This window comes from Diadema antillarum, unplaced genomic scaffold (genome assembly GCF_040938485.1).
Source record: "Diadema antillarum isolate AM-2024a unplaced genomic scaffold, OU_Dant_1.0 scf00000170, whole genome shotgun sequence".
NCBI classification, from domain to species: domain Eukaryota; kingdom Metazoa; phylum Echinodermata; class Echinoidea; order Diadematoida; family Diadematidae; genus Diadema; species Diadema antillarum.
Genome location: NW_027271059.1, coordinates 2,685,945 through 2,758,033, shown reverse-complemented (window position 1 = coordinate 2,758,033; position 72,089 = coordinate 2,685,945). Strand labels below are relative to the sequence as shown.

General features: G+C 38.8%; 1 protein-coding gene and 1 long non-coding RNA gene across 2 annotated transcripts; both read right to left on the bottom strand.

Moving 5' to 3' along the window:
* Positions 1-4,198: 4,198 nt before the first annotated feature.
* Positions 4,199-9,534, bottom strand: LOC139722677 (uncharacterized). Its single transcript, XM_071633970.1, has 4 exons — positions 9,454-9,534; positions 8,254-8,310; positions 6,789-6,938; positions 4,199-4,452 (listed from the first exon to the last, which is right to left on the bottom strand). Exons 2-4 carry the CDS (start codon positions 8,306-8,308, stop codon positions 4,199-4,201), a joined length of 459 nt encoding a protein of 152 aa, XP_071490071.1. The 5' UTR covers positions 8,309-8,310; positions 9,454-9,534.
* A 26,404-nt stretch (positions 9,535-35,938) lies between these two features.
* LOC139722735 (uncharacterized) lies at positions 35,939-56,012 on the bottom strand. The gene is made up of 3 exons (XR_011710302.1): positions 55,880-56,012; positions 44,145-44,200; positions 35,939-36,060 (listed from the first exon to the last, which is right to left on the bottom strand). It is a non-coding gene; the product is annotated as an uncharacterized lncRNA (long non-coding RNA).
* Between the last annotated feature and the right edge of the window lie 16,077 nt (positions 56,013-72,089).

Below are 72,089 nucleotides of genomic sequence, written 5' to 3'. Positions count from 1 at the left end.
GAAAAGACATCACACTTTACTATCATATATTGTTGACAATATTGTGGGAAAAGTAATATGAGTAGGGCCTACTCGCTTCCCATGTGTATTGACTGTAAATTACCTCCAGTGATTTTGACGTCAATTCTTTTGACAACCTTATTATCATTAATTAAGCATATTATTGCATGTGTTCTTCTACAGCTAACGTGCGACACGCATATGTATTATCTCAATGTTATGTATGTATCTTGTATCATGTATGTTAATGAAAGATTATTATACTCGCATAGAATTACTATATTTAAAGCCATGATTAGCAACAACTCAGTGTGAGACGTAAGGCTCACAGTCATGAAAATGTTTAAGACAAAAAATGTTTCTTTATACCTCAGTGTATGATAATGAGATGTCAAAGAATCTAGAGTATAGCTTCGTGCAAATTTACATTATAATAAAGAATTTTTATATGAAAAGGAAAGACAAGTTTTACGAATTAATTGCTTCATTCTCCATGCAGTCTTAAGTGAGAGGATAAGACAACGATGAACCAGGGAAAACAATAGCTATCTTGTTCTATAACATTATGGACGAAACCAAGGTAAGGGTATAGCCTTTGTGAGACGTAGAAATGGGATTTCACTTTTTTTGATAATTCACATTACACACGCACACACACACGCTCACACGCACGCACGCGCGCACACACACACACACACACACACACACACTTGTACACACATAATATGCATACATAATAATTACCAAATCCAACCTTTCAAAAACGAAGAAAAAACGGCTGACAAACCAACGAAAACTGAGGATGTTGTCTTCTGTAGTCATTCCCGCAATGTTTCTAAGCCTGCTATAACATTGTCACAAATGATTGATAACATCCATGGGAATGGGTACTTTTGATGAATTTTCATAGACTATTAGATCCTTTAAAAATACGATGCCAAGATGGATAAATAGCTATCTAAAACATGGATACATAAAATATCTATAGAAATTGTATGTATTGCTTTTATTATTGAACATGTAAACCATGCATAATGAAGGGATGCATGACAAAGGAAGCATTAAAATACCAATAAGCAAGTTCAGAGTTAGCTCATGGGCACATTGGTGCGAATGACCTTTCTGATTTTGTCAGTCAGTTAGGCTGCGTTCACATAGAAGTATTCGCTATTCGCTATTCGCTATTCGGGCACCGAGTACACCATCACCCGCACCGTCAACTCACCATCCCATGCAGTGAGGATTTCTTCCTCCTACATCCCAGCAAATCTTATGAACAATTTCTAAACTGCATCAGAATGTCAGTCTACATGCTTATTTTTGCTAAAGGGCAAATCCAGACCAAAATTGTCATTATTTCATAAACGAGAGACGGTATACGCTGCAAGAAAATCGAACAAGCTCGATTCCCACTTTGCTATATTATTCGCAGCTATTCGGTACTTTCGAATAGTGCCCTCTTATGTGAACCGGTGTGAGGAAATCCTATCGTTCGATTCAAGCTATTTGCGTGCCCTCGAAAACGAGCCCCGAATACCCGAATAGTATACTTCTATGTGAACGCAGCCTTAGGCAATGTTAGGGGCACTTCACTCGTTTTCAGAACGACATAATTGGGAGTTTTCGCAAGCACGACGCAGTCGGTAGTTAAGCGTGCCGTGTGCAAAATTTGATTCTGCGCATGATCAAATCCTAGAAACGTCCCGTCCTGGAGAAAACGAGTACGGTACTCGGCCAAAATAGCGTCCAGTCCCGATGCTAGGCAGGAGTGATCTAGCCAGCCAGCCAGCCAACCAATCAGCGATCTTGACCCCACGCTTCCGTCCGAGAGCGAAACTGTTTAGATATGGGGACGGGAGTCCGAGTACGGGACTGTCACAGCTGATTCAATTTGCTTCCGCGTATTCTCGGTCTTCCCGTCGTGTAGCGAAAACTCCCTAATGCATAAGCTTGCGCGACGTAACAATATATGGAATTCATCAGTCATGTTGAAGCTGAGGATGAACTTGCGTAGACCAGATGACCAGAATGATCCGTCAATTGACACTTGGGGAAGCATCCGTTTCATTATTTTGCATTGAATGTATTAAAAATCTCTTTCTATTGACATCGCCAAATACCACTTTTGCCGTCAGGTGGATATGCTGCCAAGCAACATTCATGATTACATGAACGATCATTACATTACAGATGCTAATCCCAGTGAATTTAACAACCAACATGCCTGTTGGTACGAATGACCTTTTTTTTTCTGCTCATGCTCAAAGTGGAACTCCGAACTGGCGCTTAAATATCCTGCACTTACAGTCAAAGTCAACAATTGGACAAAGAGAATAGATTCACCTAAACACAATAACATTGGTTTCTGTAACATGGCTGGCAGGTGACAACAGCACCACAATACGAATTATTAATAATTTTTGTTAGGAAATATATAATAACAATTATAATATTAATGAGATGATTAATGATTGATGATAGAGAGAGTATATAGGCTGTACATTTACAGAACATTACAACTGGGAAGAAAATAAGGGGAAAAAACTAACAAGCAACACATACCTCATTATCAACACTATTTCCCTGAACATTATTTCCTGCAGTTATGTATTAGGTGTTGGAAAAAAAAATTCCCACTTTTGATCCTTAATAGTTCGAAACTATACATCAGATAACACTGTCTTTTATATGAGTAGGAGCTAAAAAAGGTGTACAATTTAGTTGGAGCTGATTTGAATATGATAGCATGAATCAGTTTCTTTTAATTCATGATTGATTTTAAAGTTAAGTTCCAGATTTTGGTCAACTTTGAACCCTCTGTACAAAATTATTGAACTTTGCACAAGAACCAATGATGTGTTTGTGAGTGTGTGCTTACAATTACCCTGAACAATAGATATGAATGCCATGAATACCACCTTTTCAGAGATCTGCTGACTAGGCTTCTAGACTCTTCCTCCAAGACACATGAATGCTTTATCAACAATTCATGATGGATTGCCCTGGGCACTGCCATAGTCTGAATTCATGATAAAGGGTAAAATGCATGAACATGAAAAACACATGCTTTCATGTGCTTGCATACACTACGTTTTAGGATGAATGAAGACTAGCTGTGACAGTGGAATTTCTCATGAATGTGTTAGAGTATTCCAATCCTGGTCATTGTTCAGGGCCATTGTCAAGGTTTAACTACACACTCCTATACACAACATTTGACCACTGTGCAAAATTAAAATTTTGTACAGGGGTTTGAAACAGAGCAAAACGTGAAACCTAACTTCAGAATGAATCTTGTATTCAATGAAACTGATTTATGCTATCATTTCTAAATTACCTCCAACAGAATTGTCCACTATTCAGCTATTACTCATATCAATGTCAATTTTATCTGATATATAGTTGTTGAACTATTAAGGATCAAAAGTGGGAAATGTTTTTGTAACATCTAGTATTTAATTCCCAATGTGAGAGGGACAAATACGCTTTCAGTTTAGATTTGAATGTTTCTATAGACAGATAGATGGTAGTTGGCGTATGTGTGTAGGTAATTGATTTGGTCCTATAACTGAGAAAGCACAACCCCCTACCCATGTTTTATTCCGGCGCTTAAAGTAACAGTGCATCTGATGACGAACGTGAAAACCTGTCGGGTTGTATTTGAGAATAGAGTCACGCAGGTATGCGTTGTAAAGAGATTGAGCTGAATGATGTACTATTAAATGATAGAATTTTTTTCCAACTGCAGCCAATGTGAGAAACTGAGGATTGGTGATATGGAATCAAACTTTTTAATGAAACTTAGGAAACGGGCGGCAGAATTTTGCAATCATTGAAGTTTTATGACGTATTTCTTTTGATGATTACAAAGCAGTGAATTCGAAAAATCAAACGAGAAGAAATCAAAGCATGAATCAACATCTCAGCTGCTGATTAGACAAAAATGTTCTAATGAAACCTACATCATGCAACTGACATTCCGCTGAACGTGAATTAGACGACTTCGAAAAGAGAGGGATTTACCATTAAATCAATAAAATAACGCCTTGATTTGGTTCTTTTGTTTGCATTTCCTTCAGTACTTCAGCAGCCATTCTGTCATCTTAACGAGTGTGAGTTCATAGAGATACTAAAACAGATATGTTGCTGAGTACACAAGCATCGTGACGATCACGCTGGATGTTACATCCACTATGAATTATGTTGAAAACCACATGATTAACACGCAAAACCATGTTATTAAGTTGCTTGGTAACCACAAGGGGGCGCTATTGCACAAATTCTCGGTGCAGTCGCACGCTTCCCCGAAGCCTGACATAATGCGAAGTTGCCGCTGTCGGATGTAGGACGCGAGAGCCGAGTGTTCAGAAATGGTCGCTTCATTCACTGGCCGACATCGGGTAAAACTCGGTCCGCAGTCGTAGAAGTTGATGAACTGTGTCTCATTCTGCCCTGCACAGATTGAATACGAGCAAAATAAAAGGGAAATGTACGGGAGTCACGAAGCAGGATGGTGGAATATTCACCTATAGTAAAGTTATAATGGACCTTGCATCACAAAACAAACCAGAAGGGAGTCTCCAGGCATGGATTTTTAGTTAAGAGCAGACTCTGAAAGAGAAGACTTAAAGCTTTAAAATGATGTATAACTTCAAACAAACTATCCTAACCTATCAAAACATTGAAATAAAAACACAAACTCTGGAAAAGTGTGTATTGCAAAAAGAGGCTATCAGGTAAAGGGTTCAAGCGCTTAATCTACCCAAGCTGTGCCCTGTGCAATAAATGGGGCAAAAAAAGAGAAAGTAATATTAATGAAAAGGGGACTCTACGATATACCTATTCACAACATTAAACACACGAAGCGTTCTTGTAAGACGAATAGATGGAACACTATTTCCACTTGTTTTATGAACGCAAACACAAGGATAAAGTCAAGGAAGTAGATTTGCTATTTCAGAAAATAAAATAAAAATGGGATAGACAAGATTGACCAGTTTACTATCTTTAGCCCTCACGTACAATCAGGGAGTGCAGCTTTTTGTTGGTTTTGTAACGCATGGTCACATAATAAAAGATTTCTTATTTCTACATAGAAGATTTTTGCAATTCCAAGAAAGAATGATTGTTGTACCTTCTTTCCCGCAAGAAACGATGTCATAAATAATGATATTGATTACAACATTGGTCTTTACACAGGTTACCCTATTCATTGTAGCCTTTTGACAAGGCCTTGTGGCTGAAGATTGAGACTAACTCGCCACACCGAGTAGCGAGAAACGGGTGAACGCGAGAACGAAACCTGACATGAATTTCTTATCTCGCAGTTAGTCTCTTTTTCAGCCACGAGGCCTTCCAAAAGGGTTATATTCATCACGGCTGTCACCGCCCTACGAGAGGACCCTGCCCTTATTGTTATCCTAGGTTATACAGGCCTGGGTTGTCTGATACTATGAGTGGTTCACAATATACAAACTTTGCTTTTTAGTGACCTCTCTATCATTTTTTTTTTCAACAAAAGTATGACTTTGTATCATCTTTTTTTTTGTCAGTATGCGCTCTTATGTTTATCGATGGTTCATTTACCTATTGCAAAGGCAAATGTTTTTGTTTATGATGTAATACCTGATTTATCTTGTGTTATGTTTTGTTGGGAAAAAGAAGAATGAAAATTAATGAATTGAATTGAATTGATATTCATTATGATACATCTACTGCTGCGTCGAGAGGAATATGATGGGTAAAACATCTTGTCTCAGAAAGTTAGTATATAGGCATTTGACGAGAGTCGAGCTTGGGGCATGTTATAAACAATCACTCTGGTAAAAAGAAAAGCACAATAAGCGAAAGTTTTCTATTAAAATAAAAAACATATACATAGAAATTAGAGAGGGAGACAGAGGGAGAGGAAGAGAATACCTTGTCTTCAAAAGAAACAATGAGTGAAGTCGAGGATAAGACAGAGTGGGTAATCTTTGTCGTTTTAGTTCCTACAGCTATGTTTTCTTTAATCATTTCTGCTGGTGGTCCGCGCGCGCTCACCTTTTTCACTCACAAAATGTAAACTTGTAAATGTAAATGTAAATGTAAACTTACACAAAGTGGCGTGGTTTACGAGGGATATGCTTGTCTGTCCGAATGTCAACAGCATTTTTAACAATGAATATTGTACAAAAAATAAATTAAGAGATCCATAATGTTTGTAGACTGAGGGGCAATTCTTAACATTCCATTTTTCATAGTTTAATATGAAGTCCAATGTTTTGACTTATTTCTGCTAAATTCACATGACTTTAAGGTAGGAATTAATCTCCTCAAAACTATACAAAGCGCGTTGTTTCATTATTCCTGTTTTTCCACTCTTCTGAATAAATGAAAACATTGGGAAAAGCTGTCGCACACTCAAGCTGATATTAATGCGGCGTAATTCATCAAACGCAAACGTCGAACTAATTTCCTGAAGTGCCATGGTTTTTGTGTTTGTTTTAGGAGATGATTCTCCCTCCACTATTTATACCCGATTCTACAATAATCCCAAATATCATTTGCCCTTACAATGTCTGTCGGGTTGCCACCTCCCAAACACTGGCATAAAATTCCACTTTATTTATTCTTTTTTTCAACTTGAATAATTTGATATGATGATGTGCTACAAGACAACCTGGTATTATAGGGGTGTTTCGTTGGTAGAGTAGTATACCCGATGTCTTAAAACCAGCCAGTCGGTATTCCGTGACTTCGCTTTGTGGTATGAAATTTTCACTAATGCCAACCATAAGAGAACTAACCTTGCGTCGTGAGGTGAGTTGTCTTTATGTGATATCGCGAGCACCCTCCCAGTGACGAACAGTCCACCGAGCCACAGTCCGCGTCAAAATCAACGGCCGCATCGCTGCGGTTGTTCATCAAGAGGCACGAGTAACAGTACTGTGACTCTCCTATGTACAACATTATGTAAAAACAAGTACAAACTAAGCGAACACTCAGAGAGTAGAGCACGTAAATGAAGCTCAATTTCTCCCATATTGGGATCTTCATATTTTACCATCATTATTATGATTTATACAATAAATGATAACTTTATTTTTTACATCCATCCGTAAAGCAACTAAATAACTATTGACGGAGATAAAGGGACGGCGAAAATTCAGCTTTTGGCGTGGGTTTCAGCATTCTACTAAAAATTGGTGTTTCTATTTTTCCACCAAAAAGGTACTTCAGTGGCAAGGCTGTAGAAATCCTTCGTTAAACAAACTATCGTGGTGTTCGTAATCTTCTTTATTATGATTCTTTTTATTCAAGTAGTCACGACGTGTGTATACTAAGAGACGATGACAAAGTTGACATTGATAATAATATCAGAGATAGTTATGATAGACAATCTGACAGATACTGTCAAACAGTTATAGTGAAGACTTTTATCTTCTCGCAAGTGTGATAAGAAAGAAAGAAAACAAAACTGATGAACAGGCAGATCATCATCAGGAAGCAAAACCAGTACTGATTTATCACAATATTTTGTATGATGATCACAAAGCATAGAGACCAAAGAGAAACACGCATTTTACAATCGTACCGACTTGACAGTGTCTTTATGTACACATCAACAATGAATTAGAAACAGGGTTAGACGAAGCTATAATTATGTTTACGAGGTTACCGATTGTATGGGCGTGCTGAAGACGCATGCTATGTTGTTAGAATGGAGACATACTTTAACCGGAGTGTCAAGCTAACAAATGCTCTGTTCATGAAACATATTATCAATTCAGACCCTACAGTGGTACATAGACGGACTTTGACCGTTTAATGATACCATATGCAGTACCTTTGTGCGAAAAGCAGGAAGTGTCAGAAAGATTTTGCCTACAGAGAGGGCAAATCTTGTTGTGGTTTGTCGAATTGACTCATATCCTGATCAGCGTCTATTGCATAGGAAAACGGCCTGAGTCGTCAAATGCAAACTGCAGAAAACTGGTATCACAAAGCGTTAAATAATAATATTTGCTAAAATCGAGTATCTCGTCTCTTTTTAATATAGACATGGCGCTTTGAATAATACGAGGCGCACACCATATCCCTCTCAGAAATGAAAATAGAACAAAATTACATTCAATTATCATCGTGTTTAACGACGGTGATCCTGACATTACTAGGAAGTTAGATAAATCAATAATCATATCATCACCCTAAATCATTGCTGTTATTACGTAAGGGGAAGAGGAACTACAGATGGAATATAGAATCACTCACCCCTGGTGAACAGGCAGGTAAAGGCGGTGAGAAAAAAGACAAGTTTTGCAGCCATATCTGGAGGGGAAAAAAAGAGAAAGCTTGATTACGATAGAAAATAAGGGAACATTCGAAGAGTTTGTTAGCAAAAACTGATAAGTTCATATTGAGATTTTGGAGAAATGGAGATTTTGGGATTAAAGGATTAAAGGTCAAGAATGAGATTAAAGGTCAAGAAAAATAAAAAGAATAATGAGAAAAGTTTTGCTCCTTTTGACCATAACTTAAAAAATGTACCTTTATATGTAGTGACCAATATATCATTTAAAAGATATTATTTTTTACTTTATCACAGAAACCGTACTTCAAAATCTTCAAAAATGGACTTATCGGTTTTTGCAAACAAACTCTTCCAACGGCAGCTGGGACCTCTAGCTATCATATCACGAATTTCCAACTAAATTAACGTATTTGTCTTTTCATTTTTCAGCGTTTGTTTACGGACACCTTCGTATATTTATTTGTAGATAAATGTTAACAATGCTAATGTCATTTATGAATGACGAAATGATCACATGATAAATAATCAGATTAGACCGTAGTAGATGATACATTCAATGCAAAAACTCTTTCAGTGAAATAGATTGTGATTAGTGCAGAGGACGTGACTATCATGAGTTATTGCTTGGGGCGATAGTGGATCAGAATTACAGATATTATATGGATACAGTAGTCTCAGAAAAATAAACAGCACCATGATAAGTTAGTTTGGTTTCATTCCTGCGTTTTCAAACATTTCCATACAATACAAAATCATGATGATTATTTTTTTCTAACATCACTGACGACAGAATAATTATACAATGTAAGCAGAGCTTGCAAATTTGTTAACAACGACAAAATAATCAATGTAAAACAAAGGCATCTTCATGAAGGTAAGAGTGCAATCAGACATCACATCGTACACCTATACAGCACGATGCCCCTTTGCACAATTATTGCTTCCACAACATTGTCACGTACAGTGACCCCATAATAATAGTTAATTGTCAAAAAGAGTAAAATGTATGTCGTCATTTTTTTCTCTCTCTTCATTGAATATAGCCTACAACAATAAACAAAGATGCAAAGACTGTAATTAGTATAATAGCTTGTTTACAATTCTGACAATTGTTTTCAATATCTTCATGTCCAAATAAAGCCACGAATAGCAACACTTACCTGGGTGGATGACCCAAGAATAAAACACTTGATACTAAAAGCGTCGTGAGCGAGGCCGAGTTGGTGTTCATTCGACTGATTCACCCAAAGTAATGTGAAGGATTCTCCCCAAATCGTTGTACACTGGTCTGGCGGGTCTCTTAGTGTATAATACTAGAAATATAATCCACGTCTACAGGTCACTTTCTCATGAACGATGACCCGGAAGGAAAGGTTATCCGAGACGGGAAGTGAGAGCGTTTACAGATAATGTATATATGCTATGTATAAACAGCGAACCTTCCGGTATGGTTTCCTGATTGGTTAGATATTAACACAGGGAAAGCTGCCAACACAATACCATTGCAATCAAAACAATTCGAAATGCATTGTATATAATACATTATGTACAGTTCTCCTCTGCCCCCCCCCCCCCCCACACACACACTTTTTCTCTCTCTTTCTATATGTGACCGCCAAGCTCGAAACCTACAAAAAGTCGCTGGTAAGGATTCTCTGTAGGCCTAATGGACGAGAATGTGTCATGTGGGTTGACCAATACATGTCTTACCTGAGAAGGTAAAGTAATATTTTTGCTACGTACTGTCAAAATTTGGCAGCTTAAAAAGCAAAGCTGAAATCGAGATCTTAGCCTCTCTGGACCATTTTATCTGCCACTGATGCTTCTCCACACTCCCCCTGGGTAGAACAAAATCTTTAAAGGGACACAGTCCTCACGAAATTTAAAAAAATATGTTGTTGCTGGTACCTCCAATGAACTACTTTCACCAAAAACAAACTTTAAAATCACCAAATAAGCTCGTACATTTTGGTTGAAAAAGTGTGACTCTGCATGGTGAATATGCTAATGAGCAAGTCTTGGCGGAGAGTCATACGTCGTCGATGCACAACTCTTCCCAGCCGTGTTCTGCTCGTTATCCGTACGCTCCCTAGTTTACCCGGATGCATGAAGACGTCGGTGGCTACTCCGACTCGTATTTGACATTGTTTCTACGTTCTGTGTGTGTGTGTGTGTGTGTGTGTGTGTGTGTGTGTGTGTGTTTGTGTGTGTGTGTATGTATTGTGTATTATATTCGCACGTGTGGACGGTACAACTAGATGATAGATCTACGGTAGATACGCGTACGCACCCCGTACGCGGTTTGCCCTTCGCACTTTTCCAGTCTCAAGCGCAGCTGCAGCCCTACCTGTCGCCGCTCATGCATGTTCTATAGTACGTACAGAGTGTACATATTTGTAGGTAGAAACGATTCTACACAGGCCTGCTAGTACACTACAGGGGCGACCGCATTCAGCGTCGTCTGGTCAGGCTATCTTACATCAGTAGTTTTGCTCGAATCGTGCAGAAAATTTCCCAGGAAAATCCTTTTTTCCGTCCCAGACCAACAAAAGTATCGTGAAAGGTGAGCTGTATGGCTGGGAAATATCGGTACAACGATGCCGAATATAAGAAACTTAGGGCCTACAAAATCTCGAAATCGTGTTGTGACCTACCTGTGCGTGGACAATTTGTGAAGCGATGTTTTTACGTGGACCGGCAGGCTGTGGCCCTCGGTTATAAACCGAGAAAACTCCTGAAACCAGATGCAATCCTGACCATTTGCTCACATGAGTTATAAAACAGAAACACCTCGAGCATCGACTTCGAAGAGAACCGAGGGAAAAAAGCGTAGAGAGGTAAGGAAAGTGGCTAGCTATGTTTAATTTACCGTGGGCCTGCAGCCGGGGTTGGACTGCAGTACAGTGCCACTGAGCTAGCTGCTGCCAGTGCCGACTGGACATGCACGGCAAAGTGGAGCGAAATCATATCCCTACGACCCCCTGTGTTTACCCTTCCCGGCTCACGTCATATTTTTTTTTTTTTCGAGGAAAGGCGATTATCTGACTACTTACAGAAATATTGAGATACAAACAATATTTTCTTTGAAGAATTCGACTCTCTCATGCACAGGTTATCTCCGGTTTGAATGCCAAAATCGACTGGACGGAGTCGAGTGTACTGTGTATGTATACATTGGTATGGTAAGGATTTGCGCGCGAGAGTGGTTTCTACGCTAAGAAGTATGCAACACGGACGGAAGCTAGAAAACGACCGTGCCTATTTAATGTCAAGTTCATGGTATATTTGGTTTAAAAATACCTATAAATTTATGTTTACAATATTAATTTTTCGTAAATTATATATATCTAAGCTTGAAATATTTTGTTTGAAATTATAAAACCACAAACTTTCACATTATATGATAAAATTGCAACTAATCATTTGAACACTTAAATTGGTTTTTAGAGGCACGGCTGTCAACTTGGTGAGTAGGGCATGCACTACGTAGCATCTTTTTGCCGGCTCTTTCACGATCGCTTGCAGGAATTATTTTTCAAAAATCGCGTACGGAGACAATTTTTGATGTCCAAGCGTATAAATTGGTGAAAGTTTATATTTTTTACTCTTCTTAATTATCAGTACAGTGAAAATCTCAGGACTGCTTCCCTTTAAATCCCCATCCCTTCCTGTGAAATTTCATCTCTTAAATATTTCAATGACTTATGAACGGCATAGGATGTGACAAACTTAACAAGTTATCATTTAAAGCTGCGTAAACCTTAGTACATAGAAAAACGGAAATTCTTTTTGGTCTACTTTTTGTGAGTTTTGAGCTTGGTGGTCACAATCGTCTTTCTTCTCTTCTTGCCCTCCCACCCCCCCCCCCCCCCGCCGGATCTCTCTCCCTCTCTCTCTCTCTCGCTCTCTTTCACACACACATATACACACACACAAACACACACTCTCTCAATTATCTATATTTTTACTCTACATCCGCAGCGACAACCCTGTAATGACGTGTAATCGGTCACTGTAGAAAGTACATGTTGTATACATAGCAATTAATGAGTTTGTTCGCAAAAACCGATAAGTCCATATTTGATAAATGGAGATATTTGCGATTAAAGGTCAAGAAAAATAAAGAGAACAATAAGAACATTTTTGCTTCTTTTGAACATAACTTCAAAAATGTACCTTTAAACGTAGTGACCAATATATCATTTAAAAGGTATTATTTTGTACTATGACAGAGACCGTATATTTCCAAATCTTCAAAAAGGGACTTATCGATTTTTGCAAACAAACTCTTCAATATGTGACCGTGCACCTCAAAACGAACATAAAGTCGCACACACTGATTTTCCATGTGGACTGAAAATAAGAGAAATGGGTCAACCTATAGCCGAACTTGACTTTTTCATATTTTCTGAAAGAGCGGGTCTTCTTTTACATTATGCTAAAAATTGGTATCATAAAACGGGCAGGAAAGTGTGTTTTTTTAGCAGTTTATCTCGAACATTTTTGGTAGAATAGTGTGATTAGGTGTGTCTTTAGAATCCTGAGTTATACATCATTTTAAAGCTTAAAGTCTGCTCTTTCAGAATATGGTCTTAAATAAAAAATTATGTCTAGCGACTTTTTGTTTGTTTTGAGGTGCAGGGTCACATATTGTCTTCTTATCTTCATTATCGAAATTCTATTTATTTCCAAAAACATCCTTAGAGCTTAAAAAAAGTACGAATTTATCCCCTTTAATAAAGATTAAAACAGAAACAGCACAGAGCATTTTGGCATTGTTCCTACATTTTCCAAACTTTATATGCTGGATATTGATTATTCATCAATAGTAATTTAGTCTGCATAATATATACCCACTTGGACTTAATTATGTATGATTTCTGTGAGCACATGATGTAACGTTCAGTTGCATGACGCCTAATTAAACACACGCACGCACACACCAAGAAAAACACACACCCATGTAGTTCCGAATACATAGATAATTTGTATAACCATTTAGTTATTAACCCGTTTAGGACGAGTCCCGAGTATACTCGGGCAGGTGTCAATGGGAAATGCGTGTTGTAGCAAAATCAAACCGTCCTAAACGGGTTAAGTGAACCATTCAGTTATGTTTCCTCTTCATACTGATCATCCGTTCCCAACGATATTCCTATCCTTTTATTTTTATCTACTATTATCTATGCAGCTATCTTTTTTATTCATCTATACTTTGTCTTACTTTGTCTCGCAAAGATTACTAAAGAATAACAAAATCATGAAACCACATAAACGTAAACAGACCCAAACACGCAGTATACATTAGCATAATCTATAGTAGCATGCTAAAGCTTAAAAAAAATACAGTCAAGAGGTTGATATTGTTCATTTCATCTCTGATCAGGGCGTGATTTATTTGACACCATCAATATGAATGACAAAGACTATCAACAAGTATAATGCAAAGCAGATATTTCGTACGAACGGGAAAAATATAATAATGTCTATAAAAGCCCGCCGCACACTATACGACTCAAGACTATATTACGACTTTAAGACCATAAGACCCAGTCGTATACGCCCTGCCAACGCACACTATACGACCTGACCTTACGAGTAGGCAATATCAAAGCGCGCCGAATTCGCACTGCGTGCGCTTACATTTTACTGTATCGTGATTGGCTGAAAGCCCACGACCGACCGTGGAAGTTCAACATGTCAAATCTCCACGACTGGCGCTAAGACCCAGTCGTACGACTGACGAAACTGGCAAGAGTGGTGACGTCACACTTCCGGGCTTAAGGTCGTACGACCCGTGGGATCGTATAGTGTGCGGCGGGCTTAAGGTGTACGATGAGATGTTCACAGTCATTAAAGCTCGCACTGGTTACTCTATAGGAAGAATAGGCTTTTTATTAATGGACATTTGCATTGCAAACGCATATTGACTTGTTTGATTTGTAAGCATAATATTTCAAATCAAACAAGATGGCCATGATATTATCATGACCATCTTTTACGCGGCCAAAAGAACACCTTGATATCAGGGGCGGATCCAAGAATTCTGTAAAGGGGGGGGGGGGGGGGCATGACTAATATTTCTGGTACCACTTCATTTTCATTTCATTGTTTTTCTTTTTATTTCTTTTGTATTTTTACGAAAAATAAAGGGGGGGTGCGCCGGTTGTGTCCCCTCTGGATCCGCCACTGGATATGGTCCATTGATTTCACAAGATTTGTATTTGCTATTTTCGTTGAAATGCCCCGAATACGATCACACACAAAAAAAAGAATAATAACAATAACTTCCAAACCAAGATTCTGTAGATGTCTATTATTAGTCAGTGGCTACTTAAGCAGTACTAAAAAAAATTTAAAAGTAGCACTTGAATTCCTCTCTCTCTCTCTCTCTCTCTCTCTCTACTGAGCGTAAAGGGATCGTACAGTTTTGGTTAAGACCTAATTTCAGGTTTCTAACATTCTTTGGTGAGATAATGAGAAATCTCTTATGAAATATGAAAGAGCATGTAATCCTATGAGGAATTCAACATTTATTTGATGAAAATTTGTTTTGAAATGGCTGAGATACCCCCCAAAAAGTGATTCTAATAAAGTGTGGGACCCACACTTTATTGCGATTGCTTTGTTTTACTTTGTTTTTGTATGTTTCAGTCACTCAAAACCCGATTTTCATCAAATAAACTTTGAATTCCTCTTAAAATGGTATGTTCTGTACTATATCATAAGTGTTTTCTTGGTATCTCGCAAAAAGTTAAAAGCCCAATTCTCATCTCCACCAATACTGTACCATCCCTTTAACGTAAATTATGTTCCATGTCTTTTGGTAGTCGTATCATTTAGTATAAACAAAGAGACGTGCAGGTTAAACTCGGTCATGAGAAAGGATTATTCGAATGTCTTGTATTGATTATATTGGTATTTGAGTAGGCTTATAGGTATGGATGCCATTGACATATTTTAAGTTTGGAAGATATTGTGTTTGCGTATGACGGAATTTTGAACAAATTTGGTAGAGAAATTATCCAACAGTATAATAATTATTGCATGTATTTAGGCATTAATTTGATCTCACAGATGATGTTGAGGATATTTCAAGTCAACAAAAGTAACATGAGTTCAGATTACTGTGTAATATCCTTTCAATTTGTAAATCTACATGAGGTATTTTTGGCTTGTAAAGGAAAAAAAACTTTATTTATAAATTATTGTGAAGGAATCTGGGTGAGGAATTTAAATCAATGCAGGACTTGAATGAACTTTTGACGAAAAACATCTGTGCGTTTGATGTAATCAACTTTTGTGATTATATCGTGTCGGCCAAGTTAGAATAACAGTCGTCTCAATTGGAAAAAGAAAGTAAAGCGTCTGTGTACTACTCTCAACTTTTTAAGTTATATTCGAGTAACCCTGTCTCAGTCCTAATTGACTCTAATCTGAAGTGAAGCGTTTTTGTTTTATTTTTTCATTTTCAAGTTATTCAAAATTGAAATCATCAATGCAGGCAGCACTGCATTCTTTACAGGCTTATTTTAGAGAGATAACTGATGTAAGTACACTATGGATGTATTCTATAATAAACGAAAATTATAATAACTGTTCAAATTAATGACACTACTGCTATTTTGTACAACGCCAATGAAATTGAATGAAATTGATGTATCTGAACAAAAAAAAAAATGGCATACGGTAAATAAATCGAATCAAACTCTTTGCCTTGTTTGGCCCATGATTTTTTAAATGAATCACAAAGTTGTTGCATTGCAAACACTGTCAAATGCTAAAAATTGATCATATATTTTTTTCTTTTAGATGTTTGTTGCTAAATATGGAAACCCGTCATAATAAAGATGAACTGATACAAAAGAGAGAAAAGTGAGAGCAAGAAAGCCGAGTTGATTGCAGTGTAAACAGCGCCCCCACTTGTCGTGGTCTGCACAGTGGATCCCGTATCACCGCTGCCGTCTCCTGCGATTGGGTCGACGTTTGCGTACGTCGGTCCGACGCTCGCTCCTGCCGCAGGTGGTACTGGAGTGGAGCCGATGACGTTACAGTTGTCTCCTGTGTTGCACGAACAAAAACTTCCATTGACACTGATCAACGTCAGATTGCGCTTCTTGAAAGTTTCCTTGAACTCATCACCAATGCTGTCCGCGATGGAAGAGAACGTGTCGCCCGACAGGCAGAAATTGTGTAAATAAAAGCCCTGGCTGCACCCTAGCTGTCTGTAAATAATGGTGCCATTGCCCTCTAAAAGTTACAGAGAGGAAGAAGAAAATCAATAGAACAGCGGTAAGATTCTAAATATTTCTTGGCTCCTAAAATCTAGTCTCTATAGATTAACAAGGTACTACCGACAACACGTTCATAATTGAGTATATGAATATAAGAACGACCCAAGTCCAATTTTTGGCCAAATTCAGTTTGACATGGGATATTGTAGCTTATGCATGGACTCATCTTGTGTGTAAATGATAAATCCTAATTACCCCCGGAAGTGCCTGAAATGAATGAGTTAAATCTTATATTAATGTAAGAATGAAGGACTTGGGTCATTCTTACATTCATATAATAGCGCCCTCTCTCATCCTTCTCCCATCTCTATAGCACAATATCATGTATATGAATCAAAGAACGACCCAAGTCCATATGAATCAAAGAACGACCCAAGTCCACCACACAAAATGGCCTCTCCACAATTAATGTCAATGTTAATTGTCCTAATAATATATGTTCTAATTTGTATATACAATGTTGCCTTCCCATCACAGTTAAATAGAATATTATTGGACAAATAAAAAAGATATGAAGTTTTTTTTTTAGTTTACTCGAAATGATCTTGTACGGACTTGGGTCGTTTTTATATTCATATACTCAATTTATTATCAAAATGATACTCACATTAAAAATGTCGAATGTGAAATATGAAAAAAAAAGTTCTCGAATAAAGAACTCAGAAGAAATATCCATATTGACGAGCTTTAATACATTGTGCACTCTCTTTGAAACAGCAACAGCGCACTGCACATTCATGGAAACAGGACTCACTTGTTGCATGTGTAAGGGCCGTGAACTGCACAAATGAAATACACAGTGGTGGAGAACAGACCGCTGTCACGGGAGTATCGCACGATACTGTGTCCTCAGTTCTGGGCAAGTTAAAGGCGGAATTAGACGAAGTGAAGTCTTTACACTGTAGGCATTTAATGGAGTCCTGGCCTGATAAAAAACAAAGTGTATAAAAGTGAAGATCTACTATGACCCCTTTCAAAAGAACATTATGATGGTCATAACGCCGACACTCGTAAGAGAGATTGTTTTTTTTATCATTATTTCTACAGATCTGTGAAAGCCATTTTTTTATATATTCACCCAACATTAGCCGACTTCTCAAGAAAAGAGTATGAATACATGTGTACAAAGAGCTGCATCTTTCATCATGTCCTCAGTGGCCTGACGCGCTCAGGGTTAAAGAGTTAAGGTAAAGAATAATTCGAAAATGACGCAATTTCTTCTGTGCAATATCTAAAAGTATATTCATACTTCGTTTATGGACGCATGCAAAATAGCGAATTTCTAGGAAATATTTTAGGCCATAGAGTTACATGAAAAGTGTCAAAGGCACATGAACAATGAACTCTTTGCTCATATTTTGGAAGTGGCTCAAGGTGTGCTTTATGAAAATCGATTCGTGAGACTCAAGCATTTAGGGTCTGTCTCACGGTCTCACGCATGGCACCCATTTTCCTCACGCATTGGGCGAAGTCTGCAACTTGGGCCTATAATAAGGAGCATAGCTCAAAAGATTAAAGTGATAGTTGCAATTAAAGGTATATTTCCCTTACGTCTTTCAAAATAAGTAAAAAATGGTCACTTAGTATGCACAAAGCGTGAGTAATGTGTTTGGGTAATGTTATTCAATTCTTGAATTATGTAATCATGACGTAATATTTCGGATATGACACGATGCATCTACATATGATATTTAAAATGTAAAACTCATTTTAATTTTCAGGAAAAAATCGATCGCGGGGTCAAAAGTGGAAATTGACTAATTTTACTACTACCTCTAATTATCATGAAATTTGTGTATATACAACAACATAATGAATACACTGTACCTGAAGAAACCTTTGATCCACGGATCAAAAGTCTAGATTTTGTCGTTCAAATGTAACTTGGTTCAAGGAGTGTTTATGTACAACAACCGGAAACCTTTGCAACTGATTTACAAATTGCCCTGCATCGACGGTGTAGAAATAGCCATGATAAAAAAAAAAAAAAAAAAAAAAAAAATGGGCGTACATATTCGAGCAGGATTCGCACGTATGACCTCCTGATCACCGGACAGGCGTCATCTCCACGAGACCATCGAGCTTTCGCCCGACAGTAGGTGTAAGTTCTAATCCTTATAGCATGCAGCGGGTACCGAGTAATCATTCAAATTCATGAAATTCTTCCCTTGAAATGTTTTCATTGCAACAACTGATTGACCAACATGTGAGTATCTAGGAGCGATTTTCATGACTTATTGTATTCAATTTACCTCTCTGAATTATAAAAATCCTATTGTAAAGTAGAATCGTTTAACTGTTATCGAAAAAAAAAATCTTTTACCAGCAACGCCAACGACGCTGTCTAGAAACGGGGGTGCGCTTAATGAGACCGACACCCATGAGTCAAAAAGCCCACGAGTTCGACACTATTCTGAATAAAGCCAATGAGTTATACATCCCGAGACCGACAAGAGGCTTAGACCCCGTTTACAGTGCGGGGCTGGGCTCGGCCGCGGCCGAGCCCGGCCTCAATTGCGCGGCCGAGCCTCGCAATTTTGTCCGTTTACACTGCTGGGCTCGGCCGCGCTATTAATTCAAACCTTTCAATATTTTGTCGTAGTGGCGCTCTGCTTGTAAACAAACGCAATTTGACATTGTCTGGTTTTCAGACCCTTTGCCAAATGAATTCCGTGGCGACGAAGTCGCCGTTCAGGCAAAGGCCTTTGCCGAAGGAAAAAATCCTTTGCAGGACAAAACCACCTTAAACTATACTAGTTTTCGACGTTGAGGGGGTTAATATCCTGAATAGCGAAAGATAGAGGCAGAGGGTTTGGAAGCCAAACTAAAATTGGCCGCGCAATTGGCCGCGCATTTGGCCCAGTTTGCGTTTACACCAAGAAAAGGCCAGGCTCGGCCGCGGCTCGGCCGCGGCCGAGACCACCTCCAGAGCGAGGCCAAATGCGAGGCCAATTTTGGCCTCGCATTTGGCCTTTTGCGCGTTTACACTGAAATGAAGGTGGACTCGGCCGCGGCCGAGCCGCGGCCGAGCCTCGCACTGTAAACGGGGTCAAAGACGGCCCACGAGACCGACATGATGAACAATACCAACTATGGACCAAGTAATTGTATTGGGTGTCTTCAAGTGATGGTACTAGGAAGAGTTCGAAAAGTTGAAAAGGAGTGTTGGAAAAGGAGAGTCAGTTGCCCGTCAGTTGCCCACCCCCCCCCCCCCCCGCCCCCTCCGGAAATGTACAATATCCATAAATGTGTTTACGTGTGTGTTTGTAAAAAAAAAAAGAAAACATTTTATCAAAATTCAGGTAAAGTGTACGTCAGATCCTTCTAATTTAATCTAAAAAAATAAAACCAAAGCAAAACACCGTCATTTTCATTTCCCTAAAACACACATACACTTGCTCCGAAAATGAATAAAATTATATGAACATTCAGATCAACAAACTAAAAAAAAAATCCAGCTGCTAAATAAAGTTTACAAAGAAATAATTCACAAAAAGGTCATGTTTGCAGTGCACATCTACTTAAGGTTCGAGGTCACTAGGGTTTTGATAAGGTGTTGATTTAGTAATACATTCACAGAAAATAACGTAGCGCTCCGGAATATGAAGATGCATCCATGAAAATAACTTTTTCACGAAAAGTGTACCGTTTTGAGGAGAATAATTTCATAAACAGAAGGCACAAATAATGATACATCGCTACGATATAAAACCTTTCAATCCATTGAATATCATACATTAAACTTACATATAGAAAATTGCAAATTGAACTCTAAACAGGCGGGTAGGTTATCTAATAAGACCTATTTTTGAAAGAAGATGGAAAAATGTACATAAATAGCTTGTCCATCTTCTAGCTGGAAATCGGGAAAGCCTATTGCAAACAGCACCGTGATGCATTATCAAAGATCTAGAATAAGATTATAAAAAGTTATTGCCATCTTTTATCGATTGATTTTTGTGGGGGAATGACTTGATGAGTACACTTTATCAATTTCATAATCGAGGACCGCGTACAGGTACATACTTGTCATTGACATGTAAACGGTGCTCTTCGTCCTGTCGGTCTCATGAACATTCTTTGAATTGAATTGAGTTGAATTGAACAGGTTTTAGTAAAAATCATGTATAGCAGCCAAAGGCTGAATTGCACATGTTTTACAATCATAATAATAAAATCAGACAGATTATGTCTGTACTCTGTACATACAATGATATAAAGACATGATTTATAAAAGAAAAAAATACAGAGGTCACATGTGACAAATCACAAGAAGTCATTAATGAATGAGGGTACCAGCCCAATCAATTCCAAAATTGCCTTGACAAAAGCAGAAAGAGAGAGAGAGAGAGAGAGAGAGAGAGAGAGAAAGAAAGATCATGTCAACATGGCAACGCACTGCTCAACATGGAAAAAAGTCATAACTATTACAACTCATGATGAAACTTTAGCAGTGAGGGTACCAGCCCAATCCACACTCAGATTACTTTACCAAACAACAAAAGAAAGGAAAAAGGGGGAAGGGGAAACTCCACTGTCAACTATCATTACAATGGTAGTCATTGAAAAATGCTGTTACCATTTGAATGACATAATATGTTGATTTTGATTTTAACAACAAGTGAAATTTACACACCTGGACATCACATTAATCACATAGCCAAATTTCAATAAAATGCATAAAAAACTGAATAAGTTAACCCAAATAACAATATTTCTCTTTTCGTAACTGTCATCATAACAGCTCATCCTTCAACAGATTATTTGCCTAGTGTCGGTCTCGTGGGCTTTCTTGCCTACTGTCGGTCTCGTGAGTCTTCTTTGCCTAGAAGTTTGTCTCGTGGGCTTTTCTGTCTAAGAAAAAAAAAGAAAGAAGAAAGACCATACCAAAGATTTGGTCCAAAGTGTCTTACAACATTCATTTGTTATTTGAACTATTATTCTTGCAGTTGCAAGTTGCATTTTGCATTTACTGTTTTCATTTTATGAACTTTTTTTTTTCAAAGGATTAGGTAAAAAAGTCCTTAGACTTACACACAACTGTTGGTGTTTGAACAAACTTCTATCCTCTCATAATTTCTTCCTTTACAAAAGAGCCGTCTTGTTTTTGTTAATGTGCGTCTTCGTGTGTGCATGGATGTCTGTATTACTTTGCCTTTTTGTCACTTAGACAAAATGCCTTCCTTTTCTGGCAATTTGCTTTTTTTTTTCTTTTTTCCATTTTTTCTCATGAGGGGACTGCATACAACAAGCTCTCGGCTTTTTTTTAGCAGTCCCCTTCATTTCCAGCGATTCTATTTCTGCCTTTACCATAATGATATAACATATCGTTGTACCTTTGTTGATAATTGAGTATATGAATATAAGAACGACCCAAGTCCAATTTTTGGCCAAATTTAGTTTGACATGGGAAATTGTAGCTTATGCATGGACTCATCTTGTGTATAAATGATAAATCCTAATTACCCCCGGAAGTGCCTGAAATAAATGAGTTAAATCTTATATGAATGTAAACATGAAGGACTTGGGTCGTTCTTACATTCATATTATAGCGCCCTCTCTCGTCCTTCTCTCATCTCTATAGCAGAATATCATGTATATGAATCAAAGAACGACCCAAGTCCATATGAATCAAAGAACGACCCAAGTCCATCACACAAAATGGCCTCTCCACAATTAATGTAAATGTTAATTGTCATAATAATATATGTTCTAAATTGTATATACAATGTTGCCTCCCCATCACAGTTAAATAGAATATTATTAGACAAATAAAAAAAATATGAAGTGTTTTTAAGTTTGCTTGAAATGGTCATCCATGGACTTGGGTCGTTCTTATATTCATATACTCAATTATACCTGTGTCTTTATAATATGCTATTATGTTCATCGCTTTTATGTACTGATTTCGGGACATCTGTTTATATGTGACCGTGCATCACAAAACGAACAAAAAGTCGCACGCACTGATTTTGTGTCAGAGCAGAAAATAGGTGAAATAGGTCATCCTAGCCTTTCACTTTCAGCCTTTTCACTTTTTCATATTTTCTGAAAGATCAAGTCTTCTTGTACATCATACCAAAGTTTGGTATCATAAAACGAAAAGGAAATTGGGTTATAAGCAGTTTTTTTTTTTTCTGGAACACCTTTTAGTGGAATAGTGTGATAAGCTGTTTCTGAAAGAGTCCTCTTTTCATGAGTTAACAACCCTGTCCATGCGCATGTTCATCACTTTCAACTCCAATAACTCTAGAAGAGAGAAGGCTACTGCTTTAAAAGTTGACATTCATCATCAACAAGGCATGCACAATTTCAGTCGAAATCTGTTAATTCCTTCATTGTTGTTGCTCTGGTGTTTATCATCCTGTCATTTATTGCATTCATCGCACAGCTAGCACGGTTTGGTAAAGATTACACGCATGAATAGACCCTGTTCTTCAGAGCCTCTTTTCTCAGTTCACACTTATCCAGGGTGTGTACTTTCTTTCCAATATTTAGATAGGTTAGTAGAGTCCGTTTGGATTGAGTTATATATCATTCTAAAGTTTAGAGTCTGCTCTTTCAGAATCTGACCTCACCTAGAAATCCATGTCTGGCGACTTATTGTTCGTTTTGTGGCGCAGGGTCGCACACACACACACACACACACACATATATATATATATATATATATATATATATATATATATATATATATATTAATAATATATATATATATATATATATATATATACATATATATATGAGATATGAGAATAGGGGAGAAATATACATGTGTATATAATATATAATATTATTATTATACATATATATGTGTGTGTGTGTGTGTGTGTATGTATACTGACATTTTATTGTATTCCTAATCATTTGTTTGTTAGAAATGAAGGAATTGATTTGAACTTTTTTTCAATTCAATTCAAAGTTTATTTCATTTTTCGACAAAACATATAAGTTACACTTTTTTTGACAACAGAGAATAAGGTAAACAGAACATTATGTATCGAAAAGAACGTGAAACAGTTGAGGAGGACCTTATAGTAATTATACATTGTAGTAAAAAAAACAGAAGTGATCGAAATAAAGTACATGTATAACTTTGCTTGAAGTGCGAAAAATGGAGAGACCCACTAAAAAGACAGAGCTTGTAGAATGTGGGCCCCTCTGGAAAAATAACATCAGTGGAAAGATTAATTGAAGCATCATAAATACAAAAGGAGAGAAAAAAAGAGGAAGAAGTCTGGAAGCCCACTGAGAACTAGATTCACAGATAAATATACTTACTATCATATAGACGTGAACAACATAGGACAAGACTAGACAACAAAACAACTGCTTGAGAAAAGGCTGTACGGGACAAAACGGGATGGACAAGACTAACAGACGCGAACAAACATGAAACAAAACTAGACAGCAAAACAACTACTGAAGAAAAGGCTGTACGGGACAAAACGGAATGGAAACGATGAACAAATAGAAGACAAAATAGCAAACGAAAATGCACAACAGAGACAGCGATCTTCGACAGAAGCGTATCAAGAGAAATAGATAATGGTTGTGGAGGGGAAAAAAGTGATTGTAGCGTCTGAAAGGAGAAAAGTAAGGAAATGAAGGGACGTGAAAACAGGAATAAAACAGGCATTCATGTCTTTGACTCTTTTGGCGAAAGCGTAGATAGCAACAGACACCCAAAAGATTACAATTTATTCTTGAAAGAGGAAAAAGTAAGTCTGTATGTGAGAAAGAAGGCCAAATAGCTAGTTGTGTCCTGCAAAGTCATACGACTGCAATAGAAAGGACTTCAGTTTCCTCTTGAAAGAATATATAGATGGGGCGTTTTTTATATCATTATTCAGAGAATTCCAATAATTTGGGCCGATTTGAAAAAGTGTATTTTTAGCAAGAATCATGCGTAAGAGGGATAAATGAAATTAATTGGAACGCCTAGTGGGATATTCATGAAATGATTGGTTTTTTTTTTAGGAACATGGAATTAGAAATAGATGGAAGCAAATTGTTACAGTACTTGTACATAAATTGGCCTAAATTATACAAAAATAAATCTTTAATTTTTAAGAGCTTATTTGAAGTAAACAACGTGTTTGTGTGAGAGCGTACAGGGGAATGGCAGATAATGCGGAGGGCTATCTTTTGCAAGAGGGACACTCTTTCAAGTAAATTCTGATGCGTGTTGCCCGTACTAAAACTCCATAATTCAAATGATGCAATATTAACCACGAATATAACATAAGTAATGTCTTTTGTGGAATATGAAATTTCAATCTATTAACAACACCTGTATTACGCGATATTATATTACAAATATTGTCAACATGTGATTTCCAGGAAAGTTTATCATCTACAATGACCCCCAAGAATTTAATATTTGATACTCTTTGTAGATGAGAATCACCTAAAACTATATTTGTGTTTAAACTATCAACAGTATTGCTGAAAATCATATATTATATTTTGTTTTTTGAGCATTAAGTGATAACTTATTAGCTCTGACCCAATTTGTCACTTTATTCAATTCAATCATGTCAATGTTAATTTTGTGAACAAGAAAATCAATATCATTATGAGATGTAAGTGGCAGCATGTTAGTGAGTCTGCCTGCAGGCTGTTGCTCCTTCCATTTGTTGTTGAGCCAGGCCTCCCGACTGAGGTTCCTGTTCTCTGAGGAGAGGGCTTGTGCAGTCCTGATATAAAAAGGCTTCCTGCTTTTGAGACGCTGTCTAGGGAGGGCAGCGTGCATCTTGGTTGTGGAAAGAAGCTCATTGGTTGTGGAGATGATAGTACTCTTCCGTGGCAGCCTTCAGTACTGCCTGTCTTGTAGCGGCTTCTCTTCTGAGGTGATGGGGTGGAATACCTGCATGCCAGCACAGGGAGCTGGTGGGTGGGGGTTGGCTTCAGGCAGCCTGTGATGGTGCGGAGAGCAGAGTTGAGTTGGGTGTCCACTCTCTTGGTGTAGCAGCTACGCCCTCAGGCAGACACATAGTATTCCGCTGGAGCGTAGACAAGGGCGAGGGTATATATAGTCTAGCTTCTGGACTCTTTTTACTCGTAGGGGTGATTCAGTGTACGCGACAAGACGTATGAGGGCGTGACACCCGAGGATTGCGATACGCCGAGAACTGCGATACCCGAGCGCGCAGTCTCTCGATTATCGCAATCAGAAAATTTGCGCCCTCTCTTGGTTTATCGCACCAAGGAAAAAGGGACGGAGCCCAGACTAGGGCGAGGGCGGTGGAGCGGAGGGTGGTAAAATCGGCTCCCCAGTCATCGCCGCATAGTCTGCGTAGAAGGCACACTCTGGCAGATGCTTTCCCAGCTACATTCAGTGCATGGTGACGGAAGGTGAGTGAGCGGTCGAGTTTCACTCCGAGGTAAGTTGGAGTAGCACAGAATGGAAGATTGGTTCCTTGGAGTTTGACATGGAGTTGGCGGTCTGCTTCCTTGTTTTTCAGGTGGAACACAGAAGAGGTAGTCTTTTGTGTATTAAGTTTTAGCCGCCATTGGTGGTAGTAGGTCTGCAGCGTCTGCATATCTTAGGTGAGGGTGTGTACTAATAGCTGAATAACACACACAGCTGTCAGGAGAGAAATCTATCTTTGATTTGGCCAGTGAAGTGAAATCGAATTTGTTTGAATTTGTAAAGATTTAGAGCTTTAAGGTTGTCCTAGAAAGCCACTAGGTCAAACTGCAAGAGACTGACTGTCTGGAAATTTACATTAAATGAGACAAAGTAAAAGTAAAAGAATAAACTGGCATAGTAACAGCAGGTCTAGATCAGTCAAATTCAGACAGAGCAGTCACATGAGATGAGACAAAGCAAAAGTTAAAGAAATAGCATGGCAACAGCATCCCCGGTTTGCAATATTATGTATTAACTCAGACTATAGAAATTGAGTGAATAGAGGTGTTATGTAATAGCTCCCATCTAGGTGGTGGCTAGGAATGTTCTCTGGCTCAGTCGAGACTCAGCTATGTCAGAGTCACTAGGGTGTTGGTTGTAGTTTATTGTTCACAAGTTCATGAGTAAAGATGTTATGTAACAGCAGTCTAGACGATGGCTAGACATATTGTGTAGAGTTTCAATAGGGCTATATTTAAGCATGATGATTGGATGATTTCTTTAGTGTAGGAAAGGCATGAAAAGGCAAGTGTATGAGAGCGTAAGGGACTTTAGTGTGAACATCTATGGTTAGGGAAGCTAATAAAGAGCTGAGTAATGTAGAGGATCGGGGAGAAACACTTTAATCAGACATCCAGCATAGATCTCCGCTTAGGCAGCAGTCGTTCTTCTGGGGGTTTTCCACGTCGGTGAGATGCGAGCTCCAGCTGCCGATAAAACTGAACTCGGACAATTATTATCCGAACTTTGGAACGGAGCTCAATCTCCATTTGCCTGCTCGTCGTCGCTTGAGCTCGGGCATCGCGTGTCTTGGCAGGAGTCTGCGTGGTTGCAGGGACTAGTGAAGGCCGAGGAGCTGAGAGGACCGCCGATAGGGTAGCGTCTAGCTGAGTGGCCAAGTCAAGGGGTGCTTCCAAGAGACAAGCCAAGCGACTGTGCCGCGGTCGACGACGAGGGTATCGGACATCGATGACGACTGAGCCAAGCTGAGGGGATCACCAGTTCAGGTCATCCAAGATAACCTAAGTTATGTATTTGTGATTTGTTTCATACTATCTTTTATGTTCAATGTATTGTTATGAACGAGAAAGCTACAAAGATTTGAAAGATTAAACTCGAACATAACTGTATACGAACAGTTTGAATTTCCATTATTTCGGTGTCAGAGTAGCAGAGAAAAAAAAAGTCACTCACGTGACAACAGCACTCACCTCACTGCCTGTAAATAGTGTCTATACAATATTTGTCGTAACAATTTGATGCCAGAATGACTGTTTTTTTCTTTTGTTTTCTATAAAGTTGCATGATGTATGTTATGCCAACTTTCTCTTTTTTCCCGTTCTTTTAAAGCTGTGTTATATTGAATATATGTATATTCGTATTTGACGACAGTCTTCTGCATTCACACTCCCAATTATACATGCGTGATAATAGTTTGATCATTTGATTCACTTCATCAAGAATGGTTCCCAACTGACGTGCTCTCTTAGTCTTTTCTTTAATTTGTACATATAAGTACATCTCAATTGTGTTCGGATGTACATACTTTATGTTTTATTGTCTTGAATATAAAACAAGAAAATGACTGTATTTCATCTGCACATATTCAGTGTGGAAAAAATCCTTAAGAATTAATATGAATTGAATTAAATTAAATTGAATTGACTTGATTTCATTTGAATCAAATTGAACAGAACATCAGGTGTAGTTTGTAAATACACATAATTCATTTTACCAAAATTCGGCAATGATAAATTTCATTTACACCAAGAAGATATATTAGATTTGATTTGAGTTGAGTTGATTTGACTCTATAATATTCTTAAATGTTATCAGTTTGAATGCATAGACGACAATCTGATGATTCTTATGACTCGTTAAAACAGCAGTGTCATTCCCAAAATATGAATTAAACTATACAAATCAATAATTAATTTTTGTACCATTTACATGTAATAAGAACAAGACGTTAGAAAGTTGACATTGATAAATGGTGATCTTGACGTCTTCGGCTGTTGCCATGACAACAAATTATTTCCTTTAAAAAGTTACGTGTTTTTCTGTTTACATCATAAAAAAAATGCTGTGAATGCCAAAATAATTATGTAAATATAAGCATATCTCTCTAATAGTCCAGTAGACGATGTCATAGACCATGTACATGACCTGGAAAAGTTTTAAAGTACAAGGTTTTTTATTGAATCGTGTTCTAGAAGGGTATTGGAGTAAATTTAGCTTGGTTGCATCCTTTTGCAACTTTTTTATTAGCCTAACTAGCATAATTACGTAATTAGCATATATAAAATATGTAATATATTACTAATATACAGGGTATCAGTATATTGATACAGGGAACCAGAAAACATGGGAAATAAAACTTTTTTAAAGTGGGTCTGCATTGGTAAGAAACATGTCTAGCGCCATCATAAGCCTCATTTCTCTCTGTGGTGCCCAGCATGTCTCCCATAATGCCGAGCGGCGTGCATCAAAATTAACCCGTTCCATACTGAATTCTGATATTCCCATAGACTTAGCACACAGAGGTTCCCGTAGGGGATGGCCTAGCAGCGCAGCGGCTCGCTTCGCTCCCGCATTATCTTGCGCAGTCCAGTGCATACATTCACGTACCACAGATATCTAGATATCGATACCGTTATAGGTTGTCACTTATCACTTCGCGATGCGCGATCTGCATGTATGTTCGGTGCTTTCAAACACCGTCTTCGACACTCAGATCGTTTATTCTGATCGTTGTGTTGAACTTCAATCTGCGATTATGTCGCGGATACGACTTGGTAAATGCTGGATCCAGTGGGAGGAGATGCGAGCTGTTTATCGGCAAGAAATGAACAAGATAAACGTTGCCCTTGACAGCCTATCAAGCCATTCAACACAGGATGACTTTGCTGGTCATCTGCTAGCTGCTGGATGTCCGCCACTGGGCATCAGCACTGGTGTCGAGCCTATGAAGCTGTGTGCCAGGATTGCGGGATCAGCCCGTCGTGAAAGTTCCACGGTGCACTCAGACTGAGTCAGAAGCCTCTGATAAGCCAACGTGGGTGAAACTCAACTTGTATGATATACAATTGTACCTACTTTTTATTCAGTTGCAAATGACATTCACTGAACGCTGAATTTATAACCTTCCAAATCCATGTAACGACTAACGTTATCGTTACTCGAATTATACCGCTACGTTGCCGTTGATCATCATAACATCACGATGAACGATGACAAAATTTAAAACAACCTTATTCACGTTTTTTTCAGTGATTATCACAGTAAATACTGACGTCCAACTTACGACAAGAAGTGTCTATGATGACTTGATGACTAGACCTAGACCTAGGCCTGATTAAGTCAATTAGTGAACGTGTACGGTGTAGACCCATAACCGGCCATATCACAGTATCACTATCTTATCAATCAGTATGAACGTTTTCATTTTAGCGTTTACAAGTATTTTTAAGGTTATTGTTCCTCACTACATTAAACCCAGCCTCAACAAATTGTCGAATGAAATTTCTAGGAAGGGAAATCGTGATCAATTCAAGATATGTTATCTGTTTTCCAATTGCAATCTCGAGATGTTAGCTTGGTGTCATTTCTCACATGTGTGATAATAATATTCAGGGCAGGGGGACAGCACATAGATATAGGAACCGCATGTACATTTGTTCTGGTACTACTAGATACCCATTCTAGGCCTAGTAGTTTACTAGTAGTACAATTTGTACTATTACTACACTGTACTAACGTTTAGATCTATATAACTCTTACCGTCTAAACTGTTAGTAGTAGCAAAGATTTATGTGTGAGAGATATTCGTAAATGCATCTGGAGCTTTCCCTCATCACTCATTGTGTTGGACTTCATGAAAACTCAATAAAGAGCATGAAATTTGAAGGAATATTTTACTGCACATCATGTAGATATCTAAATCAGCTGGCCCGACGAAGAAACCGACGGCCACATTACAGTAATTCACCGCCCAGCGACGTTTTTCTGCTCGCTGCGCTGGTATGGTGTATAGCGAGTAGGTCATTTGGCTGAGTGAGTGGATTGTCGCGGATCTCTCTCGCGGCAAGTAACCCGTTCCCTCGCGATCGGCCGAAAGATCGAGGCCGCGCCGGGCGGGCCGCGCCGGGCGGGCCTGGCTGGGCTTTCGGTACCCCACCATAAACAATTAAAACAATTGAAAACAATTATGTATGCGGGACCGAAATACTGGAACGACCTCCTCCCTGAACTCAAAGGTTGTTTATCACTACCATCCTTCAAATGCAAATTAAAACAGTATTTATTGAATAATTACGCTACGTCAGCTCATTGAAATTCTGTTTTGTGCTGTTCAGGACTATCCCGTTATACTGTACTCCAGGGTTGTTGTCATGTTAAACCAGACTTTAAGAGCCCAGCTGTTTGCGCCCTTAAATTCTATCACTGTGTTTATGTATATTTTTCCTTCTTTAAAGATAGCTGGGACGAGGAAACAGCTGGTATTTCACATTTTCACTGCACTGCAACTGGTTGTTGAATGTCTTTTTTTAATGGATTTGCAGGTGCATGTGTTCCCTTCTTAATACACGCAATGTACACATTTCTAATACTGTCTGAACGGTATCATTGTTATTATAACTATATTAAGTCATATTGTATTGCCAGAACGACAATGGTTCATCCGCCAATATACAGCATGTGGCTTTTCCGACCCCTAACCTGCACTAGAGAAGAATTTGCTATATAACTGTATATTTGTACTTTTTTATTTTGTTTTTCTCTTATGTTCCGGTCATTGTTGTACCCGTGCTCCCCTTCTCAATTTTAAACTCGTTTTTAACCGGGACCTACGCTCAACAAGCTCGCTTTTAAGTAGGTTCCTTCATATTTCTTTAGCATTCATTCACAGATTCCAAACTTAACAGATCGACCACTAGTTTGTTTTACATATTTGCAATATTCTATGTATGTCATGTATTTCATTTAATTTTGTTATATTTGATGTACTTTTTCATCGAGAAATATGAAAATGAAATTGAAATTGAAATTGAATAATTATAATGCACTGCTTGTGTGTGTTCTCTCGGCTCTGCGCACAGCTGCTGTGAGATCGTGCGCTGACCGGCATGCAGGCGGCGATCAGCCACAAACGATGTAACCACAGAACTAGAGTTCTGACTAGAGTTAACCCGGCCACCGGAAGTTTTGATAGATGGCGCTCTTTACAAAAAGTTCTGGCATCAAAATAATGGCCAGTGCAGACCGGCTTTAAGGGTTTTCTATAATTTAATCGAGGAATCCATTCATGACATTAATTTTCAATTTCAGATTATTTAAGCGCCTTAATACCTTAATTAGCAAAATGAGCGTATTTGCATACGTATAATAGTGAAGTACATGGTATATGGTAATATATCGATATGACCTGAAAATGCTGTTAAGCCCAAAATTTTATTGGTGTTGGGGTTGATTCATTCTTAAGATGGGTACTGTTCAAGTGGATATTTGAAGTTATCTGACCTTGCTTGGTACCTTGGCAACCTTGAACAATCATTTTATTAGTCTCATTAGCATATTCAGCTAATTAGGGCAATATGTCATAATACGTTCTTAATTTCACTGCAGAAAGCCCGAAAACACACGTATAATACGACACTCTTAAAACATCCGAGTCAGAACTGACCCGGAACTGGGTCCATTGGGGTCATACACCGTTCCGGAACAGAAGTGACAAGGAACGGGGTCAGATATGACCCATTCAGAGTCATGAATTGGGTCAGGGTGACCCCATTCGGGGTCTGCATGACCAATTTCCAAGTCATTTTTGACCCGGTACGGTGTGTGACCTCAACGGACCCAGTTCCGGGTCAGTTCTGACTGGGATTTTTTTAGAGTGGACTTTCAAAGGTTTTTTTTAAGACCAGGAATTCATCTGTAACACTGGTTTGTACTTCCAAACTATGTAACTGTCTTTCATATAATTAGCATAATTCCATTATTTGCATACTATGTATGTACAGTGTACAATAGTCCAGGAATGGTGTCTATGCCATGTACTGTATATGACCTGGAAAAGTTGGTACTGTATATACAAGGTCTTTGTAGATTGGTATATTAGATGGGTACTTACAACGCAGTAAACTAATTGAGCTGGTTGCAATCCTCTCAGCCTTGGATAAATGTCTTTGATTAGCCTAATAAGCATAATAATTTATACCTAATTAGCGTAATATGTATATCCTGCTTACCTTAATCCAGGACGCCTGGATATTGAATTTTAATACAGGAAGCCTGAAAACACGCAAACTATAGCTTGTTACTAGGAATCCATTTGTAACAACAGTTCCCAATTTCAAATGATGCAAGTGTCTTAAATATCATAATTAACATATTAACCTAATTTGCATATGTACAAAAGTAAATTAGAAGTAAGGTAGAAAAATAAATACACCATATGTATATGATCTCGAAAAGCTGTGAAGTACAAGGCTTTTTATTGCTTTATTTGTTTTAGACGAGTATTGAAGTAAGCTAAGCTTCGTTACCACCTTGGCAACCTAGTGCGATTATTATCTATTAGCCTAATTAGCATAATTAGCAAATTAGTACAATGTTTAATATGTACTTAATTTCGATACAGGGAGTCTAAAAAAAAAATTCAAGGTTTTGAACGAAGCGGAATTCATTATAACATCGGTTTTCACATATTTGCAAATGGTACAAAATGTCTTAAATTTCGTAATTGGGATAATGAGATTATTTGCGTATTTCCGATAGTCCATTTTACGATACTAAATACCGTTTTATGTGACCTTGAGATATATTTAGATCATATATATATTGTCATGAACATGCATTTGTACAAAGTGAGTGTGGCCTGTTGGGCCCACGTTGGAAATAAGATCAAGACTGGGATGATGCCGCTTGAGGCCAGGGAAGAATAAAGTTTTTGTTATTTCAAGTGTGATATCATTGGTGGTGGTGATTTGTTTTGTTGTCAGAATGTGTGACATGTTGTTGTGCCACCAGTATTTCCCTCTCTTCCGTAATGATATAGGCTAATCATACAACAATGAAAAACTATATTTTGTTTTATAGGGGAATGTCTTTGCCCTCCCAACCCAGCCATCCCCCAGAAAAAACTGGCGTCACAAATGATTTCCAGTTCATAGAAAACCTTTGAAAAGGTGTTATTTTTTCAAGCTTTCTTTATTATTTAGCGAAAACAACATATTCTATTGTCAACCTAATTAGATCTTTTTGCTATTAGGCTACTAAACTGTAATTGCCTGCTGTTGCCAAAGTGACAACGAAGTATTATTTATCCTTGAATACAAATCTCAAAACCTTGAAAAGTCATATCTTGTGAGAATTGTGTATTCAGATTCGTGGATTAAGATTAGCAACATGTTCATTGCATATTCTACTCAGCTAACATCATGCTAATTAGCCTAATCAAAAATAATTACCCAAAGTTGAGAGAGTGGCAACCAAGCTTAACTAGTTTACAGCATTGTTAGTTCCCATCTAACATATCTAAAACCCCAGTCTACAAAGACCTTGTACATACCAACTTTTCCAGGTCATATACAGTACATGGGCATTATGACACCATTTGCTGGACTATTGTACACTGTATATACATATATAAATACGCTAATTATTTGTTATGCTAATTATGATATTAAAGACAGTTAGGGCCTACATAGTTTGGAAGTACAAACCAGTGTTATAGAGATGAATTCCTGGTCTTAAAAAAAAAAAAACTTGAAAATCGTCTTACACTTGTGTTTTCGGACTTTCTGCAGTGAAATTAAGAACATGACATATTGCGATGATATAGCTGAATATGCTAATGAGACTAATAAAAATGATTGTGCAAAGTTGCCAAGGTACCAAGCAAGGTCAGATAACTTCAATTATCCACCTTTACAGTATCCATCTTAAGAATAAATCAACCCTGACACCAACAAAATCTTGGGCTTAACAGCATTTTCAGGTCATATCAATGGTATATGTATATTACCATATACCATGTACTTCATTATTATACGGCTGCAAATACGCTCATTATGTTAATTACGGTATTTAAGACACTTACATAATTTGAAATTGAAAATTGATGTTATGAATGAATTCCTCGATATAGAAAACCCTAAAAAAGTTTTATTTCCCATGTTTTCTAGTTCCCTGTATCAAAATTAGTAACATAATACATATTTTATATATGCTAATTAGGCGAATGAAAAAAAAAAGGTGCCCAAGGTTGCCCAGGTGGCAACCAAGCTAAATTTTAATGCTCCAATAACCTTCTAGAACACGAATCTAACAAAAAAAACCTTGTACTTAAAAACTTTTCCAGGTGTAAAAAGTTTCTACTCGACTATAATTGAATAGAAAATCACTTGCTTCCTTTTGCCAGATTTTTCATGTCTGCAACAAATCTATAATCCTTTGGCAAAAGGAAGCGAGTAACAAAATAATTAGTTTTTAATGGAATACCAAAATTCTTCGAATTGTCATTAATACATCATTATATGACTTGAACGAATACCGACACAATATCTCAGCACAAATTTATATGTAGAAGGGCCTACCAAAAAAAAAAGAAGAAAAAAACTATCATGGAATAGTAACACAAAATATTCAAATTTTTACCCTTTTTCTCTCTTTTATACTTATTATGAATAACACATATTTTCTTTTAGCAATACGAAATATAGACTGCAAAACTGTTTAGTAAACGCATAATATTCGGAATAACATGATTCCAATATCTAGAATACACCGATCGCACATATGCATCAATCTAATAAGTTCAGACTTGAATAATAATATTATTCTACGTGGAGGAGGCCTTGTCTGATTTTGATATCCTAGTTGAGATTGATGTTTGCCGATAAATATTGAAATTAGTCATTTTGGGTAATATAAATTGATGCAACAGAGAGGAGAGTGGCTACGAGCATGAACGACATATTCATTGCAGTGAGTACAGCGCCACCACTTGTTGTAATCGGCATTGTTGATCCAGTATCACCGCTACCGTCTCCCGCGATGGGCTCGTTTCCATTTGTAGGTTCGGCGCTCACTCCTGCCGATGGTGCTGCAGTCATGGTAGTAGAGGCAATGGCGTTGCAATTGTCCCCCGTGTTGCACGTACAAAAGCTGCCGCCAACATCTCTAAACGTCACACCAAACTCGTCAAAGAAATCCTTCAGCGTGTCGGCAACAGTGGCGGTGAGGGCTTCGAAGAAGTCGTCATCGAAGCAATGATTTTCTGGGAGTCCGAGCTGAGAGCACCCCAGCTCCCTACGAGTAAAGGAGATATTGCCCACTATACGTAAGGCAGATAGAGGAGAAAAGGAGCAATACCGAGTGAAGATTTCAGTTTTTTTCAGCTGCAACCGTCATGATATCACCGATTACGTAATATACCAGAATGATGGTTACATATTTTCAATTCGAATTACTAAAAATATACTTCTTTGACTCACTTAACTGATATTTCTGCTGTAGTCTCAAAAGCAAATGCACTTACTAGCCTTTCTACTCTTCCTGCAATTATTGAAATAATTAATTCATTGTTGTCATAAGATCACCACTTGTTTTGCTGCCATTACAAAGCCCTGCATAAAGAAATAGCAACAAATACTTACCAATGTCATCTATGAAGTTCTGTTTGAGGATCAATGCCTGACACGCACTTGGCGAGGAGCAGGTTACTGTCATCAGATCATCGCATGGTATGTCATGTATGTCGTCCGGAAGTGCCTCGTTAAATGAGGAATTAGACGATATAGTGTCTCGACAGTGCTGGCATTTTATGGAGTTCTGGCCTAATTTGGAACACAATGAAAGCCCGGACGTACAAATTAGCTTTGTTTATTTTATTTTATTTTTCCAAAGGCCATTGCACTACTTATCGAGCCGTGCTTGTTTACCGGAGAGTTAATAAGCTTTTTTTTTTGCGACCATGATCATAAGAATGTTTAACCAACAATACATTCCATTAAGATACAAGTGAGTGCACATCTTTGGTCATCGTTTTGCAGTATAGGCAAACATTATGACATGTGGTTTTTTTTCGGTTGTTTGAGGACGGTGAGCTTTTTCTTATACAAAACAAAATCTATTTAATGTTGATAGCTCTCGGCGCAACTTATTGCAGAACACGTAGTAACACACACTTCATGCAAAACATGTGTATTGATGTATATATATGGGTATATACTCAGAAGGTGTGTCAGTGGCTGTGTGTGTTTGTGTGTGTGTGCGCGCGCATGTAAGTGACAAAAGATGCCCATGGTATGTATCTACAGGAAATTGCAATTCAGTGTAAGGGGATACTAGGAAAAACACCATTTCCATTTTCATTGTTCGTGACAATTATCCTTAGTTCTGAAATTGTCAAATATATTGTTGTTGTAGTTGTTGTTGTTTTTTTGCGTGTGTGTGTTTTTTCGGGGGGGGGGGGGGTCGAGGAGGGGGGTGGGAGAGGGGGGTTCCGAGATCACCATTGCCAACGCTGAATGTCGTTTGAGATTACGGAACTGTTAAACTCAAATTTTCGATCTTCCGTACCCTAACTGCCCCGCCGACAGTGTAGCGATATAAAATATATCCTCTCGTGGTTGCGACGGAAGACGGACCCATTTGTGCCACGATCGATTATCATGTGGGTTTCTCTTTGCCCACTGTTGGACGGGGAGGGCGTTTCGCGAGTGCCGGTACACGAAGTCGTGATGTTTCCCCGGTCAATTTCATATATTTGTCATTCCAATCCGTGAACGTGCAACCACATATACGCAACGCACCCACGCGAAAGAATTCGAACATTTAGATGCAGAGTCTGTGCGATATATCATTAATGGGAGCTCTATTTTTCGTGTCTGTCAAATCACATTCTCGTATATGCGTTAAATGTCCAAAGGCGAGCACTGCGTTTCCTAATTGTATATTCAAAGGGGATGGTTAGTAACTGGCCAGTGGAAATCAGTGGGAATGCTGAGGGATGATTGTTCCAATGCTTGTGGGAGTCATTTAAGAGTACGTATATCTATTATTGTGTGAACATTATTTGTCCCACTTTAATCCCCCGTCACTGTACAGGCATGTTAAACTAGAAACATTAAACTGCGCATTAGCTTAATATGAGACAATTCTGAAGCAAATAATACTCACGCAACAATAGATATATAATGTACTCTTAAATGAATCCCACAAGGATCGGAACAATCATCCCCCCGCATTTTCACTGAATCCCACTGATCAGTTACAAGCCATCCCCTTCATTCATTAAGTTTCCTTAGCTCGTCAAATTTCATTAAAATGTTATCAATTTCCGATGGTGGCAGTCATCCTCCCCAATACCGGGTGTCCCAAAAAAAGCGGAACGGTGGATTTTTAGTACCTTGCGTTCTAAAAGTGATATATTTTTTGACATTATTAGAAAGAGCATCTTCCGCAGAAGACCATGATACCAAAATCATTAAATTTGGTTCCGTACTTTTCATTCTACGCCAATTTATGTAAATGCAGTCATTTTCAATTTTTTTGCGACTTATGAGATAATAATTTGGGCGCGACACGCGTTCCATACGGTGAATTGTGTAAGCTCGTTGATCCATGTCAACAAAAGATAACGCTTTCATATTGGGAGCGCGCGCACACACACACAGACACACACACGCACGGTTTTTTCCTGGCCCGTGCCTAATGTGAAAGCTGTATCTTTTGTTGACATGGATCACCGAGCTTGCACAATATTCACCGTATGGATCGCGTGTCGCAAAATCCGCGAAATTAGGCAATGACTGAATTTTCAGAAATTGGCGTAGAATAAAAAGTACTGAACCAAATTTGATGATTTTGGTATCATAGTGTTCTGCTGAAGATGCTCTTTCTAATGATGTCAAAGGATATATAACTTTTAGACCGCAAGGTACTGAAAATCCACCGTTCCGCTTTTTTTTTTTGGACACCCGGTATATTCCTTTGTATGGAGTGCCTGATGTGCATGTATATGGCTGCCATTTCGTCGGTGTTTTCACGAACCGACGCTATTTCGTTTTAGAGCGAAAATGCAATTCTGAGAAAATCGCGTTTAAAGATCTTACAAGTTTTAGACGACGTTTTCAATGACTTTTCCTGTCTTGTGTGTGGAAATTTTGACAGGGTGATGAGAGTGGAAGTTGTTCTTCCTATCCATAGTGTAATTTTAGTGTGAATTAAAAAAAAATACGATATTTCTGTCTTCAAACTCACTGCGTCGGTTCGTAAATCCATCGTTTCTTGCGCGCACCATAGGTTATGTATTTAAGCGCGGGTCTCACGAACCGACGTAAGTTGTATTACGCCGGTTCGTGAGACCCGCGCTGTAGGGCCTGTACAATAGGTAACGTGCAATACGCGTGTATTTACGAACCGTCGCTATTTCATTTTCGTATGTGTTTACATACAAATACTATTAGGGCTATACCTGCTTATCAACAATAACCTTATTAATTGAAATTGATTGTCATGTTATGATTGTTGTGATGATTACAATACATTTAGTGATAATTAAGATGATAATACAAGCCAGTTTCTCTTAATTGTTCTAAAAAGAGTGTTGTTATTGTTTTCATCTTCATTTAGTACACGCATGTATTGTTATTATAGCTGTGGTTGATCGTTCCAAAGATTTCTTTGCCCCCCCTTTTTTTTTGGATATATTATTTAACACTTTTGCATGTGGACATCTATCATTTGGTAATACATGTACTCGGTATACTGTGTTTCATATTTTTTACTTTTTACTGTTTTTTTTTTAACTTTTTTATCTTACTTTACTTACTTTATTTTGTTCACATTATTTTTAATTCAAATTCAGTTCACTTCTTTCATAATAATTATGAATGTTTGTTCTAAGATGAAGGATACCGCTAAATCTTGGGAAAAAGACGTGCCAGTCAGTAATAATTACTTGTATTTACTCATCTTTCATACTCATGCATGCACTCTGTTATTTCTTTCTCTGAAATAATCTATTAATTTCTTTATTTCTTATCATTCCACATATTTGTGACATTTACTTTGTCACAATTTTTATCAGTGTCATTATTGTCATTTGGCTCGCATGCGAATTCACTCATAATTCCTCATTTTCCATCTTTCTCTTTCCTGCTCAACAGATTCTATGATAGCTGCACCTGATCATATAAAAACATAAAACTCATCCTGCATGCACTCTTCGAAACTGATAAACTCCTATAAATACATAAATATCAACACTATCAGAATTTCAAGCTTCATTTTAAATATATAATAATGGTCATGTTTTATTATGCCTTTTGCAGCAATATATTGAAGAGGTACATTATGTAATCGAAGAAACATAGGTCCTCAATAAAATATCAAATTTGAATTATTCAGAGATGAGTACACGTAATGACAATGGGAAGGATAACAATTGTGGAAGAGCTCCATAAATCAATACATATCTAATGGCAAATGGAGATGGAATCAAGATTCAAGAATATGTGTAATTCAAGTTCATTATTATATCAGTTCTTGTGTGTTCACAAAAAGAGGAACACAATTCGAACATGCACACCAAATCTTACATCGTACATTTACATCTATAGAGTGCGGACGGAACATATACCAGAGAAAGAATAACATTCTCAAATTAATATATCAAGCATAACTATGTATATGAACACACAAAGATGTTGCTGCATATGCATGAAGCTTGAGAGTGCTGCAACACCCATATGCTCAGATAAAAACTTGATGTATATCATACACAAGAGAAGAGGTACTGCATGTACATGTAGTTACACTATTCACAGGACAGTAGAGAAAAAGCAAGAGAGAGAGAAGGAAATGGGTGTCTAAAATAGGTCGATGTAAGGAGTGCCAAGCCAATTAAGTCTCTAATAGAAGTCATACATATATAAGGAAACAAATTAATCACAACATAAAGGATCGTGCTCATGTTAACCAATAATTAGCATCTAAAAATGTGTGTAGAAAGCCCATAATATCAGCCTTTCGCCCCGTAGGCTTGTTACATATGAGAAAAGAGAAATTTTGGCCGACCCCCCCCCCCCTCCCTGTGAATCCTTAATCCACCAGTACTATAAACACATTCTGAGAATGTGTTGTAGTACATGTACTAGCAAATTCACAAGAGGGGTGGGGAAATTCGGCCAAAATTGTGTGTGGCTAAAATAATTAAAAAGAAAGGTCATCAGCAAAACTACGGGGTGGATGCAGACGAATTTTCATGTGATGACTAAAAAATGCAGCTAAAGGGAAAAAAAAGACGGCGGAGAGGGGCGAAGGCTAATTTGACTCCCCTCCCCCCCCCCACCAAACAACAAACAAACAAACAAACAAACACTAGTTTTACAGCACCTTTAAAGGACTCTCAATTTTTTGTTTGTTAAAAACAAACGTCTCGAAGTAAAGAATTCCATATTGTAGGCGAAATGTAGACCGATACAGTGTATAAAGTGTACATCCCAAGCTATTAAAGAAAAAACAAACAGATTATGAATATCATTTAAAGTAAGAATTTCAGTGTGTTTAATCATCTTTAGTTGAGTTGCAAATGACATGTACATATTTAATAAGAGCAGTAAACTTCGAAGCGCCCCCAAGCCCTTCTATAATTAATTATTCATGTGTAAAGGTAGCGCCAGGGCACTCCGGTGGTCTAGTGGTTATGACGCTGGTCTAGTAATCCAGAGGTCGTGGGTTCGAATCCTGCTTGGGCTGCCTGTATTTTTTTTTTCACAGCAGCCTACAAACTGCACACTGCAGTTGCGTGCGTTACTACGGATGGAGACAAATGAATAATCTATTATTTCAATATACAATGTTTGACATCCTTATTGCAATCACTTTCTTTAATTGTAAATTTAGAGACATAATGAATTATTATGAAAGGAAATCATATTTCTGTATTTTGTTGTGAGGTTGCATTGGAACATACACGTATCATAATTTACAATTTTAGTTAAATAAAGAACATCTTATAACAGAACTGTCTAGTGATGGTTGAATAATTATGTCAATTTGTTATAAGTCCTATCAGTTACATGGAGTGCATGTTCCCATGTTTATAAGAATCATACGTGACACATTCAAAGTGGGTTGAAGACAACAAAATAATAAATAAAAGAATAAAGGAGAATAGAACTTAATCTGATTACAGCATCATCTAAATATTGCCAATGTGCACTTAGAAATCTATCAAGATTTATCACAAGGTTATGATTACCACACAAAACCTTCAAGATTTGTTATCATGAAATACATACCAATGAACACTTAAAAAAATCTAACATTCCATATCCACATAAAGCTTTCCTTGATATAAATGTCTCTCTGTAGTGTTATTAAAGTGTAGCAAAATTGTAATTACGACATCACAGAATGGAATGCATTGTTTTCACCTTCAATCTTAGGATCTCCTTTCATGTTTCCACTTTACAATCACATTTCACTGTAGATATACCGTCCTTATGTTGTCGCCCTTCATCCCAATTTTTCCCTTCTATCCTATCTGTAGATTGTCTTCTTTCCTAAGCCATTGTATTCACATTCCTTGATGATCAGCACGATGCTGTACTTTTTTCTTCTTCTCTGAAACAGTCCAGCTCTTCGCTACTGCATGGCATCAGTCATCTGAAAGAAAAGACAGAAATTAAGAACTTTCGATTAAAATCAAACATCATGATACAAGATACAACTTTCATTTTGAGAAAAAGAAATCAGCCAACTAAACTGTAGTTGAAATTATTTTGCGCTATTTATATTAAACATAAAACAACGGTATACAGGATCAAAGAATGTCAAAAAAATACTGCTGTTCGTCTTTGATGCATATTCAAATTGTCTCGCCCTTTACATATTTTAATGATGCAAGACCTTATATCTAGCACTTAATAAGTCTCATGTAGAATTTAAATTATTATTCACATGAATAAATCTACATGTCCTTGTAAACAAGGCATTGCTTTGAAAAAGCTGAATATTACTAACTGCATTTGGGAAACAGTCTACGACAATCAAACTTTCTCGTGATAAAAGGAAACTAGAAATTGCAATTTACACTCCATTTCCAACACTTCTCCATATATATATGGACATATTGAGATTAACATAACGTGACCAGAATAAACACTCCAACTAAACACTCCAAGCTAAACACTTTAACTCTCAATACTTTGCACGTGCTATACACACCGGGTGTTTAGATGTTAAACAAAGTGTTTAAATTTTTAACACTGTGTTTAGTTCATAAACATGTCGCATGTCGCATTTTTTACAGTGACATTGCTACCCTCCACCCTGAGTATAAACAGGGAGGTCACCTCCCTGGTATAAATAGGTAACCGGTATAACTAGGATGAGAATGTCTGTGTTGATGATCAGCAAGTGTGCACCTGTAAATGGTGACTGGCTGGAATGCTCCCCAGGGAGTGGAGAGTGTGCACTGTCCTTGCTGATCGGAAATAATGTATCCTGTTATTTGACAGAGGAAATGATAGTATACATGCGCCTTGAACACTCTACAAGTGTATGGTGCAATAAAAAAAAAATCACATTATCAGTACAAAAAACAAACAAACACACAAACAAACAAACAAAAAATCCCGACAGGTATACATAACCCAGAATGGCTCATATATTATGAAGAGTTTTGTTGCAAAATGAACTAACTCCATTCATGTTAAATTCAGATATTTGTAATTAAAGCTGCTGAAAAACAAAGAAAATAATAACATTAGGTTATAACTTCTAGACTATTTCCTCTTATGTAACAAGTGAGGCATTACTAGAAAGGTTTAATTTTCCTCCATCTGAGGATGGACTTACATTAAAATGTTTAACAATGGTGCTTAGCTCATTTTGCAATAAAAATCCTCGTATATATATATGAGGATTGTTGTTTCTAAGAAAAAAAGTGAATGATTAAGTCCAATCAGGAGTACTATAAACAACGGAACAACAATTTAAAAAGTAGCCCTTCATGACACCACACGCACACACACACACAAACGAAATAGAACAACGCTCCATCGCTAGCCACACAATGCATCAATTCAAAGGCAAGCCGTCACACATGATCTCAGATAATGTACTCCCGCAAACGGAAATCGATAGAAAATTAAAAAAAAAAACAGAAAGATGTATAAAATGTTCTATCAATTTTAATGAAGTCTACAACCCTTCCTTCCCATATGCATGTACCCCTATAGCGCCAGAGGCAGTGGCCATTTTAACCTCGTGAAATAAAATTTTAGAATAACATTTAGACCTATTCGGCGATGTGAATAATCGTGAATAATCTTCATCATGAAGCCTAATCTTATTACAAAAGACATATATACTCCGAATTAAATTAGGTTAAATGCAACACTTCGTTCGTCACCAGCGTAAAATTCAGTTAAATTTCCATTCTAAAATGCATGCTCCTATCTTAGACTTGAATGACGCAACTAAACAAATGATTCCTTCGATAGTGAGTTTGAATGACTGAATTTTGAATTTGATTGCTCACTCACTTCTCCGAGTGTGGCAAACATGAAGACAAATGCTCGGAATACATGAAATATCGCCGGTTGAGAATGATAAGGGCGTTAAGTTACCACAAAACCCATAGTGTTCAAGACCACTTAACGCCCTTCTCATTCTCAACAGACGATATGAACTTGAATGACAAAATAATGAAATTGACCAGCAACGTATTAAAAACGTGTCTACATAGCAGGCATTTATGACGAGGAAGCACAGAAAATAGTTTCTTCTCTATGTGACGATCTAACAGAGGGTATATTGAAGTACCATAGTGCCAATAGGTTTTGGAGTTCGTACATCATTTAATCTCGATATCCTCAGCTACTGATACTCATAGTCTGCTTCTTACCTTGAATGAAAATCCCACAGAAAGCCAGTAGAATAAATGCTGTGAGTGATGTCATCCTACGAATGTGATAAAAAAGAAAACAAGAGTACAGAAATTGACATTGATAATCTTGCAAGTGTCTTCAAGTTCCTTTATTTCCCTCACATGACATCTAAGTATTGCAAGCGTTATGAATGCTGCCGGTAGCTATTTTGACTATAGGTGAAAATAATTGGCATTCCCTTTTGAATCAGAACCTGTAATAACTAAAAATATCGGCAAACTCAGTAAGTAACACACGAAAACATCACAGTAATGATAATATTGCTCGCTGCATAAATCAATATGTGAGTCATTGTAAGAAACAATATTACTAATAAAATAAATCCTCTCTTCCCTAACAAATAGGACATCAAAACAACGAATACTTTAGTCACGCGTATAGCCATGATACTTGGTCTATGTTGACATTTTCCCGTTTTTTACACTATTGGATAATTGAATTGTTTTCATTTCAACGCCTTTCAATTGCATAAGTAAAAAAACTGTCATGTTGTGGACTGCTGCAACAACACTTTAATTGCACATGCAAACTTGTTTTATGCCACAGCTACAACGTTGCACAATCTGTAAATTGCGGCAACCCCTATACGCCATTGATATGGCTGTTATTGTGTTTTTTTTTGTTTGTTTGTTTTTTTTTTACATGCGCATTAGTTCTCTTGCTACATTTTTCGGGAAGGTTCCCTAAAAATCCCATAAATAGTCCATGGGCCAAGACCCGAAAAATGGGTTGTTGGTACCATTTGAGGTGGCACAACCTTTTTGGTGTCATTTTGTTTGTCGGGCATAGATATACTTATCAAGCTATGATAGCATTTCCAAATGAGTAGCTTAGTCATAATAAATGAATTTTTAACCAATTTGGTCTCGTATTTATATCCCTATACTTCTGAATCGAAACTAAACCGCTATACAAAGAAGAGCACTGCCTTCTGTATGTCCACAGGTGTTCTGTTGTAAACGCGGTGCGCTTAGTCTTTATTCAAGGCAGCGAAGGGAATATCCAAAGGGTTATGATGTCCACAGCTGTCACGCGGTGCGCTTAGTTCTTTATCTAGACCAATGTACCGTTATCATATCTAAAGTTCCTCATAAAAGGGATTATCTATACTGTTTTTATACCACCCTATCAACAAATACATCAGTTTTAAACAAAAATCACTCTGTTCATTTACAATGTTATCTATTATAATGTATTGTAGTGTACCGGTACATTGTTTTTGCATTATCTTTCATTGTTGGAGGGAAATAAAGCGACATTGGCGTGGTATCAGCGTTTTCACCTTATCGTTTTCACCGAAAAATGATAAATAATTGAAAGATACGGTAAAAATCACGAGGAATTGCTTTTGTTGTTGTTGTTGTTCTTAGATAAAAGCATATACACTGTATCATACGCTTTGGACATTCCCTTCGCCGTCTAGAATAAAGACTAAGCGCTGTGGACATCATAACCTTTGGATATTCCCTTCGCTGCCTTGTATAAAGACTAAGCGCACCGCGTTTACAACAGAACACCTGTGAACATACCACAGAGCTGCATTTTACAGCTCTATGGAACATACAGAAGACAGTGCTCTTCTTTGTATGGCGGTTAGTTTCGATTCAGAAGTATAGGGATATAACAACGAGACCAAATTGGTTAAAAATTCATTTACTATGACTAAGCTACTCATTTGGAAATGCTATCATAGCTTGATAAGCATATCTATGCCCGACAAACAAAATGACACCAAAAAGGTTTTGCCACCTCAGATGGTACCAATATCTGGCCTGGCCCATGGACTAAAAAGACTGTACTAGATCCGCAGCAGACCTGTCCACATAAATAATTTCATGCTCAAGCATTACAAAGACAAGAAGACACGTCAATAGAACATTGTAAGAGATTCGCGCTAACCTCTTTTTTATGTTAATAGTTCATTCCAAGAATACTTAGTGGGAGGTTGCTTGGGAATGGCGGTATTCCTATTCCAAACAATCATCTGCATTAGATTAACACATTAAACACATAGGCATAGACATTGCATTTTAAGAGGAGGTTTTCATTAGATAAAATTGGCTTTTATAGAAGAGGATTTTGAAATGTATAAGAAAATTGCACAAAAAGAGCAGTTACAGTTTTAGTACGCCAAAGCTCTATCGTCTGTTATCATGGTACGTTGTGTACAGTGCTTTTCATTTTGTACGGAGGTTTACGCGCGCGAAGCAAGATTGCAACACGTTGAATTAACCCCTAAAGATATCAAAGCAGTTAAGATATTTCCGGAAGTAAAACACCAGGTGGCATGGCCCGGGTGCTGTTCGTTTTTCCGGAGGTTCGTTAATCCGAAACAACCGAATTACCTATACCTAGAGGTTTGTTAATAATCGGAAAATGAAAAAGGGTTCGTTAATCCGAACATTTCTGGCGTTATTCCGAAGGTTCGCTTTTTTCGAGGGTTCATTAATTCGAAAATGAAATAGGGTTCGTTATTCCGAAGGTTCGTTGATCAGAAGTGATATACACTCTAAGAAAAACAGTTTCTCAAATGGTTCTCGTCGGCTCCAAAATGGTTCTCATCAGATGGTTCTCGCCAAATTGTTCCGATGAGCACCTATAAATGGTTCCAAGTCGAAATGGTTTCGTTCGTCACCATTTGCTAGTATGCGACCCAGTCCCCGAGTGTTATTTGTGGTACTCCTGCAGGTCAAACAATATCTTTAGGTCCCCTTTCATATTTCCCCTTGCTGTATATTCGAATGCCAGATGTAAGAATCACCAAAACTGTGGTATTGGTACAAAAATATTGTATGTGTTTCTACTGCTGTGATAATAAAAAGTACATATTGTTTTCATCGTAGACTAATGACTTCTCTTGGCTGCGTGCCAACTGACAGCTGCCACCATGCATCCAATTTTAGCGCTCGATCAGATATGCGTACGCGTAAACGTACACATACTAGTGCTGCACTGTAGGACTATGTAACCGCGGCGGCACGCGCCGCGGCTATGTAGCCCTGTGCTGCCTGCCTGCGCGCGCCTATGCAAACCTACCACCACATAGCGGCAGAGTGCCAATGCAATACCCATGCATTATGCAGCAGCAGACGGCTATAGTGTAGACGTAGACACTTATACACATCAACACCCATAACGAACGGCACCCGGTACAACGGTAACGTTAGACATTAATTTTGACAAAGTGGACTGGAAACGTGTCACTGTCAATTCCATTTTCGCCATGGCAGTCATCACAATTTAGGAGAAGAGGTAAGATTTTTAGTTTTAATGTGGTTTTATCTCATTTTTAGATGACATTCGTTGGTACAAAATCAAGTTAGAATGTTACGTGTTAGCAATCCTACTGTTAGATTCATCACTCAGTTTTCGTTTTCAGTCAGTGATTAACCTTTAACGGTGAGCTAGGTCCTAATGTTAGATCTCATCGAAGCTGCTATTTTGTGTAATGTTTACCAGGTACAGTAGATCCAGATCTAACAATAACATGTTAGGCCTGACACTTTACAATTAGAAATTTGGCATAGTAATGCCAATGGCTCATGGGCTAGCCCGAACAGACGCCGTGCGGGGCCGGAGCATGGCTGTACGTTTTTACAGCGACTGGGCCGGGCTAAGTTACTAATAGCTAGCCTAGGTATGCATGTAACGTTTTGGCATTTCTATGCCTATTAAAAATAGAGTCTACTAACTCCGAAACATAGCCCAAACGCCAAACGCAAAGATGACTGTGTACAAGGAGCGCCCCGGGGTAAGGTCTATACCGTCTAGAAACAGCACATGCAATAAGGAAATTTGTTCTATAACTTTAAGTTTCCTGTGTCAGTGTTAATGTTAGAGCCATGGCTCTAACGTTAACACTGACAGTTATAACTTAAAGTTATAAAACAAATTTCCTTATTGCATGTAGACGGTATAGACCTTACCCCGGGGCGCTCCTTGTACACAGTTATCTTTGCGTTCGGCGTTTGGGCTATGTTTTGGAGTAAGTAGACTCTATTGCAATAGAGGTCTGTAATAACGTTAGACTTAGAGCCGATAGAGGTCTGTCTACAGCCCAGTGCAGTGGGCAGTAGGCCTAACTGTTAGGTCAAAATCTCTTCAGTATGTTTTCAGGCTTGTTCTAAAAAGTGAGGAGTCACGTCATGTAATGCCGTGTTCTGTTTATCGAAGTACATAGCAAGTAAGGACATTGTTTTATTAACGCGGTGTAGGTCTATTGTATCTTTCAATTCATATATCAGGGAAGTGGACACACCAACATGCACAGAAACCAGGGAACAAGTAACTCTGGCCGGGACGATGAAGCAGTACATAAGTGTTTGGGTCGCTGGTGCGGTTAGGGAAAAAGGTAGACTCTACATTGAGCAGAGAGACAGCCTGTGACAGACCGTTGACAACATCGGCCAGAACCGTAGGCTTAACACTAGCCAAGAATGAGCTGGGCGGCCACAAGAATTCATCGATCAGAATAAGAGCCCGGGATAGCCCATTTGCAGCATCAGCCAGAACCCTGGGCTAGTCGAGAATGAGCTGTGTGGCTAAGACGATACATCGATCAGAATGACAGCCTGTGATAGCCCGTTGACAGCATCAAACACAACCGATGGGCTAGTCAAGAATGAGCTGGGTGACCAAAAGAATACATCGATCAGAATGACAATTTTAGCCCGATAGCCCGTTGACAGCAACCACCAGAAACCTACGCTAGCCAAGAATGAGCTGAGTCAAAGAAAAAACACTGATGCTGCCAGAGAAAACCTTTGAGAAATTATGTAGATAGGGTAGGTAAGTCCGTTTGCATTGACTTATAGTGTATTTTATAGCTGCTCTTTCAGAATCTGCCGTCAACCAAATATTCATTTCAGGCGACTTTTTGTTGGTTTGTGTGATGGAGGGTCACATATGTTTTGTTATGATCCCAATAGAGTATTTGCAACTTACAATGTACCAGTGATAATGTTTCACTATAATTTGCATTTAACAGCTTTGAATCAACTGTATTGGGGGGGGGGGGGGGGTAGACGTAATGAGATCAGACCAGATGCCAATCTGAGAAGTGGAGTCATTCATAGTTCTAAACTTTAAAAGCACAAATGGAAAATGCTCTTTATACTTCTCCAGTCATTGTGTGCTCGATTTCTACACACTTTTACAGTTTGCACCTAGACTGGTAAAACTTATTGCATTTATACCCACGCAGGAATTACGTATTGGGTAGAGAATTGAAGATTATGTAATTTATTTCAAAGCACTGATGCACCTCTTGTCACCAGTTTATATTGCTTTTGCAGAAATAAAAAATGTACATGTACGTGGTGGTGGTGTTTAAAAGACTGTTGGCAAATTTGGTGAACAAAATGACAAATGCTAACAACATATTATTGTCATAGGCAGGTTATAGTATAACTAGAGAGGGGCCGTCAAAGGCGGCAGACCCACGCCTATAAGTACAAAGTCGGGGTAAACATAATGTGCATTCGGTCATCTACCAGAATTCGGCCACTTAATTGCCAGTGTGCTTTATCACCAGCCAGTGAGTTCTACCAAAGATCGTACACTGAAGTGTACGATCTTTGGTTCTACAGTCACATCACACGCAAATCACATCATTACACATACGGTATTAACACTCATTCACGTACAGGAAAGTCCTTAAGTCTCCTCCAAAAATCCATCGAAAATCCCAAATTCCACCGTCAAAAGTGCAGAATCGGAACTTTTCCAAGCGCGCGCGAATTAAGTCCAGTTTTAAGAGTATTGTCTACGCGACGGGTCGCGGAAAAAGCGCTAAAAATCGAGAAATACGCCGTTTTCTTGCGGGATATTTTGATTATAGCAAGCCGAGAGTGTGATGATATCAAAGGTCGTATGAGTGTACGATCTTTGATGGTATCCACAAAAGCGCAAAAGAAAAACAAAATTTAAGTACCCCCTCGGCAATTAGCCCTATGATTAGTGTCTACGGGAATTATTCAATGCGAGGGTTGAATGCAAATGTCTACTGCACCAGTATTCGGCCACCAACGAGCGCCGCAACGTCCCCGGTGCAATTTTGCACCAACAGTGTAGAGCGCGATGCATTTTCAGCGGCCTTGCACACGCATTGACATTGAGCACGCATATCGTGCAGTGTGACTGCGACCGAGCAAAATGCTCCTCCAACGAAAAAACAATCAATGTTAATTTGAAAAATCATCAAAATACGGGCCAGTTTGTGATGACGGAGAACGAACTTTCATAAATCTAGAAGGACATAGTCCCTCAAATAGGCCTAAACGTAAATTTCGGAATTCTTACGAACATTTGAGCAGCGAAGTCGGATCGTTGGGGAGTTTATGTTTTCGTATGGTAGCGGAAAATCGCAAAGTGAGAAACGGGAAATTTTCGGAATGGTCACTATACCATGGGGTCAAAACTTCAAGGTCACTCAGAATTTGCAAGGGTCAACCGATTATCACCAAAATCTAATCGATTCTTTCCTGCCATTATCCAAACATCCCCATAACATTTCGTGCAAATCCGTTTACCCGTTCTCTTGTTATCTTGTACACAAACAAACAAACAAACAAACAAACAAACAAACAAACAAACAAACATACGGAACCCTTTACATAACCCCCTGCCGATTTTCATCGGCGTGGGTAAAAACCTCACACACGAACACACACACACACACACACACACGTGCGTAAAAACATGGAGGGGCTCATCTCACTGGTAAAAATAAGTATTTCGCTTTCTAGTTAAAATCATCTACACAACAGCGAAAATTTCAGTAAAAATATAAATTATGAGAGGTAGAATAACAGCCCGAACCATTTATTTTGATTGGTGCTTAAAAAAAAACCACAAACAAAAAATATATTGGACCCATTCCGACCCAATATCATTTTCCTCTTCTACGGGTCTCCTTTGAAAACAATAAATTTTTCTTGCTTTGTGGATTGAGAGATTACATGAAAAAAGTCTAGCAATTTAGATGTAGCATAATTATACTTGATTACTTCTGTGTGATGTTCTGCGAGAGTCAGTCGTTGCTTCACAATAATTATGTTGATGGATATTTCTTTGAATGTTTTTTTTTTCAGTAGACTTTTATTCTTGTTTCATGATTTGACTACACCGTATGATGGCTTGGATACGCGACATTGAAAAAATTGTGTAATAAATCTAGTAATTTTAATGTATTTTTTTTCAAATTTTCTGCTCAGTGTCTTGATAAAAAAAGTTCATTTGGCTCATCAAAGTGATGGGCGCGACGGAATGTGTGTGTGCGAGAATGATGTAATTATGTGTGTTAGAAATATAAAAAACACATTTCGTTTTGATAATGAGTCACAATGTAATTGAAAACGTAAGACTCCAAAGTTCCGGTGCAGCTAAAAACTAGTGGATGACAAGACTAGTACAGTTCGTGACTTCATGTGTGTACGATATAAAGACAAAAGGCTCTCTAAGGAGAATTTTAGAAAAAAATATGTTTTTTTTTTTTAATGAAAAACAGTCTTAGCATTGACTTGTTTTTTGGTGTATGAGGGTAATATTATTCCCCTTGCTTTCTGAAAGAGGTAAGTATATAAAAGTGCTCTTTCAATATGCTAGAAAAGTGAGCATATTTTCTTTATGTTTTCTATATTGTTGTCTATGCATGACGTCACAAAGGTTGTAGTCTTCTAATCCAGCGATGGCTGCAGGTTCGCTCTTATATGATGTAATGGTTGGATTTCATAAATCCACATACGTGTATAGATATTTGGGTTTCATTCTCCTTTAATACTGATTTTACCCCCCCCCCCCAAAAAAAAAAAAACAACAACATACACACACACACACACATAAACACAAACATACCCATGTAAATACATCATGCAAGTATGCGCGCACGCTTTTATTTTTTATTTCATCATCTTTTTCCAACATTGTCAAGACCGTAACGTGAAGCTTAGTCGTGGTATCATTATGAAACCTTATAGTCTATTCAAGCCGCAAAATCGTAATTGATACCATGCACATAATACAACCAACACGCAATAGTAAAGAGCATCTTATCAATCATCTTGCAAGATATAGGCTTGTCTATACAGTGCACTCCCGTTATAACGAAAGCGGTCATAACGAAATTCTGGTTACAGCGAAATAAAAATCCAGGTCGTAAAAAATTTGGCTCTTTTCTTTTTTTTTTTCAATTATTATCATTTGTTCGGTCATAACGAAATTTCGATATAAGAAGTAAAACTGCCGGTGGTCTCGAGGACTTCGTTGTAACGGGAGTCCACTGTACTCAACATGCCATCCTCGATGAAGATTATCTCTGATACAATCATTACTGGGGATAGCACGGTATCGTTACATGAACGAAAAGTTAACGACGGCGTACTTGCAAATACAGATGAAATAGCTCAATCGTATTATATTTATTCACATCCCTTGGCTTGTTTAGATGCTGCCTTTCGAGCACGTAGATATTACTCACAGTTACTGCTAATGAATGTCGCAAGAAGAGCAAATCCCATTTGAATCTGATACACCCAATTCAATGGGAGATGATGGTGCAAAGTCACAACGAAAAGTTCATGTAACGCACTCATCATTCTTGTTTTTTCCTTGTAATTCTCCGACATCATTCAACACTTACCCAAGTCTTGCCGCCCTCAATTGATGTTCGTGATAATTTTGTGATTAACAAGAGGAGTAATACAGTGTATCACCATACTCTTATTATCATATTTCTTGTTTATATAAAACCCATGCCGTATCCACTAATCCTGTCAGATTAGGAAATCAATGAGATAATCCCAAATGTTACAGCTAATACCTATTGTACTGCGACTGCACAAAAGAATTTACTGGAGAAAATACCATGCGGATTGGTACACATAGCTAACTAGAGAGGGGCCGTCAAAGGCGGCAGACCCACGCCTAAGTACAAAGTCGGGGTAAACATAATGTGCATTCGGTCATCTACCAGAATTCGGCCACTTAATTGCCAGTGTGCTTTATCACCAGCCAGTGAGTTCTACCAAAGATCGTACACTGAAGTGTACGATCTTTGGTTCTACAGTCACATCACACGCAAATCACATCATTACACATACGGTATTAACACTCATTCACGTACAGGAAAGTCCTTAAGTCTCCTCCAAAAATCCATCGAAAATCCCAAATTCCACCGTCAAAAGTGCAGAATCGGAACTTTTCCAAGCGCGCGCGAATTAAGTCCAGTTTTAAGAGTATTGTCTACACGACGGGTCGCGGAAAAAGCGCTAAAAATCGAGAAATACGCCGTTTTCTTACGGGATATTTTGATTATAGCAAGCCGAGAGTGTGATGATATCAAAGGTCGTATGAGTGTACGATCTTTGATGGTATCCACAAAAGCAAAAAAGAAAAACAAAATTTACGTACCCCCTAGGCAATTACCCCTATGATTAGTGTCTACGGGAATTATTCAATGCAAGGGTTGAATGCAAATGTCTACTGCACCAGTATTCGGCCACCAACGAGCGCCGCAACGTCCCCGGTGCAATTTTGCACCAACAGTGTAGAGCGCGATGCATTTTCAGCGGCCTTGCACACGCATTGACATTGAGCACGCATATCGTGCAGTGTGACTGCGACCGAGCAAAATGCTCCTCTAACGAAAAAAACAATCAATGTTAATTTGAAAAATCATCAAATATCAAAGGTCGTATGAGTGTACGATCTTTGATGGTATCCACAAAAGCAAAAAAGAAAAACAAAATTTACGTACCCCCTAGGCAATTACCCCTATGAAATAGTGTCTACGGGAATTATTCAATGCAAGGGTTGAATGCAAATGTCTACTGCACCAGTATTCGGCCACCAACGAGCGCCGCAACGTCCCCGGTGCAATTTTGCACCAACAGTGTAGAGCGCGATGCATTTTCAGCGGCCTTGCACACGCATTGACATTGAGCACGCATATCGTGCAGTGTGACTGCGACCGAGCAAAATGCTCCTCCAACGAAAAAAACAATCAATGTTAATTTGAAAAATCATCAAATATCAAAGGTCGTATGAGTGTACGATCTTTGATGGTATCCACAAAAGCAAAAAAGAAAAACAAAATTTACGTACCCCCTAGGCAATTACCCCTATGATTAGTGTCTACGGGAATTATTCAATGCAAGGGTTGAATGCAAATGTCTACTGCACCAGTATTCGGCTACCAACGAGCGCCGCAACGTCCCCGGTGCAATTTTGCACCAACAGTGTAGAGCGCGATGCATTTTCAGCGGCCTTGCACACGCATTGACATTGAGCACGCATATCGTGCAGTGTGACTGCGACCGAGCAAAATGCTCCTCTAACGAAAAAAACTTTACAATCAATGTTAATTTGAAAAATCATCAAAATACGGGCCAGTTTGTGATGACGGAGAACGAACTTTCATAAATCTAGAAGGACATAGTCCCTCAAATAGGCCTAAACGTAAATTTCGGAATTCTTACGAACATTTGAGCAGCGAAGTCGGATCGTTGGGGAGTTTATGTGTTCGTATGGTAGCGGAAAATCGCAAAGTGAGAAATTTTCGGAATGGTCACTATACCATGGGGTCAAAACTTCAAGGTCACACAGAATTTGCAAGGGTCAACCGATTATCACCAAAATCTAATCGATTCTTTCCTGTCATTATCCAAACATTCCCTGAACATTTCGTGCAAATCCGTTTACCCGTTCTCTTGTTATCTTGTACACAAACAAACAAACAAACAAACAAACAAACAAACATACAAACAAACAAACAAACAAACAAACAAACAAAAAAACAAACAAACAAACAAACAAACAAACAAACAAACATACGGAACCCTTTACATAACCCCCTGCCGATTTTCATCGGCGTGGGTAAAAATGGTACTCACGAGCACCATTTCATCGGGAAAAAGGTTCTAATGGGCACCTTTTGCAAAAGGTGCCGACAAGCACCATTTAGAAAAGGTTCTCACGAGCACCTAAAAGGGTGTCGCTATTGTGACAGTGCTGAGAACCATTTAATGGTGCTCAAAAGAACCTTTTTTTCTAAGAGTGTAGGGTCCGTAACGAACCTTCGGAACAACGAGCTTTGTTTCATTCTTGGAATAACGAATTTTCGGAATAAAGAACCTTCGGAATAACGACCCTTCGGAGCAAAGAACCTTCGGAATAACGAATATTCGGAATAACGAGCTGTAACCCATGGCCCTGACGCTATCAACGCCTCCCCGAGGGGTGTGAGCCAATCAAAGACAAGTATTTACTGGTGCACGATTGTAGGGCAAGTACGCGAGTATTTGTCATGTGCCTTTAATAGCATACATATGGCGGCCTATGAAAGGACAAATTTCCCGACATTGCCGTCCTGAGGCAACCAAACATGAATTGATAAGCTATTAAGAACAATAATGGTAAAAATCTTAGGCCAAAACCTTTAGAAATGAGATATGTCTGCACGTAAAAGTAACCAATTTGGTAAACAACGCATTACACACACCCATACACGCACACACATTAACACACACACGCACAAACCCAGCCTAGAATGTTAGTCAAATAAACGCCGTATATAATGTGGCATTACATCCTGCAAGTTATCGTCACAAGTGAAGCAAGATATTGAAAAATTATAACATAAACGTAGATCCTCGTCTTCTTCGTCCACTCGAAAGAAGAGTAGATATGGACTTGCCTTCCTCCTGGTAATTTCCTTCTGTAGTTCGGGATCCTGAAGTCCAAGTGCGTACCGAGAGTTAGAGATGAAGCCAGAGATGCGATGAAAACAGTTCGGCGAAGAGAACCTATCATCAGCCACTCTGCTTTGGGTTTAGCTATACCATAATATGCGTCGTGTTTTCGTTTCAACATGAATGTGATTTTCATTGTGAGAGAATAGGTCATGACCCCCCCCCCCCCCCACCCCCGTGCTAAATCCTTGACGCCAGTACAATGTATTCATTTGTATTGTGGTTCTCCAACAAAGCGTGCGATAGGAGCATTCAAGTCTTCACGCAAACACCCACGTATCACTTTTGTTTGCATGTATATGGTTATTACTATCTTCTTTTTCAACCGAAACTCGTTTGGGGGGATTTCGTTTTGTTTTTATCAACTTTTATTTTCTGAACGACAACACTCATATCTGAATAAAAGGCTATTCGATTTGTGCAATTCTCCCTCTCTCTTTCTCTTCGCTTTTTTTTTTCTTTATCATGTTTATGTTACACTGAAAGACATGTATGTTTGAGAGAGGAGTGTAAAAGAAAAATCAAAGTACAGTCGATGTTGAAATATCGACTGGGTTTTCCCCGCCAATGACAAAGAACATTATTTTCACATTGCGAAAAATACATTTCCTTGAGAAAGAAATGTTGGACCAATGCCAGGTTAATTAAGAATACAAAATAATACATGCGTATTAACTCTGTTCGACTGGATTTACTTGGGAAAATCACGGAAAGAACAATTCGTCTTCAGCTCTGTCTAGCTGGCGAACATTCACCCATGATGGGTGAATAATGGGTGATGTTACAGCTAGTGGGGCGGCTTAGCTCGAAAAGTCAAAGGAATTGTGTATTTTGTGATACAAGCACCAAATTTGGCACACATGTACATTAACATGTTGCAAACATTTTTAGATATTGGGCCACTCGGAATTCTGTCTTTATGTCCGCCATATTGGATTTCAAAATGGCCGCCATTTGAAATCTACATTTGCGATTATCTCTGGGTCAAATGCTGCTATTGACTCGATTCTGGTGTCTAAATGTATGTTTTGGGGGGGCAAGGAATCCAATGGCAACAATCTGCATTGCATATTTTCACCAATGGGCCGCCATGTTGGATTTCAAAATGGCCGCCATTTGAAATCTACATTTGTCGTTATCTCTTGGTCTAATGTTGCTATTGACTCGATTCTGGTGTCTAAATGTACGTGTTTTTTTTTTTTTTTTTGGGGGGGGGGTGGGGTAAGGAATCCAATGGTAACAATCTGCATTGCGTGTTTTCACCAAAGGTCCGCCATATTGGATTTCAAAATGGCCGCCATTTGAAATCTACATTTGTGATTAACTCTGGGTCTAATGCTGCTTGTTGACTCGATTCTGGTGTCTAAATGTATGTTTCAGGGGGCAAAGAATCCAATGGTAACAATGTGCATTGCGTATTTTAACCAATGGGCCGCCATATTGGATTTCAGAATGGCCGCCATTTGAAATCTACAGTTGTGATTATCTCTGGGTCTAATGTTGCTATTGACTCGATTCTGGTGTCTAAATGTACGTTTTTGTTTTTGTTTTTTTTTTTGTTTTTGTGGGGGGGGGGGGGGGGTTAAGGATTCCAATGGTAACAATCTGCATTGCGTGCTTTCACCAGTGGGCCGCCATATTGGATTTCAAAATTGCCGCCATTTGAAATCTACATTTGCGATTATCTCTGGGTCTAATGCTGCTATTGACTCGATTCTGGTGTCTAAATGTATACATATGGCGGCCTATGAAAGGACAAATTTCCCGACATTGCCGTCCTGAGGCAACCAAACATGAATTGATAAGCTATTAAGAACAATAATGGTAAAAATCTTAGGCCAAAACCTTTAGAAATGAGATATGTCTGCACGTAAAAGTAACCAATTTGGTAAACAACGCATTACACACACCCATACACGCACACACATTAACACACACACGCACAAACCCAGCCTAGAATGTTAGTCAAATAAACGCCGTATATAATGTGGCATTACATCCTGCAAGTTATCGTCACAAGTGAAGCAAGATATTGAAAAATTATAACATAAACGTAGATCCTCGTCTTCTTCGTCCACTCGAAAGAAGAGTAGATATGGACTTGCCTTCCTCCTGGTAATTTCCTTCTGTAGTTCGGGATCCTGAAGTCCAAGTGCGTACCGAGAGTTAGAGATGAAGCCAGAGATGCGATGAAAACAGTTCGGCGAAGAGAACCTATCATCAGCCACTCTGCTTTGGGTTTAGCTATACCATAATATGCGTCGTGTTTTCGTTTCAACATGAATGTGATTTTCATTGTGAGAGAATAGGTCATGACCCCCCCCCCCCCCCACCCCTTGCTAAATCCTTGACGCCAGTACAATGTATTCATTTGTATTGTGGTTCTCCAACAAAGCGTGCGATAGGAGCATTCAAGTCTTCACGCAAACACCCACGTATCACTTTTGTTTGCATGTATATGGTTATTACTATCTTCTTCTTTTTCAACCGAAACTCGTTTGGGGGGATTTCGTTTTGTTTTTATCAACTTTTATTTTCTTAACGACAACACTCATATCTGAATAAAAGGCTATTCGATTTGTGCAATTCTCCCTCTCTCTTTCTCTTCGCTTTTTTTTTCTTTATCATGTTTATGTTACACTGAAAGACATGTATGTTTGAGAGAGGAGTGTAAAAGAAAAATCAAAGTACAGTCGATGTCGAAATATCGACTGGGTTTTCCCCGCCAATGACAAAGAACATTATTTTCACATTGCGAAAAATACATTTCCTTGAGAAAGAAATGTTGGACCAATGCCAGGTTAATTAAGAATACAAAATAATACATGCGTATTAACTCTGTTCGACTGGACTTACTTGGGAAAATCACGGAAAGAACAATTCGTCTTCAGCTCTGTCTAGCTGGCGAACATTCACCCATGATGGGTGAATAATGGGTGATGTTACAGCTAGTGGGGCGGCTTAGCTCGAAAATTCAAAGGAATTGTGTATTTTGTGATACAAGCACCAAATTTGGCACACATGTACATTAACATGTTGCAAACATTTTTAGATATTGGGCCACTCGGAATTCTGTCTTTTATGTCCGCCATATTGGATTTCAAAGTGGCCGCCATTGAAATCTACATTTGCGATTATCTCTGGGTCAAATGCTGCTATTGACTCGATTCTGGTGTCTAAATGTATGTTTGGGGGGGGGGGCAAGGAATCCAATGGCAATAATCTGCATTGCATATTTTTCACCAATGGGCCGCCATGTTGGATTTCAAAATGGCCGCCATTTGAAATCTACATTTTGTCGTTATCTCTTGGTCTAATGTTGCTATTGACTCGATTCTGGTGTCTAAATGTACGTGTTTTTTTTTTTTTTTTTTGGGGGGGGGGGTGGGGTAAGGAATCCAATGGTAACAATCTGCATTGCGTGTTTTCACCAAAGGTCCGCCATATTGGATTTCAAAATGGCCGCCATTTGAAATCTACATTTGTGATTAACTCTGGGTCTAATGCTGCTTGTTGACTCGATTCTGGTGTCTAAATGTATGTTTCAGGGGGCAAAGAATCCAATGGTAACAATGTGCATTGCGTATTTTAACCAATGGGCCGCCATATTGGATTTTCAGAATGGCCGCCATTTGAAATCTACAGTTGTGATTATCTCTGGGTCTAATGTTGCTATTGACTCGATTCTGGGTGTCTAAATGTACGTTTTTGTTTTTGTTTTTTTTTTTTTGTTTTTGTGGGGGGGGGGGTGGGGGGGTTAAGGATTCCAATGGTAACAATCTGCATTGCGTGCTTTCACCAGTGGGCCGCCATATTGGATTTCAAAATTGCCGCCATTTGAAATCTACATTTGCGATTATCTCTGGGTCTAATGCTGCTATTGACTCGATTCTGGTGTCTAAATGTATACATATGGCGGCCTATGAAAGGACAAATTTCCCGACATTGCCGTCCTGAGGCAACCAAACATGAATTGATAAGCTATTAAGAACAATAATGGTAAAAATCTTAGGCCAAAACCTTTAGAAATGAGATATGTCTGCACGTAAAAGTAACCAATTTGGTAAACAACGCATTACACACACCCATACACGCACACACATTAACACACACACGCACAAACCCAGCCTAGAATGTTAGTCAAATAAACGCCGTATATAATGTGGCATTACATCCTGCAAGTTATCGTCACAAGTGAAGCAAGATATTGAAAAATTATAACATAAACGTAGATCCTCGTCTTCTTCGTCCACTCGAAAGAAGAGTAGATATGGACTTGCCTTCCTCCTGGTAATTTCCTTCTGTAGTTCGGGATCCTGAAGTCCAAGTGCGTACCGAGAGTTAGAGATGAAGCCAGAGATGCGATGAAAACAGTTCGGCGAAGAGAACCTATCATCAGCCACTCTGCTTTGGGTTTAGCTATACCATAATATGCGTCGTGTTTTCGTTTCAACATGAATGTGATTTTCATTGTGAGAGAATAGGTCATGACCCCCCCCCCCCCCCCCCCGTGCTAAATCCTTGACGCCAGTACAATGTATTCATTTGTATTGTGGTTCTCCAACAAAGCGTGCGATAGGAGCATTCAAGTCTTCACGCAAACACCCACGTATCACTTTTGTTTGCATGTATATGGTTATTACTATCTTCTTCTTTTTCAACCGAAACTCGTTTGGGGGGATTTCGTTTTGTTTTTATCAACTTTTATTTTCTTAACGACAACACTCATATCTGAATAAAAGGCTATTCGATTTGTGCAATTCTCCCTCTCTCTTTCTCTTCGCTTTTTTTTTTCTTTATCATGTTTATGTTACACTGAAAGACATGTATGTTTGAGAGAGGAGTGTAAAAGAAAAATCAAAGTACAGTCGATGTCGAAATATCGACTGGGTTTTCCCCGCCAATGACAAAGAACATTATTTTCACATTGCGAAAAATACATTTCCTTGAGAAAGAAATGTTGGACCAATGCCAGGTTAATTAAGAATACAAAATAATACATGCGTATTAACTCTGTTCGACTGGACTTACTTGGGAAAATCACGGAAAGAACAATTCGTCTTCAGCTCTGTCTAGCTGGCGAACATTCACCCATGATGGGTGAATAATGGGTGATGTTACAGCTAGTGGGGCGGCTTAGCTCGAAAAGTCAAAGGAATTGTGTATTTTGTGATACAAGCACCAAATTTGGCACACATGTACATTAACATGTTGCAAACATTTTTAGATATTGGGCCACTCGGAATTCTGTCTTTATGTCCGCCATATTGGATTTCAAAATGGCCGCCATTTGAAATCTACATTTGCGATTATCTCTGGGTCAAATGCTGCTATTGACTCGATTCTGGTGTCTAAATGTATGTTTTGGGGGGGGGGCAAGGAATCCAATGGCAACAATCTGCATTGCATATTTTCACCAATGGGCCGCCATGTTGGATTTCAAAATGGCCGCCATTTGAAATCTACATTTGTCGTTATCTCTTGGTCTAATGTTGCTATTGACTCGATTCTGGTGTCTAAATGTACGTGTTTTTTTTTTTTTTTTTGGGGGGGGGGGTGGGGTAAGGAATCCAATGGTAACAATCTGCATTGCGTGTTTTCACCAAAGGTCCGCCATATTGGATTTCAAAATGGCCGCCATTTGAAATCTACATTTGTGATTAACTCTGGGTCTAATGCTGCTTGTTGACTCGATTCTGGTGTCTAAATGTATGTTTTAGGGGGCAAAGAATCCAATGGTAACAATGTGCATTGCGTATTTTAACCAATGGGCCGCCATATTGGATTTCAGAATGGCCGCCATTTGAAATCTACAGTTGTGATTATCTCTTGGTCTAATGTTGCTATTGACTCGATTCTGGTGTCTAAATGTACGTTTTTGTTTTTGTTTTTGTTTTTGTTTTTGTGGGGGGGGGGGGGGGGTTAAGGATTCCAATGGTAACAATCTGCATTGCGTGCTTTCACCAGTGGGCCGCCATATTGGATTTCAAAATTGCCGCCATTTGAAATCTACATTTGCGATTATCTCTGGGTCTAATGCTGCTATTGACTCGATTCTGGTGTCTAAATGTATACATATGGCGGCCTATGAAAGGACAAATTTCCCGACATTGCCGTCCTGAGGCAACCAAACATGAATTGATAAGCTATTAAGAACAATAATGGTAAAAATCTTAGGCCAAAACCTTTAGAAATGAGATATGTCTGCACGTAAAAGTAACCAATTTGGTAAACAACGCATTACACACACCCATACACGCACACACATTAACACACACACGCACAAACCCAGCCTAGAATGTTAGTCAAATAAACGCCGTATATAATGTGGCATTACATCCTGCAAGTTATCGTCACAAGTGAAGCAAGATATTGAAAAATTATAACATAAACGTAGATCCTCGTCTTCTTCGTCCACTCGAAAGAAGAGTAGATATGGACTTGCCTTCCTCCTGGTAATTTCCTTCTGTAGTTCGGGATCCTGAAGTCCAAGTGCGTACCGAGAGTTAGAGATGAAGCCAGAGATGCGATGAAAACAGTTCGGCGAAGAGAACCTATCATCAGCCACTCTGCTTTGGGTTTAGCTATACCATAATATGCGTCGTGTTTTCGTTTCAACATGAATGTGATTTTCATTGTGAGAGAATAGGTCATGACCCCCCCCCCCCCCACCCCCGTGCTAAATCCTTGACGCCAGTACAATGTATTCATTTGTATTGTGGTTCTCCAACAAAGCGTGCGATAGGAGCATTCAAGTCTTCACGCAAACACCCACGTATCACTTTTGTTTGCATGTATATGGTTATTACTATCTTCTTCTTTTTCAACCGAAACTCGTTTGGGGGGATTTCGTTTTGTTTTTATCAACTTTTATTTTCTTAACGACAACACTCATATCTGAATAAAAGGCTATTCGATTTGTGCAATTCTCCCTCTCTCTTTCTCTTCGCTTTTTTTTTCTTTATCATGTTTATGTTACACTGAAAGACATGTATGTTTGAGAGAGGAGTGTAAAAGAAAAATCAAAGTACAGTCGATGTTGAAATATCGACTGGGTTTTCCCCGCCAATGACAAAGAACATTATTTTCACATTGCGAAAAATACATTTCCTTGAGAAAGAAATGTTGGACCAATGCCAGGTTAATTAAGAATACAAAATAATACATGCGTATTAACTCTGTTCGACTGGATTTACTTGGGAAAATCACGGAAAGAACAATTCGTCTTCAGCTCTGTCTAGCTGGCGAACATTCACCCATGATGGGTGAATAATGGGTGATGTTACAGCTAGTGGGGCGGCTTAGCTCGAAAAGTCAAAGGAATTGTGTATTTTGTGATACAAGCACCAAATTTGGCACACATGTACATTAACATGTTGCAAACATTTTTAGATATTGGGCCACTCGGAATTCTGTCTTTATGTCCGCCATATTGGATTTCAAAATGGCCGCCATTTGAAATCTACATTTGCGATTATCTCTGGGTCAAATGCTGCTATTGACTCGATTCTGGTGTCTAAATGTATGTTTTGGGGGGGCAAGGAATCCAATGGCAACAATCTGCATTGCATATTTTCACCAATGGGCCGCCATGTTGGATTTCAAAATGGCCGCCATTTGAAATCTACATTTGTCGTTATCTCTTGGTCTAATGTTGCTATTGACTCGATTCTGGTGTCTAAATGTACGTGTTTTTTTTTTTTTTTTGGGGGGGGGGGGTGGGGTAAGGAATCCAATGGTAACAATCTGCATTGCGTGTTTTCACCAAAGGTCCGCCATATTGGATTTCAAAATGGCCGCCATTTGAAATCTACATTTGTGATTAACTCTGGGTCTAATGCTGCTTGTTGACTCGATTCTGGTGTCTAAATGTATGTTTTAGGGGGCAAAGAATCCAATGGTAACAATGTGCATTGCGTATTTTAACCAATGGGCCGCCATATTGGATTTCAGAATGGCCGCCATTTGAAATCTACAGTTGTGATTATCTCTTGGTCTAATGTTGCTATTGACTCGATTCTGGTGTCTAAATGTACGTTTTTGTTTTTGTTTTTGTTTTTGTTTTTGTGGGGGGGGGGGGGTTAAGGATTCCAATGGTAACAATCTGCATTGCGTGCTTTCACCAGTGGGCCGCCATATTGGATTTCAAAATTGCCGCCATTTGAAATCTACATTTGCGATTATCTCTGGGTCTAATGCTGCTATTGACTCGATTCTGGTGTCTAAATGTATACATATGGCGGCCTATGAAAGGACAAATTTCCCGACATTGCCGTCCTGAGGCAACCAAACATGAATTGATAAGCTATTAAGAACAATAATGGTAAAAATCTTAGGCCAAAACCTTTAGAAATGAGATATGTCTGCACGTAAAAGTAACCAATTTGGTAAACAACGCATTACACACACCCATACACGCACACACATTAACACACACACGCACAAACCCAGCCTAGAATGTTAGTCAAATAAACGCCGTATATAATGTGGCATTACATCCTGCAAGTTATCGTCACAAGTGAAGCAAGATATTGAAAAATTATAACATAAACGTAGATCCTCGTCTTCTTCGTCCACTCGAAAGAAGAGTAGATATGGACTTGCCTTCCTCCTGGTAATTTCCTTCTGTAGTTCGGGATCCTGAAGTCCAAGTGCGTACCGAGAGTTAGAGATGAAGCCAGAGATGCGATGAAAACAGTTCGGCGAAGAGAACCTATCATCAGCCACTCTGCTTTGGGTTTAGCTATACCATAATATGCGTCGTGTTTTCGTTTCAACATGAATGTGATTTTCATTGTGAGAGAATAGGTCATGACCCCCCCCCCCCACCCCCGTGCTAAATCCTTGACGCCAGTACAATGTATTCATTTGTATTGTGGTTCTCCAACAAAGCGTGCGATAGGAGCATTCAAGTCTTCACGCAAACACCCACGTATCACTTTTGTTTGCATGTATATGGTTATTACTATCTTCTTCTTTTTCAACCGAAACTCGTTTGGGGGGATTTCGTTTTGTTTTTATCAACTTTTATTTTCTTAACGACAACACTCATATCTGAATAAAAGGCTATTCGATTTGTGCAATTCTCCCTCTCTCTTTCTCTTCGCTTTTTTTTTCTTTATCATGTTTATGTTACACTGAAAGACATGTATGTTTGAGAGAGGAGTGTAAAAGAAAAATCAAAGTACAGTCGATGTTGAAATATCGACTGGGTTTTCCCCGCCAATGACAAAGAACATTATTTTCACATTGCGAAAAATACATTTCCTTGAGAAAGAAATGTTGGACCAATGCCAGGTTAATTAAGAATACAAAATAATACATGCGTATTAACTCTGTTCGACTGGACTTACTTGGGAAAATCACGGAAAGAACAATTCGTCTTCAGCTCTGTCTAGCTGGCGAACATTCACCCATGATGGGTGAATAATGGGTGATGTTACAGCTAGTGGGGCGGCTTAGCTCGAAAAGTCAAAGGAATTGTGTATTTTGTGATACAAGCACCAAATTTGGCACACATGTACATTAACATGTTGCAAACATTTTTAGATATTGGGCCACTCGGAATTCTGTCTTTATGTCCGCCATATTGGATTTCAAAATGGCCGCCATTTGAAATCTACATTTGCGATTATCTCTGGGTCAAATGCTGCTATTGACTCGATTCTGGTGTCTAAATGTATGTTTTGGGGGGGGCAAGGAATCCAATGGCAACAATCTGCATTGCATATTTTCACCAATGGGCCGCCATGTTGGATTTCAAAATGGCCGCCATTTGAAATCTACATTTGTCGTTATCTCTTGGTCTAATGTTGCTATTGACTCGATTCTGGTGTCTAAATGTACGTGTTTTTTTTTTTTTTTTGGGGGGGGGGGGTGGGGTGGGGTAAGGAATCCAATGGTAACAATCTGCATTGCGTGTTTTCACCAAAGGTCCGCCATATTGGATTTCAAAATGGCCGCCATTTGAAATCTACATTTGTGATTAACTCTGGGTCTAATGCTGCTTGTTGACTCGATTCTGGTGTCTAAATGTATGTTTTAGGGGGCAAAGAATCCAATGGTAACAATGTGCATTGCGTATTTTAACCAATGGGCCGCCATATTGGATTTCAGAATGGCCGCCATTTGAAATCTACAGTTGTGATTATCTCTTGGTCTAATGTTGCTATTGACTCGATTCTGGTGTCTAAATGTACGTTTTTGTTTTTGTTTTTGTTTTTGTTTTTGTGGGGGGGGGGGGGTTAAGGATTCCAATGGTAACAATCTGCATTGCGTGCTTTCACCAGTGGGCCGCCATATTGGATTTCAAAATTGCCGCCATTTGAAATCTACATTTGCGATTATCTCTGGGTCTAATGCTGCTATTGACTCGATTCTGGTGTCTAAATGTATACATATGGCGGCCTATGAAAGGACAAATTTCCCGACATTGCCGTCCTGAGGCAACCAAACATGAATTGATAAGCTATTAAGAACAATAATGGTAAAAATCTTAGGCCAAAACCTTTAGAAATGAGATATGTCTGCACGTAAAAGTAACCAATTTGGTAAACAACGCATTACACACACCCATACACGCACACACATTAACACACACACGCACAAACCCAGCCTAGAATGTTAGTCAAATAAACGCCGTATATAATGTGGCATTACATCCTGCAAGTTATCGTCACAAGTGAAGCAAGATATTGAAAAATTATAACATAAACGTAGATCCTCGTCTTCTTCGTCCACTCGAAAGAAGAGTAGATATGGACTTGCCTTCCTCCTGGTAATTTCCTTCTGTAGTTCGGGATCCTGAAGTCCAAGTGCGTACCGAGAGTTAGAGATGAAGCCAGAGATGCGATGAAAACAGTTCGGCGAAGAGAACCTATCATCAGCCACTCTGCTTTGGGTTTAGCTATACCATAATATGCGTCGTGTTTTCGTTTCAACATGAATGTGATTTTCATTGTGAGAGAATAGGTCATGACCCCCCCCCCCCCCCACCCCCGTGCTAAATCCTTGACGCCAGTACAATGTATTCATTTGTATTGTGGTTCTCCAACAAAGCGTGCGATAGGAGCATTCAAGTCTTCACGCAAACACCCACGTATCACTTTTGTTTGCATGTATATGGTTATTACTATCTTCTTCTTTTTCAACCGAAACTCGTTTGGGGGGATTTCGTTTTGTTTTTATCAACTTTTATTTTCTTAACGACAACACTCATATCTGAATAAAAGGCTATTCGATTTGTGCAATTCTCCCTCTCTCTTTCTCTTCGCTTTTTTTTTCTTTATCATGTTTATGTTACACTGAAAGACATGTATGTTTGAGAGAGGAGTGTAAAAGAAAAATCAAAGTACAGTCGATGTTGAAATATCGACTGGGTTTTCCCCGCCAATGACAAAGAACATTATTTTCACATTGCGAAAAATACATTTCCTTGAGAAAGAAATGTTGGACCAATGCCAGGTTAATTAAGAATACAAAATAATACATGCGTATTAACTCTGTTCGACTGGATTTACTTGGGAAAATCACGGAAAGAACAATTCGTCTTCAGCTCTGTCTAGCTGGCGAACATTCACCCATGATGGGTGAATAATGGGTGATGTTACAGCTAGTGGGGCGGCTTAGCTCGAAAAGTCAAAGGAATTGTGTATTTTGTGATACAAGCACCAAATTTGGCACACATGTACATTAACATGTTGCAAACATTTTTAGATATTGGGCCACTCGGAATTCTGTCTTTATGTCCGCCATATTGGATTTCAAAATGGCCGCCATTTGAAATCTACATTTGCGATTATCTCTGGGTCAAATGCTGCTATTGACTCGATTCTGGTGTCTAAATGTATGTTTTGGGGGGGCAAGGAATCCAATGGCAACAATCTGCATTGCATATTTTCACCAATGGGCCGCCATGTTGGATTTCAAAATGGCCGCCATTTGAAATCTACATTTGTCGTTATCTCTTGGTCTAATGTTGCTATTGACTCGATTCTGGTGTCTAAATGTACGTGTTTTTTTTTTTTTTTTGGGGGGGGGTGGGGTAAGGAATCCAATGGTAACAATCTGCATTGCGTGTTTTCACCAAAGGTCCGCCATATTGGATTTCAAAATGGCCGCCATTTGAAATCTACATTTGTGATTAACTCTGGGTCTAATGCTGCTTGTTGACTCGATTCTGGTGTCTAAATGTATGTTTTAGGGGGCAAAGAATCCAATGGTAACAATGTGCATTGCGTATTTTAACCAATGGGCCGCCATATTGGATTTCAGAATGGCCGCCATTTGAAATCTACAGTTGTGATTATCTCTTGGTCTAATGTTGCTATTGACTCGATTCTGGTGTCTAAATGTACGTTTTTGTTTTTGTTTTTGTTTTTGTTTTTGTGGGGGGGGGGGGGGTTAAGGATTCCAATGGTAACAATCTGCATTGCGTGCTTTCACCAGTGGGCCGCCATATTGGATTTCAAAATTGCCGCCATTTGAAATCTACATTTGCGATTATCTCTGGGTCTAATGCTGCTATTGACTCGATTCTGGTGTCTAAATGTATACATATGGCGGCCTATGAAAGGACAAATTTCCCGACATTGCCGTCCTGAGGCAACCAAACATGAATTGATAAGCTATTAAGAACAATAATGGTAAAAATCTTAGGCCAAAACCTTTAGAAATGAGATATGTCTGCACGTAAAAGTAACCAATTTGGTAAACAACGCATTACACACACCCATACACGCACACACATTAACACACACACGCACAAACCCAGCCTAGAATGTTAGTCAAATAAACGCCGTATATAATGTGGCATTACATCCTGCAAGTTATCGTCACAAGTGAAGCAAGATATTGAAAAATTATAACATAAACGTAGATCCTCGTCTTCTTCGTCCACTCGAAAGAAGAGTAGATATGGACTTGCCTTCCTCCTGGTAATTTCCTTCTGTAGTTCGGGATCCTGAAGTCCAAGTGCGTACCGAGAGTTAGAGATGAAGCCAGAGATGCGATGAAAACAGTTCGGCGAAGAGAACCTATCATCAGCCACTCTGCTTTGGGTTTAGCTATACCATAATATGCGTCGTGTTTTCGTTTCAACATGAATGTGATTTTCATTGTGAGAGAATAGGTCATGACCCCCCCCCCCCCCCCCCCGTGCTAAATCCTTGACGCCAGTACAATGTATTCATTTGTATTGTGGTTCTCCAACAAAGCGTGCGATAGGAGCATTCAAGTCTTCACGCAAACACCCACGTATCACTTTTGTTTGCATGTATATGGTTATTACTATCTTCTTCTTTTTCAACCGAAACTCGTTTGGGGGGATTTCGTTTTGTTTTTATCAACTTTTATTTTCTTAACGACAACACTCATATCTGAATAAAAGGCTATTCGATTTGTGCAATTCTCCCTCTCTCTTTCTCTTCGCTTTTTTTTTTCTTTATCATGTTTATGTTACACTGAAAGACATGTATGTTTGAGAGAGGAGTGTAAAAGAAAAATCAAGGTACAGTCGATGTCGAAATATCGACTGGGTTTTCCCCGCCAATGACAAAGAACATTATTTTCACATTGCGAAAAATACATTTCCTTGAGAAAGAAATGTTGGACCAATGCCAGGTTAATTAAGAATACAAAATAATACATGCGTATTAACTCTGTTCGACTGGACTTACTTTGGGAAAATCACGGAAAGAACAATTCGTCTTCAGCTCTGTCTAGCTGGCGAACATTCACCCATGATGGGTGAATAATGGGTGATGTTACAGCTAGTGGGGCGGCTTAGCTCGAAAAGTCAAAGGAATTGTGTATTTTGTGATACAAGCACCAAATTTGGCACACATGTACATTAACATGTTGCAAACATTTTTAGATATTGGGCCACTCGGAATTCTGTCTTTATGTCCGCCATATTGGATTTCAAAATGGCCGCCATTTGAAATCTACATTTGCGATTATCTCTGGGTCAAATGCTGCTATTGACTCGATTCTGGTGTCTAAATGTATGTTTTGGGGGGGGGGGGGGGGGGGCAAGGAATCCAATGGCAACAATCTGCATTGCATATTTTCACCAATGGGCCGCCATATTGGATTTCAAAATGGCCGCCATTTGAAATCTACATTTGTCGTTATCTCTTGGTCTAATGTTGCTATTGACTCGATTCTGGTGTCTAAATGTACGTGTTTTTTTTTTTTTGGGGGGGGTGGGGTAAGGAATCCAATGGTAACAATCTGCATTGCGTGTTTTCACCAAAGGTCCGCCATATTGGATTTCAAAATGGCCGCCATTTGAAATCTACATTTGTGATTAACTCTGGGTCTAATGCTGCTTGTTGACTCGATTCTGGTGTCTAAATGTATGTTTTAGGGGGCAAAGAATCCAATGGTAACAATGTGCATTGCGTATTTTAACCAATGGGCCGCCATATTGGATTTCAGAATGGCCGCCATTTGAAATCTACAGTTGCGATTATCTCTGGGTCTAATGTTGCTATTGACTCGATTCTGGTGTCTAAATGTACGTTTTTGTTTTTGTTTTTTTTGTTTTTGTGGGGGGGGGTTAAGGATTCCAATGGTAACAATCTGCATTGCGTGCTTTCACCAGTGGGCCGCCATATTGGATTTCAAAATTGCCGCCATTTGAAATCTACATTTGCGATTATCTCTGGGTCTAATGCTGCTATTGACTCGATTCTGGTGTCTAAATGTATGTTGGGGGGGGGGGCAAGGAATCCAATGGTAACAATTGACATTACGTATTTTCACCAAATGGGCCGCCATATTGGATTTCAAAATGTCTGTTTTTATACATGGACGCTTCTCGATCTACATTTGTCATTATCTTTGGATCTAATGACTTGATTCTGGTAATGGTGGTGGTGGTGGTAGTAGTTGTAGGTGTAGTGGTAGTGGTAGCTGTAGTGGCAGTGATGATGCCAGAAATGTTACATTGTGTCATTCCAGGTTCATCGTGATGCATGCATGCCTGTAGACCGACGGTGCTGGTTTTTGTTCAAGACAGTTCCACCATGTCCAAGAGGTTCACACTAGCTCATGCTGAGCGAACTTCACCATCAACATCACCGCATCTCACCACAACTGACTGCAGGTTGTGCCTCATATGTCAAGAAGACAAGATGGAGATGCTGACCAAACCTGACCAATCAAAGAGAAAGTCATTAGTAGTGGGTACAGTTCACTCGCAGAGAACTTTGAGAGCTTCGCAGGATCATTTCACTTGGAATGACTCGATGATGGTCATGGCATTGAAGCTCCGATGGTTGAACACGGTGCACAATATCACCAGACGTGCAGGCTCCAGTACAACAACACCAAACTACACAGGGCACAAAAGAGAGCAATGAAGAAAGAAGTCCAGAGCGATGAGGAACAATCTTCATGGAAATGCACCAGGGCACATTCATGTTCATTGAGTACAGAGATGGTCCTAGCAACTTATTTGTCTTGTGTGTCTTGTGTGTCCCATCCTGGAATTCTTCCATCACCCGAGCAACCTCCGGTCCCGCAACCATCCAGCGACGAAGGGCACTAGGGTTGTCAGTGAGCCCAACCGCGCCACCGTCTCCTTTGATGCAGGCATTATTCTGCTCATGTGCCTGGTCAATTGGGATTGAAGAGAACACCCTCTGTGTTTTCTGAACTGTGAAGTGGCCTTCACTGAATTTCCTGGCTACATCTGGGTGTTTGGTAGTGAGTTTTTCCATGTCCTTTAGGTGCACTGGTATCCACCTAGCATAGGTTGGACCAGCTTTGTCAGAGCATCGAGGTACATCATCAACGATCCCTGCTTGAGAGAACGCACATACACTAGAACCAACAGTTCTAGTTCTAGCACAGTTGCCCAGTAGCGAAACTGGGTGATGTTGTCTTGTCTCTGGCGACACCAGTCTTCAGACGCATGAAGGTACTCTTCGTCCCTGGTTTCTCCCAGACAGTAGTGGCTGTATAGGCATGGCATTGAAGGATGTACAGTGCTGTTGCAGTCACTTGATGTGCTCTTCTTGTGCGCAAGACATTAAATGCTCGCAGGAATGAGTCTGCTGTCCCTGCTGTCACAATCGCAATCTCAGTTTGCACAAGTGCTTGCACCCAATCACTCCCTTGCAGTCAGTCCCCCAGTGTTTTCAGTGCCGC

Bases quoted from the DNA above. Each gene is read 5' to 3' on its own strand.
- LOC139722677 (XM_071633970.1), bottom strand. From the start codon at position 8,308: ATGGCTGCAAAACTTGTCTTTTTTCTCACCGCCTTTACCTGCCTGTTC. The intron at 6,939-8,253 runs GTGAGTGATTCT...TGTTGTACATAG, and splicing joins TACCTGCCTGTTCACCAGGG to GAGAGTCACAGTACTGTTAC. The intron at 4,453-6,788 runs GTTAGTTCTCTT...CAATCTGTGCAG, and splicing joins AACTCACCTCACGACGCAAG to GGCAGAATGAGACACAGTTC.